General features: G+C 44.9%; 3 protein-coding genes, 1 long non-coding RNA gene and 4 other non-coding genes across 13 annotated transcripts; 4 read left to right on the forward strand and 4 right to left on the reverse strand.

The window, feature by feature from the left end:
• The first annotated feature begins 1,392 nt into the window (after positions 1-1,392).
• On the forward strand, positions 1,393-25,614 carry LOC100051733 (low affinity immunoglobulin gamma Fc region receptor II-a). 6 transcript variants are annotated; one of them, XM_070266876.1, is made up of 6 exons: positions 1,393-1,633; positions 19,269-19,394; positions 19,848-19,868; positions 20,208-20,465; positions 22,489-22,743; positions 23,835-25,614. In XM_070266876.1, exons 2-6 carry the CDS (start codon positions 19,310-19,312, stop codon positions 24,011-24,013), a joined length of 798 nt encoding a protein of 265 aa, XP_070122977.1. In that variant the 5' UTR covers positions 1,393-1,633; positions 19,269-19,309; the 3' UTR covers positions 24,014-25,614. The 6 variants fall into 6 exon arrangements, with proteins under 6 accessions (XP_070122977.1, XP_070122976.1, XP_070122978.1 ...); XM_070266875.1 differs by lacking the exon at positions 1,393-1,633 and adding an exon at positions 2,556-2,716; XM_070266877.1 differs by lacking the exon at positions 1,393-1,633 and adding an exon at positions 2,615-2,716 and having other exon boundaries at positions 20,211-20,465.
• TRNAL-CAG (transfer RNA leucine (anticodon CAG)) lies at positions 2,089-2,171 on the reverse strand. Its single transcript has one exon. It is a non-coding gene; the product is annotated as a tRNA-Leu (tRNA).
• On the forward strand, positions 3,964-12,961 carry LOC138924058 (uncharacterized). The gene is made up of 2 exons (XR_011438621.1): positions 3,964-5,333; positions 11,682-12,961. It is a non-coding gene; the product is annotated as an uncharacterized lncRNA (long non-coding RNA).
• Positions 25,615-26,274: 660 nt separating the features above from the next.
• On the forward strand, positions 26,275-30,133 carry HSPA6 (heat shock protein family A (Hsp70) member 6). The gene has a single exon (XM_001488139.7). It carries the CDS (start codon positions 27,853-27,855, stop codon positions 29,782-29,784), a length of 1,932 nt encoding a protein of 643 aa, XP_001488189.2. The 5' UTR covers positions 26,275-27,852; the 3' UTR covers positions 29,785-30,133.
• TRNAG-GCC (transfer RNA glycine (anticodon GCC)) lies at positions 27,070-27,140 on the reverse strand. Its single transcript has one exon. It is a non-coding gene; the product is annotated as a tRNA-Gly (tRNA).
• Positions 30,134-34,267: 4,134 nt separating the features above from the next.
• TRNAL-CAG (transfer RNA leucine (anticodon CAG)) lies at positions 34,268-34,350 on the reverse strand. The gene has a single exon. It is a non-coding gene; the product is annotated as a tRNA-Leu (tRNA).
• A 6,575-nt stretch (positions 34,351-40,925) lies between these two features.
• Positions 40,926-40,999, forward strand: TRNAN-GUU (transfer RNA asparagine (anticodon GUU)). Its single transcript has one exon. It is a non-coding gene; the product is annotated as a tRNA-Asn (tRNA).
• Positions 41,000-43,675: 2,676 nt separating this feature from the next.
• Positions 43,676-50,351, reverse strand: LOC100051526 (low affinity immunoglobulin gamma Fc region receptor III-B). Its single transcript, NM_001317252.1, has 5 exons — positions 50,312-50,351; positions 49,625-49,645; positions 49,022-49,279; positions 45,847-46,104; positions 43,676-43,854 (listed from the first exon to the last, which is right to left on the reverse strand). Exons 1-5 carry the CDS (start codon positions 50,349-50,351, stop codon positions 43,676-43,678), a joined length of 756 nt encoding a protein of 251 aa, NP_001304181.1.
• Positions 50,352-70,178: the final 19,827 nt, after the last annotated feature.

Below are 70,178 nucleotides of genomic sequence, written 5' to 3' on the forward strand. Positions count from 1 at the left end.
CCACCTGAGTCCTGGCCACATGGAAAAATGCACACGGTGCCTTCCAACCTGCCTCTGGGTACGATGCTCCTCGGGTCTGGACAACAGGAGGGACATTTCACCACAGTTCATCTGCGTCTTCCTTCTCTGATTGCCGAGTTCTCTCCCAGGAGGGGGCAGGGGGACGAGGTCACCCCGGAGTCGGTGCGCCGTGGCGCCAGGTCTCTGCTGCCTTCAAGAAACCCACTTCGTAAATCAGGAGGAGACTAATCAAAAGAACCCAGCCTTCAGCTAACGGCTTTCGTTTGTTTCAGCGTTATAAATGCTGCAATGGAAAAAGAAAGAAACAATTAGAATAGCGGATTGAAAGAAAACATTGAGATGCATTGGCCAGCAATCGAACCCCAGCCGTGACCCCTGGCAAACAATTGTACCACTGAACCACCCCTGCGCAGATGACCGCCACCACCAGACGCCAGGCCAGCAGCGCTCCCCACCAGCCGCCCGACACTGATCACTGCCCTCTGTGGCCAAATGCTCCAACTGAGCCAAGCGGTGGACAAGGGAGCTGAAACAGGCTCCAGGGACTAGGAGGGCGCTCGGACTGGGGGCAGGCGCTGAGGCCCCAGGGCACTCAGGCACCGAGACAGAGCAGGGCTGTCCGGCCCATCCCGCGCCTTCTCTCTGGACCAGGCCGCCGCGACCCTGCCGGCGTCGCTAGAGGAAGCCAGGAGCCGCGCCCAGCCTGGCCCGCGCTCGAATGCCAACGAGGGGCGGCGATCGGTGGCGGGTGACGTTCCCTTCGACGACCCACGGGCCGGTGCCCAAGTCCCCTGGGCGGCAGGCTTCCCCGCGGGTGCGCTGGGCGCGTGGCCGTCCGCGGGCGCGAACGGCGCGGCCTGCCGGGCGAGGGCAGTGCAGTGCAGGGCAGGGCTGGGTGCGAGGGCCGTGGCGTGGGGGCGGCCGTGGGAGCCGCAGGCTGGGGAGCGCCGCCTCGGCCGCCCGCCGCTGAGCGGCGCTCAGGCCAAGAGACCCGAGGGGCCTGAGCCTGGCCCCTGTGTTCTGGCCGATGGCTCGCCCGCAAGGGTCCGGCTCCGGGGTGCCTTGGTGGCGAGGCAGGAGCGCGGTCTTAGATGGCGGGCGCGCTTTGGCAGAGTGGCTGCCGGCTGGCGGGCCGCCCGCGGAGGAGGCGCGCCGTCCTAGTGGGTTGGGCCCCCGAGGCGCCTTGGCGCGTGCAGACGGGGCTTGGCCCCGGCCGTGGGCCCGACGTTGCGTGTGGGCGACGGGGATCCAGGGCTTCGGCTCGCTGCTCCCCGGAGCCAGCTTGCCGGGTTGTGCTCACGTGCTAGGCAGGCCCCGTGCAAGGAGGGCGCTGTGGTGGGCTGGCGAGCAGAAGGCGGGGCTGCGTGGGGCCCCGGCGAGGCCCCGACGTGAAGAGTCGTGGTGGGCACCACAGGCCAGCGAGATGGGAAGGGCGACCAGAGCAGGGTGTGGAGAGAATGGACGGGCCGGGCGGCAGGGGGCTGTGGGAAAGGACAGCGTGTTGGACGGTGTGCCGCCCGTTGCGCAGGCGTGGCGCTCCAAGAGCGAGGCGCTGTGCACCAGGCAGAAGTCAGAAGGTGACCCGTGGAGGGCTTTGCTAACGCAGAGTGGGGTGAGAGAGGGGAAGTGGGAGTGGGAGTGGGAACGGGAGTGGGAGTCTGAGTGCGAGTAGGAGGGAGGGCTACACAACCCACAAAGTAGGTGGGTGTGCGGAGGGGTAAGGCGAGAGCAGGCGAGGAACGATGTGGCGCGAAGTCCTGAAGCCCCCGCGAGTGGGGTCTGGTGGGAAGGGTGTGTGAGTGAGTGGGCAGGGGCGCGCGCGCTGTTTCGTGAAGGACAGTTGCCAGTGGGTTCGAGGCGCTGGGGCAGTCTCCTGGGCTGAGTGCGCCAGGCCCGCGAAGCGGTGGGCGTGAGAAGGTGGTGGGGTCGGGAGAAGTGCGTGTAGGGGCCTGGAGTTTCGCGTGGCGGCCACAGGCCGGAGCCCCAGCACGGGCTGGCCAGGAAGGTGGTCGGGTGTGCGGGAGGCCCCGGAGGCTGGCGTTGGTTGGGCGGGCCAAAAGGTCGGCGTGTCAGGAGTGGGATTCGAACCCACGCCTCCAGGGGAGACTGCGACCTGAACGCAGCGCCTTAGACCGCTCGGCCATCCTGACGGCAGGCCTGGGCGCGTGGCCGCTCGCCTGGCTGGGAGCCGACGCGGCCGGCGGGGCCCTTGGCCGCCCGCGGCGCCTGGCGGGCGTCTTTGTGGGCGCGCCACGGACGGGACGCGCGCGCCGGCCGACGGGGAGCAAGGCTAGCGGACTCGTCCGGCTCCGCAGCCGCCCCGTCGCCCACTCCGGGCGCCGGCCGGGACAAGGACGCGGCCCGGCGCGCGCCCCCCTTCTCCTCGCCGCCTCGCTGGCCCTCTCGAGAGGGCCTCTTCCTCGCGGCGCGATCTCCGCACGGGAGGCAAGAGGCGGCGCAGACTCGGCATTTTCAGCCGCCGCCGCCAGGGTCGGCACGCGGTCGGGGTCGTGGTCGTGTGCGGGTCGCGGTCCGCTTTGCTGGATGACGCGGTCGTTTGGCTGTCGGGTCGGATGGGGCACACGTGCCGGGCACCGGTGGCGGGCAGGGCCTCGAGGGCGGGGGTCGGCGTTGGCAGGCAGCCAGAGAGCGGTCGGGCGCCGGGGCGGCCGCCACCGTCCTCGTTAGTATAGTGGTGAGTATCCCCGCCTGTCACGCGGGAGACCGGGGTTCGATTCCCCGACGGGGAGGCAAGACGTCCCTTTTTGGTGGCTGGCGCCGCTCTGCGTCCGGCCGCTTGCCCCCGAGGGCCCTTCTTCGCCCTGCCGCGCCCCGCCCTCCAGCCCCCGAGGGCGCTTCTTCGCCCTGCCCCGCCCTCCAGCCAGGCGCAGGCCGCCAACCCGTGCCCGGCCTGCCCACGGGGACCCCTCCCCGAGGCCCCCTCGCCGTCGGGCGGCGGTCGTTCGGCACGGCCGAGCCAAGGCTTCCTCTGCTCCCTGCAGCGCCCGACGAGCGGCCCGCCCCCAGCGGCTGGCGCACGGGGCTCCCTGCGACGCGACGCGCGCTGCACAGCTGCATAGCGGCCGGGACGGGCGGCGGGTGGGTCCCCTCTCGGTGCGCGCAGCTGCCTCGCCGAGCAGCCGGTGGAGAAGGGCTGGGGCGAGCCGGCCGGTGGAGGGCGGGCGCCCGGCCGGGGCTTTGGCGGGGCGGTCGGCGTCGGAATGGCGGTCGCTTGGTGGAGTGGCAGCGAGGGCGCCCCCCAGAGGCGGTCCGTCCCGGCGGACGAGGGCTGCCGCGTCGGGCGCGGCGCTGGCGCTGGCGCGGGGCGGCGGTTGGTGGCGCCGGTGGCAGCGCCGCGCTGCGGTCGGGCTGGGCGTCGGAGCAGGGCTGCGCCAGGCGGCGGCGGCGGGACGGCTGTGGCGTGAGCCCCGGGCCGGCGTCTCGGGGCATGCCAGGCTGTGTGGCGTTGGTGGTATAGTGGTGAGCATAGCTGCCTTCCAAGCAGTTGATCCGGGTTCGATTCCCGGCCAACGCAGCGGGCCGACCTTTTGCCGAGATGCGGGGCCCTCCTTCCTCGGAGGCGGGCGGCTGTGCGTGTGTGTGCGCGCGCGTGCGTGCGGGCAGAAGGCTTGCGCAGCGTTTTGAGGGCGCGGCGAGCAGGAAGCCGGCGAGGCCGCGTGCCTGGGCCGGGGCGGCGGGCGGCTGGCCTGCGCAAGGCAGGGGACGCCAGCAGCGAGGGAGCGGCGAGCGGGCGGGCTGCGGGCCCCGGGTCCAGGAGGCGCAGGCGAGGCGCGAAGCCCGACGCTCCCTGGTGGTCTAGTGGTTAGGATTCGGCGCTCTCACCGCCGCGGCCCGGGTTCGATTCCCGGTCAGGGGAGCTGTTCTTCTTCCTCTTCGCCTGCCGGCCGCCCGACCTCCGCAGTCTCGGCGCGGCGCGGGCGACCGCAACCCCTCCCCCCACCACGCACACTTTTAGCCCGCGCTGGAGCTCGCTCGCTTCGCCCCTCGCCCCCTGGCCTCGGCTTCCTCACACTGCCATGTGTCACCCGCCACGTCCTCTCCATGCCACCTCCAGCCTTGGCAACCTATTGGCCCCCGCTCGCTCCCTGGAGGTCTCCCCTCGCTCCCCTCCTTCCTCAAAGTCTCAAACGAGACTTGCCGCGTCTGCTTCACTCTCGCGGTGGCCACGAGCACACAGCCTCGGTTGCCGCACGTGCTTCGACTCTCCAGCAGCCCTGATGCGGCCGGGACAAAGCTCGCGGCCCACAGGAACCCCCTTCCTCGCTCCTCAAGTGGGGCTGCCGGTTAGGGATTGGGCCGGGAGAGGACAGGGGTCTCCCTGCTCAGCGAGGGCCACCTGCTGCGGCCTGTGGTCCCTTCCTTTGCCCCTCGCGCCCGCTTTCCCGCCTTTGCCAGACCTTCACTGGTCTGTATTAGCGCCATTAGTTTAAGGTTATTGTAAGTGTTTACGCTTGGTCAATTACGTATGAGGAAATGATAAACCTGGTGTGTAACTTTCGTGAATTTTGATATTCTCGAGCTGTGTTAGTCTTCTAACAATCATGTCCTTGCTTATGTAAATCTGAGTAGTTTGAAGTTGAAGCTAGAGCCTTGCAAACAGTATACTACACGTTAGTCCAGGAACATCTTGATTGCTGTCTTGGTGTTTCCTTGGCAAGTCTCCCAGTTGGCCTTGTTTGGGTCTGGACCTGTCCAGATCTTTCTTCTTTTCTGTAGGTGGTTAAGGGCAGCTGTACGGCCTGGTTGTGAGGTCAACTGAGGAGTGTAGCTTCGCCTCCTTTTTCTTCTCCCACGCTGCCTCTGAAGTTTCTGCAGCCTTACAGTTCGCCTTACTGTACTGTTGTTTATTTGAAAAGAGCAGGTAGCGCTCCCTGTGTTGTACTCCCCACACTGTTGGGTACTGAAGCCCAGTTTTTCAGTGTCTGGCGCATACCCAGGCAGCGGCCAGGAGCCGGTGTATGGCTGATTTGCGGGGACTGAGTTTAGGTGGAAGTGTGAGAGTGCCTGTTGGCAAAGTTGGCTTTCGCTGTCCTCCTTTCTCTAGTAGGAGGGTTCCACCCCTGGCTCTCCCTCAAGCGGATACAGACTGGCTGTGGCATCTTAGGACACTCTGCCTTCCCTTTCCTGTAGTATGGATGCTCCGTGACTTCTGCTTTGTTGTATGAATGTTAACTTTTCAAAGATGCATTTTAAAAATTGAAAATAATTAGAGTCTCTTTCCTAATTTTGTAGATGTGTCCTTTGGAGGAGCTGGTATCTTATTAAACATGTACTGTTTCTCTACGTTGCTGGTGTGTTTCTTCTTTCTCTTTTGATATTTGGACACTACAACTATGACCTGGTTTTGGTCATTCAGTTGCTCGTCCAATTACTGACACATATTGTGGGAATATCATGTGGTTGTTAGGGATGTGGCTGATAGGATCTTAGGCTCATTGTTTCTTTATTGCTCTGTACATCTCAATACACTTGTGCTGAGTCAAATATTTAAACCTACATAATTCAAATCATGGTCCCATAGCCATTATAATATTGGTGTGTGTAAATTCTTCCCTTGCATGACAAAAGTCACGTGTTTTTACATGGAAAGCATATAACTGCTTCCATTCACCACACAGGGTCAAATGATCAAAATAAAACAACGAAAACATTTGCAATACCTGGACTAGGGAAATCAGTTTTATTCTTCACTTGTTTTCTCAGAAATCAATACAAAAAGGAGACGGGAATAGTCGAAAAAATATGTAAAGTCCATGATGGTTGTCGTAGAAGAATTTCACACACACAATCTATATGTGAACATGTTCAGTCTCACTAATAATCTATCAAATACTGATGAAAACAAGCTTGTGATATTTTAAATACCGTTTCCCATTTTAATAGGAAGGGTTTCATAGAAATGTGAAATAACAAGAGTGAAACTCCGTAGAACCTTGAGAGGGAGCAGGGCCCTGCTGACACCTTGACTGCAGACTTCCAGCCTCCAGAACTGTGAGAGAATAAATTTGTGTTGTTTTAAGCCAGTCAGTGTGGTAATTTGTTCTGGCAGCCCTAGGAAAGGAATGCGGTTTCCATAGCCACCATCTAGATTTTACAATCCACGTTCTACTCTACATCCTTTATCACATATCCACCTATGTATTCAAACTTCTAGTTTGTGATATTTTTAGCCTTATCAGATATTATCAATATTTTAAATATTTAACAATTCAGTGTTGCTGAGGGTCTAAGGAAATGATCAATATCATCCACTTTGTTGGAAGTAAACTTATACTCCAAAGTTTCTATAGAAAAATTTAGATCTATCTAAATTTTATTTAATTTTTCCAAGATTTTTTTAATGCTTATTTTGGTGACGAAGATTGGCCAGGAGCTGACATCTGTTGCCCATCTTCCTCTTTTTTTTCTTTTTTTCTCCCCAAAGCCTCTCTACCTAGTTACATATCCTAGTTGTATCTCATTCTAGTTCTGCTATGTGGGACACTGCCACAGCATGGCTTGATGGGAGGTGCTAGGTCCGCATCCAGGATCCAAACCAGGGAACCCTAGGCCGCTTAAGCAGAGCACGCGAACTTTAACCACTTGGACACAGGGCCCACCCCAGGATGTATCTAAGTTTTAAATGTGTTTATCTTTTATCAAACAGATGCATTGAAGAAATTTATCTTACCCAAATGTTTGCCCTAGTGGGCAAACTTATATGTTCATTGTTTCATTATTTCTATTACAGAAAACTAGTAAATATCCCATGTGTTCATAGTTAAGAACCTGTTAATAAATATACAACACAATGTAGCTGTGTAAAAGTGTGAGTAGATAAGTACATATGTCAGTTTTACTTTTGTGGTAGTCAGCTTCCCAGACAGCTTCTAATGATTCCCACCTCCTGGTTCCAAACCCTCTGCTGTCTCCTCCCACATTGTATGAGAGTTTCTCCATCTGAACAATAAAATGTAGCTAAAATGAAGGTATGTCACTTCCCAGATTAGGTTAGGAACGACCATGGTTTCCACCTTGGTCTCTCTTTCTCTCTCTCTCTCCCCTCCTCCTAACCTGCTTTGGGAGAAGCCAGTTGACATTTTGAGGAAACACAGGCAGCCTATGGAGAGGCTCCAGGGGGAGGAACCAAGGCTAGGTAGTGGACAACCACCTGAATGAGTTCAGGATTGGATCCTCTGGTCTAGTTGAAGCTTCGGATGACTGTAAGCCCAGCCAACAGCTTGAGGACAACCTCGTGAGGACCCTGAGCCTGAACCAGGAAGCTAAATGGTCCTGGATTCCTGACTCCAGACTGTGTCGTTGTAAATGTTTGTTGTTTTAAGCTGCTAAGTTTTGTGGTAATATGTTATGTAGTCATAGATAAGTAGTACAAATAGTATGTTAAAAAGTAAATTGGGGGCCAGCCTGGTGGCATAGTGGGTAAGTTTGCAGTCTCCACTTTGGTGGCCCGGGGTTGGCTCCCCAGATCCCGGGTGCGGACCTAGCAGTGCTCATCAGGCCACGCTGTGGCAGCATCCCACATAAAATAGAGGCAGATTGGCACAGATGTTAACTCAGCAACAATCCTCCTCAAGCAAAAAGCAGAAGATTGGCAACAGATGTTAGCACAGGGCCAATCTTCCTCACACACCCACATACAAAAGTAAATTGTACCGTAGTATTATCATACTATATTATGATAAATCATATATATATATTTTTTTGTATGAACACTTGAACTTCATAACATAATAAAATGGCAAGTAGGGGCTTATGTCATTTGTCCTACTGTATTATTTAAACATTTTTACAATTAACTTTTTTTATTGATGTATAGTTGAGCTTTCTTGATGTATAATTGGCATACAATAAAATGTACATTTTTAAGGTATAGAATTTGATAAGTTTTGACATATGGAAACATCACTACAATCAAGATAATGAACATGTTATCACCCCAAAAGTTTCCTCCTGCCCCTTTGTAATCCGCTCCTTTTTGTCCCTCCCCAGGCAACAACTGTTTGCTTTCTGTTCCCATTGATTAGTTTGTGTTTTCTGGAAGACAACTGTCCGATAGAATTTCTACGATAATGAAAGTGTCCTATATCTTCATTGTCCAGTATGATAGCCACTAGTCACATAGGGCTACTGAGCACTTGAAAAGAGGCTTGTCCAAATCGAGGAATCTTATACGTGTAAAATACACACTGGATTTCAAAGACAATATGAGAATGAGAATGTAAAATATATAATTAATATTTTTGTACTGATTATATACTGAAATGATGCTATATTGGGTATATTAGGTGTTATGGATTAAATTGTGCCCCCCCCCCAATTCATATGTTGAAGTCCACAGTACCTCCGAATGTGAGCTTCTTTAGAAATAGAATGTCTATTTCCTGTGGAATTGGTTAAGATGAGATCATACTGGAGTAGAGTGGGCCCCTAATCCAATAGGACTAGCATCCATATTAAAAGGGGCAATTTGGATACAAAAACAGACACACACCAAGGGAGAACACCATGTGAGTTTGGAGTGATGTTGCCACAAGCCGGGAAACCATCAGAAGCCAGGAAAGAGGCCTAGATCAGATCCTTCTCTAGTGTCTTCAGAAGGCCCAAGGCCCTGCTGACACTGATCTGACTTCCAGACTCTGAAACTGTGAAACAATACATTTTTGTTGTTTAAGCCGCTCAGTTTGTCGTCCTTTGTTATGGCAGCCCTAGAAAACGAATACATGGGGTTAAATAAAATATATGATTAAATTAATTTTACCTGTTCCATTTTACTTTTTGTTGTGGCTGCTAGAAAATTTGCATTTATATACGTGGCTCACTTTACATTTCTCTTGGACCACATCGCTCCAGAGGTACACTTAGCAAGAAATTCCTCCTGTCAGGTTTACCAGGAAGCTGGTAATCTTCCTGGTTCTTCTCCCAACCCTTTATCTGGTCGTGTCTGTCCACTCCACATCCCTGGTTAATATGGAAAGTCAATCTCTAATTAGCAAGCAGCAACTGGTATTGCCTGTGGTGTTCCCCCAGAACACTTCTCTGGAAGGTAGCTCTCAGAGTCTCAAGTCCTCTTGCTGATCTATTTGGAAGAATTCTCTGACTTTGAACTTGATACCCTCTCCTGAACACAATTTTTAATTTGTCCTTTAAATCCATGAATCTCCAGCCATAGACATTTTTGCTAATCAACATACCAATACCCATTCATCCATCCTGATCCCATAGGAACCACATCCATTTGGCTGGCCTACTTGGTTTTGCTTCTGTGGGGGGAGTACTAACAGATGCTATTGTATTCAAAATCAATCAATGGGGCTGGCCTAGTATGGGGAGCAGTGGTGAAGTGTGCATGTTCTGCTTCGGTGGCCCAGGGTTCGCCGGTTTGGATCCTGGGTGCAGACCCACGCACCGCTTGTCAAGCCATGCTGTGGCAGGCGTCCCACATAAAATAGAGGAATATGGGCATGGATGTTAGCTGAGGAGCCAGTCTTCCTCAGCAAAAAGAGGAGAATTGGCAGCAGATATTAGTTCAGGGCTGATCTTCCTAAAAAAAAAAAGATTCAATGGAAACATTGACATTGTTCTGTGAGTTATAGAAAGCATCTTAGTGCCAGTTACTTTGAGGGTTTTCTACGTAAATATCACCCTGAATGTACTCAATGGTGTTCAGGGACTAGATTCTTGATTCATTTATGAAGTGTCGCAGATGCCGTAGTGCTCTTTAAAGTTCCGGCCTGCAGGGGCATCTTCATCTCATCTCGTAATGAAAGAAAAGATAAAACACCTAAACTCTGGGGGAATATTTCCTTCCCAAAATATCATTTAGAGAAGTTGGCACTAGCATTCTTTTTGACAATTACTAGATAGAAGAATCAGTAATTGAGGCCACTCAGTTTAGATTTAGGATACATAGCCTCTAAGTCTTCAGTGGGAAGTGCAGATGAGTGAATGAGACAGTGAAGTATAATGAGGCCCAGATGTCAGGATGGGAGAGTGGTTTGTCCTGGGTCAACCCACAGCCTTTGTCTGGGCCACGGTATCCTCGTTCATGAAATGAAACGTGGGATTGGACTTCAGCATTCTATTCGTATGATGGTATAAATGAAACTTCTGCCCTTAAATTCTGGTGTCAGCAGCTTAAATCAGCTGCCAGCTGATGTCACATTTCACGCTTTTTTCTTCTCTTTCTGCACAGGGGAAACCTACCACACAATTTATCATAAATTCCAATTTGGGGGAAGGAGGAGGGCCAAAGTGGTGATTAGGCACATGTGTGTGGTGATAGATTGTAATTAGTCTTTGGGTGGTGAGCATGATGTAATCTACACAGAATTTGGAATAGATTATGATGTACACCTGAAATTTACATAATGTTATAAACCAATGTTACCGCAATAGTTAAAAAAATAAGTACATGAAATTCAAATTTGGAAACAAGATGCAGACGCTTCAGTACCCTTGCATCCAGAGTGAATGGGCATGTTCTGGTGATGATTTAGGTGATGCTAAGTTGAACCACCAAGATCCAAGCTGTAGCATTAACAATTTCATTATGAGAAGGAATAATTGCAGCATTTGAGAAGGATTGTGATAATGCTAAATTAACAATTCAGGTCATGCCGATGAAATATTCCAAAGGAGATTGGAAAGAAAGCTGGGATAAAGAGAGTTTAGAGAGCCTAGTTGTACATGGGAAAGTGAACAGGCTACAGAAAAATAAGGGAACTTTGTGCCCAAACTTCTACCTCCAAAGAAGGCTGGAGAGGGCACAAAGGCATTCGGACTGGGGACTCTCAGAAGCCTGGAAGTTCTAGGATCTCTGACTCTAAGAGAGAGAGAGGAGATCACAGAGGTCTAACCATATGGGAAAGGAGAGCAATGCTTCTAAGGAGGGTTCAGCAGGATCTCGTGCACTCGGGTGACACTTGAATTCCTCAGCTGTCTTCAACCCCATCATGGGTGTAGGGTAGCTCTGTGCAATGGGAATATGGGAACCATGCATCTAATTTTAAAATTGCTAGCAGCCACATTTAAAAAGGTGAAAAAACCAGGTGAGATTAATTTTAATAATATATTTTATTTAACCCAATATATTAAAAACATTATCATTTCAACATGTAATCATAAAAATATTAGTAAGCTATTATATATTCTTTTTTCCATCCTAAGCCTTCAAAAGCCAGTGTGTATTTATACTTCCAACACATGTCAATTTGGACTGAGCGCATTTCAAGTACTCCACAGGCGTAGGTGACTGGTGCCTACTGTCATATTGGCTAGCAAAGGTCTAGAGGAAGCACAGTGGATAAAACTGTTAATTCCCCAAGAGAAGTCAAGATCAGACCCTGTGCACAGGCGCTAAGATCTTAGATCACCCAAGACTTCTACCCTTGTCCCCCTGTACCAGGGGTCGAGAATGGCCACATATTTGGAGTAAAGTGTGACTACCCAGGCAACCACGAGTCTATCAGCTGCGGTTAACACACTGACAACTAACACAGGGCTTGCAACCACTCTTTTGCTAACAGGGATCAAGAGGGAGCCCCAAAGAACCACTCTCCTCTACACGCCAACTCTTATAGCTTCACTGGCATTATCCATCTCAAGAGTATCATTGTGTCCTTTATGCGTGTTTATATCAGTCAACACAGGAAGCATCAGTGTCCAGGTCATTGTCCACATCGAAATCTCCATGAGGCTCTGCACACGGATATCTGACTGCAACAGCATAGGAAGCTGCAGACCAGAACTGCCCAGCTGAACCCAGTCAATCGACAGAACCAGAAGAGATAATAAGAAGCTGGTGGTTTTAAGCCATTAATTTTGAGGGGTGTTTGTTATGGCGCAATAAACAACTAAGACATTTAGGTTAAAAGTCTTGGACTCATTCTGTTTTTTTCTTTCTTTCTTTTTTTTTTTTTTTTAGGAAGATTAGCCTAGAGCTAACATCTGCTGCCAATCCTCCTCTTTTTGCTGAGGAAGCCCGGCCCTGAGCTAACATCTGTGCCCATCTTCCTCTACTTCATATGTGGGATGCCTGCCACAGGATGGCTTGCCACTTGGTGCCATCTCCACACCCCAGATCCAGGCTGGCCCCCACTGGGCTCATTCTTGACCCCTCTTTTTCTATCACTCCCGTAGCCAATCTGTCAGGAAATCCTGTCGGTTCTATCTTAAAATAAACCTAGAAGTTAACACTTCTCACCACTTCCACCGCTACTCCCCTGGTTCCAGCCTCCATCTTCTCTCGCGTGGATCACTGCAGTAGCCTCTTCACTTGTCTCCCGCTTCCGCTCTCACCACCTTTCAGTCTGTTCTCAACACAGCATTCACAATGATCCTTTTACAGCACGTCAGCTCATGTCACTCCCGTGCTCAAAATCTTTCCCTGGTTCTTCCATTTTATTCAGACTAAAAGGAACGATTTCAGAGTGTTTACCCTCGATCTGGTCTCCCATGTTTTCTCTGACCTTATCACTTACTGCTCTCTCCCTTACTCACTTCCGCTCCTCCAAACAGTTCCTTGAACATTCCACGCATAAAGCAGTTTCAAGCTCTCAAAAGACAAGAAAACAAGCCCGAAATGGAGGGCCTTATGTTAAGCCCCATGTCACCAAACCGAGACCCAACTTCATTACCGTTTTGGCTCTTCCAGAAGTGGAATCTTAAACCGGTCAGTCAGGAACCACCTGATCAGCACTAGTTAGGTAAGCTGCCTGATAGAGCCCTACCATCCCTAAAGGAAAGGAACATTGCATTTGCCAATCTGCTCCTTTGGCTCCTATCACTTCCTGTGCCTGCCTCTTCTGGCTATACAAGTCTTTCATTTTGTACAGCTCCTGGGAGCTCCTTTCTCTCTGTAAGTTTGGATATTGCCTGATTTGAATCGATTTTTGCTCAAATAAAATCTTTAAATTCTTAATATGCCTCAGTTTATCGTTTGTTTTTTTTTTTAAAGATTTTATTTTTTCCTTTTTCTTCCCAAAGCCCCCCAGTACATAGTTGTATATTTCTCGTTGTGGGTTCTTCTAGTTGTGGTATGTGGGACGCTGCCTCAGCGTGGTCTGACGAGCAATGCCATGTCCGCGCCCAGGATTCGAACCAACGAAACACTGGGCCGCCTGCAGCGGAGCGCGCAAACTTAACCACTGGGCCACAGGGCCAGCACCTTTTGTTTTTTTTTTTTAAAGATTGACACCTGAGCTAACAACTTACCAATCTTTTTTTTTTTTTTTTTTTTTGCTGTTTCTCCCCAAATCCCCCCATGAGATAGTTGTGTATTTTTAGTTGTGGGTCCTTCCAGTTGCAGCATGTAGGATGCCGCCTCAGCATGGCCTGATGAGCAGTGCCACATCCACCCCCAGGATCTGACACCCTGGGCCAGGGAAACGGAGCCCACATTTAACCACTTGGCCCAGGGCGGGCCGACCTCAGTTTATCTTTCAACAGATCCCTTGACTGACTGTTCCATCTGTATGGAATGTTCTCTCCCTAGATATTCACTAGCTCAGTTCCCTTCATCTTTCAAATCTTTACTCAATGTCATATTCTCACCATATTTAAAATTGCAATCCACCCCCCCTTCCAATCCCTTCCCTTGCTCTTTTCCCCCATATTCTTATCTCATATAATATTATATACTCTACTTATTTAATAGGTTTGTTTTTTATTTTATATCTTTCCCTAATGGAAGGGAAGCTCCCTGAATTCAGGGATCTTGTCTGTTTCATTCATGAATGTACCTCAGGTGTTTAGGACAGTCTAGCACGTAGTAAGCACCTTATAGATATTCCATGAGTGAATGAAAATCTGTTGTTTGGTTGCTCTGAGGCTTTTTCCCAGGCAACACTCACAGTTATACCTGAGGACACCCCTGGGAGCATTGTTTTGTACTTTGTCGTTCTAATGAGTCAGAAAAATGTATAATCCCAGGTAAAACCATGTTCCCATTCACAATCATGCTCAGACACGTTTCAGCTGTCCTACCTCAGAGAGAATGCTCTGCCTGTTGATGAAATTCTTCTTGAGGTGGGAGAAGCTTTCGTATCTATATTTTTGTGAGTCATGACACCCCTATTCTTGCCCTTGTTCACAGGCAGTCTTCACCCTCAAACTGTTGTAGATCTTGTGCACAGAGCTTGAAGTCCTCTTTAGCACCACAAAAATGCCACTCCTGGGACTGGAATGCTGAATAGAGTTTCTATAAGTTCTGAGAAATGTGTTGGGGTAGGTGGCCAGGAAATCTTACAGAAGGCCTTGTTAAAAACCCAAGCCTGGGATAGACACAGTTCTGTAAAATTTAATCTGAGAGAGCAGAAGAGGTTACCAGGAAACAGGTGGACATGAAGGCCCTGGATCTTCTGGAAGAAATGAATCTTCCTCTGCCCATCTCACATTTAAACATTAGGTTCAACACACATCTACCTTCAAAAGTCTACCTGAGACTTCATAGCAAATTCTTTTCTTTTCTATGCATTCTTCTCAAGAGCTGTTCTTCTATAAAGCCTGTCTCTGAAGGCTGCAAATACAACTAATCTTCACGGCTTCTTTATCAATTCCATCGACTTCATTTCCTAGGAGAAATATACCACACACCCACACACACAAAACCAAACCAAACCACAAAACAAGCAAGCAAGCAACCTCAGGCTCTCCTAGTATATTCGAGGAGTCATTATACTCGGTGTCATTGTACTCTCAAATTCATGGGCTCCTGCCTGTGTGTGTGCATTTGCACCTTTCCCTAATTCTCTCTCGAAGGGACAAATATCCATCTATTGGCGTTTGAGGTGCCACTTAAAGTTTTAATGTGTTCTGAGGGTAAGGTTATCATTTCCTTTTTAGATTTCCTCCTCAAAAGCTCCCTGTTCTTCCATTGTTGTAGTCTGAATTCCAATTTCTTTCCTGTCTCTACTGCACAGTGGGGTGAGACCATGTTACTCTCTCAGCACAGTGTGGGTAGGAACAAGCCCAAACCGGGGAGCACGTCCATGGTCAGATGCTGAGCGAAGTGGGACAGGTAAAATATTAGCGTATCGGGGCAAAAGCAGAGTTAGGGGCATGAAACACACTGGAGCTGAGGTTTGGGAAGAAACACACCTCATTCACTACTACTGATTGCTCCAAAGTCTTAGCGTGTTTCATATGCCCAGACTCCCTAATATCAAATCCCTCTTGGGTAGTAAGTCTTGGTTCTCTGGGACTCCTTTTTGCTGGGAAGTCTGTAGCTAGAGTTTTCTATCTACTTGAATATTAAAAAAGAACTTTTCTGATCTTCCGAGAAGGTGAAACCGTATCACTTCCAGTTTAGATTTTCCCTTGTTTCTCAAGGCCTCCAACCCAGCATGCTCCGAGGACATTGTTATTTGGGTGACCCCAAATTATCATTCATTTCTCACTTATGAGCAGAGACTTGCCAGCTTTTATTTGCTGTATTAGGGTTTTTCAGAGAAACAGAACCTATAGGATATATCGAGATACACTTAAGGGGAGATTTATGATATGAATTGCTCATGCTGTGACAGAGGTTGAGAAGTCCCAAGATCTGCTGTGTACAAGCTGGAGAACCAGGAAAGCTGCTGGTGGTGTTCAGTCAGAGTCCAAAGGCCTGAGAATCCTAGGCCTGATGGTGTAAGTCCCCGTGTGAGTCTGAAAGCCCGAGAACCAGGAGCTCTGATGTCTGAGAGCAGAAGACGGATGTGTCAGCTCATGCAGAGAGAGCTGGAATTTGCCCTGCCTCTGCCTTTTTGGTCTATTCTGCCCTTAAAGGCTTGCGTCATGCCTGCCCACACATAAATTACCATCACACTTGTCTTACCGCTTTTCATACTTACAGCCATCTCCTGGGAGTGGAGGAGGGTACGTGTAGTAAAACGTAGCATGGTTTCACAATTTTCCATTTATTCTCATTTAGGCTGTTTACACTGCTTGTGTTTCCTTTTCATTATCCCACAGCACCTCTTGAGCGATGCTTCAGTGGTAAATCCCTCTTATGGGCCAGTCTTTCCCCTTCAACTGAATTGAATCTGAAAAGTCACTTAATAGAATCCTAAGTGTGGACTCCCTTTCTCCTTGGGCCAAAACAGAACCTCACAGAGGAAGACTCTCCTATAAATAAAGAAACAAGAGCGGTCCTATCTTGAAATGGCTCGACATTATCAGTTCTCTATGGTTGCCAAAGCCCCAGTCGTCTCAAAGGGGAGAGCTTGTTAATGAAAGGACATCAAAGGAGGAACTGCCCTTTGAGAACATAAGCCAGGGAAGGATGTCCTGGGAATGGGAATGGGATTCTCCCTAAAGAATGCAGAAGCGTTACATTATGTAGGTGAAAGGAAATGCCTGCGTCCACCTGAAACAGTCCAGAGCCTCATGCTTACAATTTCAATGGGAGAAACTTTCAGTGGGAGAAAATGCTGTGAACGACAGGGTAATCTGCTTTCGCTTTCTGTCCTTTGTCCATGGCAAGTAGCAGCGCACTGCCATCTTCCCCAGGCTCTGGGTCCCTTCTTCTCCAGCAGGCTGCATTGCTGGTTGTAGGTAATCCCTGCATCTTTGGCTCCTGCTGGGGGCAAACTACTCCAACACCTTCTTCTTCCCATTTTTGTGTTATATATATATTTTTTGAGCTTTACTGAGATATAATTGTTATACAAAAACTGCATATATTTAATGTCTGCAGTTGGATGAGTTTGAACATATGGATACACCCATGATACCGTCATCAGAATCAAGGTAATAAACATATCCGTCACTTCCGAAAGTTTCCTTTTGTCCCTTCCAGTGTCTCCTTGATGAGATTTCGACCATAAAGATTTTGACAATAATGAATCAATCCTTCCAGAAAAACTCAAATGCTAAAAACCTTGGTAATGCTCATGCATTTTGACTTGAACATTTATTAGGTACCAGCTAGTGTCCATTTTACAGATGAAGCTTTGGACATTTAAGTACCTTGTCCAAGATCTCATAGTCTGAGTTAAAAAGTATTTTTTAAACCATGGTAAAAAGAAAAAACACATAACAACGAACCAGCTGTCTTAACAATTTTTAAGCGCACAGTTCAGGACTGTTAAGTCCATTAACATTGCTGTCCAAGAGGTCTTTACAATTTTTTATCTTGGAAAATTACAACTTTGTAGCATTCAGCAACAACTGCCCATTTCCGCCTCCCCAGCGCTTGGCAACCACCATTCTGTTTTCTGTTCCTGTCAGTTTGACTACTTTAGATACTTCACACACAGTATTTATGTTTTGGTGACTGGCTTATTTCACTTAGCATGATGTCCTCAGGGTCATCCATGTTGTAGCATGTGGCAGAATTTTTTTTAAGGCTGAGTAATATTCTATTCCTCGTGTATATAAACCATATTTTGTTTACCCATACATCTGTCGATGAACATGTGGGTGGCTTCTATCTGGTGGTGATTGTGAATAAAGCTGCAATGAACATGAATGTGCAAATATCTCATTCAGATCTTGCTTTGAATTCTTTTGGATGTAAACCCAGAAGTGAGGGGCCCGCCCAGTGAAACAGCGGTTAAATTTGCACGTTTTGCTTCGAAGGCCCGGGGTTCGTGGTTTGCATCCCAGATGGGGACATTGCATCACTTGACAAGCCATGCTGTGGCAGGTGTCCCACATATAAAGTAGAGGAAGATGGGCACAGATGTTAGCTCAGGGCCAATCTTCCTCAGCAAAAGGAGGAGGATTCGCAGCACATGTTAGCTCAAGGCTAATCTTCCTCAAAATAATAAAAAATAAATAAATAAGTAAACCCAGAAGTGGAATTGCTGAATCATGTGGCAATTCTATTTTTAAGTATTTCAGAAACCTCCATACTGATTTCCATAACAGATGCACCATTTTACATTCCCAACAGCAGTGCACAAGGGTTCCAATTTCTCCACATCTTCGCTAATACTTGTTATTTTCTGGGTTCTTTTTTGTTTTGTTTTTTGTTTTTTCAAGGCAGCAGTCCTAATGAGTGTGAGGTGATACCTCATTGTGGTTTTGATTTGCGTTTCTTTAACAATCAGTGAGGTTCAGTATCTTTTCAGATGCTTGTTGGCTATTTGTATATCTTCTTTGGAGAAATGTCTATTTAAGTCTTTGCCCAATTTTTAAGCAGGTTATTTGTTTGGTTTGGTTGTGATTTTTTGTGAGGAGGATTGGCCCTGAGCTAACATCTGTTGCCAATCTTCCTGTTTTTGCTTGAGGAAGATTGCCCCTGAGCTAACATCTGTGCCAATCTTACTCTATTTTGTATGTGGGATGCTGCCAAAGCATGGCTTGATGAGTGGTGCCTAGGTCCACGCCCGAGATCGAACCTGCAAACCGCAGGCCGCTAAGGCCGAGCACTCGAACTTAATCATTGTGCTACCTGGCCGGCCCCTGTTTGTTTTTGCTGTTGAATTGTAGAAGTTCGTTATATATTCAGGATATTATCCCCCTTATGAGATATATGATTTGCAAATATTTTCTCCCATGCCATGGGTTATCTTTTCACTCTGTTGACTGATATGCAGAAGTTTTTAAGGTTGATGTAGTTCCCTTTGCCTACTTTTGCTATAGTTGCCTCCAGAGTCTGAGTTTTAAGCAGGGTGACCATTTTATCATGTTGCTCATCCCGGCATACGACACAATCACCTGCACAGAACATACAGCATTTGACATTATTTTACGGCTTTCTTACCAAAATTATTTCTTGCACTTGAAAACTTTCTTTTGTGCTACAAGGGCCAGGGGTGAAGGGCAGGTGAAAGAAAAATAGTCCTGCCTGCAGGGTACTTAGAGACTTCCTTGGATCCAATGTTTCCTGCAGAAAATTGCTCCATTGTGTTGTGGTTTTACAAATGATTCTTATTGGTTGCAGAGTTAATGGGTCTCTTTATCTTGTCTGTATTGCAATTCATTTAAAACTTCCTGTCTACTGGCCAGAGAGGCAGCACAGGGAGTGTGGTCAGAAGGGGCTGAACTGAGAACCCAAGACAAGGGCTCCATCGTCAGCTCTGTTTCCTGGTGTTTACCCTCATCAGTTTCCTCACCAGCACAAGCATCCCTGCCCAGGCTTTTCATAAGGACCAAACAAGGGGATACAAGAAAGAAAGATTTGTCTGTAAAGCTGACTCAGCTTCTCATCTAATTTGTTACTGACTGATTAGCAGAAATGGAGTCTTGTGACTGATGAAACTGAATGAGAGAATGTAACAATTTCCTTCCTCTTTTCTAAGTTCATCTCCCAAATGCCACTGGACTCAGGCCCAGTTCTGGGATGACTATGGAGATCCCGATGTTTCCAAATGTACATCCTGGTAACCTGTGGCTGCTTCAACCACTGACCGTTTTGCTACTGCTGGGTGAGTGAGGGTCATCGTGGAACAGGGCAGTTTCAGTCACTTCTGTGAGGGCTCCAGGGGTCAGTGTGATGAGGGGCAGCCCTGGGCCCTGGAAGCGGGGGACAGATTGAAAGGGGGCAAAAGAACCCTGAATTCTTACCATTCCACTGGTTCCTCAGATTGGAATTCAGAGGTACTTTCACAGTCCCTGCCCCCACACATTCATGTTTCCCTTGTAGCCTTGTGGAGAGACAGGGCTGAGGTGAGGAGGACATGAGAAATGAGTACTCTTATAAGAGGACTGGAAACAGGCTGGAAACTGGAAACAACGTGACTAGAAACAGGCTCTGAGATGGGTCCTGGGAAGAAGGAGCCCAACATCACCTCCCTCTCCCTCTCTCCACACCCATCCTGCTATGTTCGCTCCCCTCATCTTTCCTGCTCTACACTGATCCATTCTCTTCTCTTTTATAGCCTCTGCACACACAGGAGCTGGTGAGTTTGCTCTTTGCTTCCTTGGGTTTATGGTGTTATTGCCTCACAATGTGAGGCTCTATTTCCCATGTAGGGAAATGTCTGTTCCACCAAGAACCAGGCTTGGGTTCAGCAGGGGTGGTTCCCCCATTTTAGTGGGACCTGGGATTTGATTCTTGGTCGGATTCCCATTGGATCCACCAAAGATCTAAAGGGAATGAGGCTGCTAGAAGTACACAGATCTTTAATTGGGTCTGCAGTAGGACTCTCTGGCCCCTGGTCTCCCCTGGGAACTCCTTTGGAATCTATGGTCCCTCCAAGGTTATTTATTCCCATCCCTTTCTGTTCTCTGTCCCTCAGCAGGTCTCCCGAAGGCTGTGGTGAGCCTTGAGCCCCCATGGATCAACGTGTTCCGGGAGGATTCTGTGACTCTGAAGTGCCAGGGGGCCCATACCCTTGAAGACCACCCCACTCAGTGGTTCCATAATGGGAGCCCCATCCCGACCCAGGTCCAGCCCAGCTACAGCTTTAAGGCCCAAAACAGCGACAGTGGAGACTACAGGTGCCAGACCGGCCAGACCAGCCTCAGTGACCCTGTGCATCTGGATGTGATTTCCGGTCAGTGGAGGAAGGTCTGGGAGGACAAGGAGAGATGAAATCTGTTGATGTGACAGACATTTTTAGGAAACGGGAGTGGCCTGTTTACTGGGAACCATCGCTGTGAGTTGTTTGAAGTAGTTCTTGCCCATTCATTTCCCTTTACACCAACCCCCTTAGCTTGGTGTGTGTGGTCAGGGTGGAAGTTCCTAAGAGATTCCTCAGAACACGTTAGGCTGTTTGGCCTCAGTCCTAGTTGAGTAGGAAGGTTACTTGGCCATAAACAAGCAGCCGGAGGTGAGAGAAGCAGAAGGAAATTTCTGCTCCATAAAACCATCCTACCCTCATGGCTGTGTGGTAAAACTTCGGAATTGAAGGCAACCAGACTGCAAAGGTCCTAAGCTGAGATCATGCCTAGCAGGTAAGGAGGTCGTTCTGCCTAAGCTGCGGGAGACCAGAGGGAGATACGGAATCTGGAAGATGAGGTCAGAGGGGAGGGGGCCGGAAAGGGGTCGAGCATGTGGCAGCTGGTAGTCTGGTATGATGACTTGAACTGATATTCCTGAAGGAGATGAGAATTCATTAGATGGGTTTAATTAAAGGAGTCTCATGATCTGACTTAGGCTTATGTAAATATCTGACAGTGTTCAGTTTAATAGACTCTGTAGGGAAATGCTCCTAGACACTGTATTACCCCCCTTCCAATGTCTGAAATATGAGCCATTTATATTGTAGTTGACTTCAGCTGCATCTTGGTGCATAAACCCTGAAGATGGTCACATGTGAGCTTTCAGTGTTTTAATTCTGTTTCACATCAGGAGGGTGATTTTCTGGTAGTCTTTTAAGGTCCTGTGCCAGAGATGCTGGTGGTAGAGTCACTTTCTGTTGATGGTGCTCAATGGAAAGGGAAACAAATATTGACTCAACCTCACAAATGTGACCAATGACATCACAGCCACCCAACTCTTCTCTTGGTGCATTGCCACCTCAGAAACAGCTGCTTGTACTTCTGAGTCTTCCTACAAAAATGTAAAAATGTAAATTTAGCAAAACTTGGTTTTGAAAGGTCATTAGAGGAAAACCACCTCGTCCCATCCTCCATTGTGCAAAGAGATTAAGCCTGTGAGCCCTAGGAGCCCAGAGGGAAACGGTAGGGCCACAATCAGAATCCTGACTTCAGGTTTTTGTCTCACGCTGTCTCAACAACAGTACCTTGCCTTTCGTATACAGGATACTGTTTTCTTAAATGAGTTTTCATTTAAATAAGATGTAATAAATTCTAGTATTTCTTTTTATAATAAATAGAGCAATTTGATTTTCTTCTCTATTTGGTTTATTGAAACACTCTCTGTAGCCCTCCAAGGTAGCCACATTTCAGAATCTGATTCCTGTGCCCTCAGTGAAGGGAGGCCTTGGTTGGGAGTGGGACTGTTTGTAAGGAGGGAGGAAAAGTGATTTTAAGTTAAAAAGCTTTCTTTAATGCTCCTCTTGTGCAGAGTCACAACTGAATACTGAATTCGCAAGGTCACACATTTCCATTCTAATGTGGATGGAAGATTCCATTCAGGGTTGGTGAGGCATTATTAAAGCTCTGCTTCCTTGCTAATATGGTTAATGGCTGCTCACCTTCGTTTTCCAAAACAGTTCAAAAGTTGGTAATCCCCAGCCCACCAATGCTGTATCCACGGAAACTGAAGGTTTCAGATCCTGTTCAGCAACTTCTACAGTTACTGAAATGCACTCATTTCCTTATCCTGCTTAGTGTTCTTAATTCCTCAAAATCACCCCACACCCCTGGGCCAGGGAGTCGGGTTTCTACTATGCATCTTTGGAACTTGTGAAAACGTCTATCCTTCAGAGGTCCCACAGATAATACCATATCTTCCCGGTAAGAGAGTGCTCACACTTGCCATGAAGCATCTTCAGTTCCTCTGCTCGACATCTTTTCAAATTCTGTGAGTGGGTAATGTCGCCCCACACATGAGGCTCCAAGGGCCTTGGTATCCAGCCTTAGAACTTTTCCTTCCCATATTGTGTCTTTCAGACTGGTTGCTGCTCCAGACCCCTCGCCTGGTGTTCCAAGAGGGGGAGCCCATCCACCTGAGGTGCCACAGCTGGAGAAGCAAGCCTCTCTACAAGGTCACATTCTTCCAGAATGGAAAATCCAAGAAGTTTTCCCCTGTGAATTCCAGCTACTCCATTCCACAGGCAAATCTCAGCCACAGTGGCGTGTACCACTGCACAGGAGTTATAGGGCAGATGCTGCACTTGTCACAGCCTGTGAACATCACTGTCCAAGGTGAGAACCAAGTCTGTTCTAGGAGCTTCAGGCCCTGGAAGGATGGGTAGGGAGAAGATCACTGATCTTCTTTTCTGAACTTCAGTACCTGCTTTCTCCTGAGTGGGCCTCTTTCATGTCAACAGGAACCCTAAAAGTCCTAGCTGGACCTGATGGCTGTGTGGCAGTCCAGCTCTGTTCCAGGTTATTCCTCAGGGATTATAGAAACAGGTGTGATTCACCTGAAGTTTTAACTTTCAGGGGACAGAAGCCACCTTTTCATCCCCCAAAATCCATCCACCAGACAAAACCACCCTCCCTGTTCCCACCTCATTCAAACCACTCCACTTTGCCATATGGCCCTCTTGTCTCTAGGATTCTGAGGCTTCTTGTGCCTCCCTACTCACCCTCCCAGCCTAGGCTCCCATCTAAGCTCTGGGCATCCATGTTGGCATGAGGATCTCTCTCCACAAGCAAAGAACTAGGCTTCTGTCTGCTCCTGAGAAACTGTGTGTTGTGAAATCCATGATGCCCTTCTGGAGTCATCACAAGCTATAGTCTTGGTCAGTGAATGCTACCCAGTCCTGGGCTCAGAGGAGTTGGCAAGTGACAATGTGTTGATGTGGTCTGTGGGTTCCCCAGATCAATATTTCCCAAAATAAACTCCTTAAGAGGCTTTTCAGAATGAACGATTGTGTGGTCCATAATGCAGAACATGCTGCGTACTCTGTTCCTCACCATTTATATTCATAATGCAAGTTAAAAACTTCAAGAAGTCCTATTATAAAGAAAACTTTTAAAGTAAGTTTTATAAGGCATTTACCAACCGTAGGTTACCACGAAACCTTTTACCTGTATAACTTCTATTAATGTCCCTCAGAACACATGCAAGGTCACCCTTTGGGAAATGCTGATCCAGAGAGCTTTATTTGGGAAGGCTAGACATGAAGAGATCCTATGAGACTTCCTGGGCTCCTGTCTGCTCTTGGCCTTGGCCTTAGCCCCTGGCTTGGGTGACTTCACAAAGGCTCCCCGATGGGGACCTGACTGTTTATTCCAAATTTCTGCCTTAACAACTGTCAATCATCTCATCCCTCTGCCTCTCTTATTAGGCCCGGCGACTGTATTCTTCTTTCTACATTGGTTTCAAATCGCTTTCTGCCTGGTGATGGGACTCCTGTTTGCAGTGGATACAGGGCTGTATGTTTCTGTGCAGAGAGACCTTCCAAGATCAGTGGGAGATGGGCAGAACTGCAAAGTGAGATGGAGCCAGAGCCCTGAAAACAAATGAGTTCTGGGCCAAGGAGACTCCAACCACCCTTGTGACCTGTGATCTTCAGAGCTAAATGCCAACAAGCCCCACCGTCGCTGAGCTCCTGAAGGTCAAGGCACAGTCACAGCCCACCTAGCTCGACAAGGACTCACAGCAAATGTGTTTTCATAGCCTCTAGGCAGAGGCTCCTCAAATCTAGAAAAACTCAGTAAATCCTGCCTCTCCTTTCAATCAATACAGCAATCTGAGCGCTTCTCAGGACTGTGCTACCAGCACCTCGGTCCAATCCACCATCATGTCTCACTTGGGTTACTGCAGTAGCTTCCTGACGGGTCTCCTTACATTCACCCTGCCACCCTACAGTCGATTCTCACCACAACGGCCAAAGTGATCTTTTAAAAATGTGTGTTTTCTCTTTTTTAAAATGTTATTTATTTTATTTTTTTGAGGAAGATTAGCCGTGAGCCAACTACTACCAGTCCTCTTTTTGCTGAGAAAACCTGGCCCTAAGCTAACATCCATGCCCATCTTCCTCTACTTTATATGTGGGACATCTGCCACAGCATGGTGTGCCAAGCGGTGCCATTGTCCGCACCCGGGATCCAAACCGGCAAACCCCGGGCCGTCGAAGCAGAACGTGGGAAGTTAACTGCTGCGACACCGCGCCCACCCCTGTGTGTTGTCTCTTTCACTTCTTTGCTTAAAGCCATGCCAGAGCTCCCCCTTGCCTTTAAGAGGAAAGCTAAAGCCCTTGGAACCTTCTACTAGGCGCTACATGATCTTGCTCCTCACTGCCTCTCTGACCTCATCTCCTGCTCTTCCTTGCTTCCTTGAACACACCAATTCTACTTCTGCCTAGGGCTTATATTATTTCCTGTTTCTGGAAGGTTCTTTCTTACAGATATCCACATCAGACTTCATTATGATCTTTCCTCAAATGTCACCTTATCCATGAGGGCTCCCTGATCCTTCAATATAACCCCACTCTCCCACCATCCCCTAATCCCTTTGTTTAATTAACAATTATTTAAGAAACAATCTTTTGTGTAGTTGTTTATTGTGCATCTCCTCCTCCCATGAGAATGTGAGCTACGGGAGAGCAAGGCCTGTGTCTATTTTGTTCACTACCATATTCCTGAGTCTGGGTCAGTGTCTGGCACGTGATAAAGCAGTCAATAAATATTTGTGGAATAAGGAAATTCTTCAGCATTTGAAATCAGAGTACTGTAAACCTAGAAAGTCCTTGGAAATGACATAGTCCAATCTCCTCATTTTAAAATTGAGTGAGCTGAGGCCCAGATGGTTGAAATGACTTGTTCAAGGATAGACAGGTAGTTGGTGTCACAAACCACCATATATATGGTTTTGAGTGATACTATACGTCTTGTTCTGCAGCTTGCTTTTTGTACTCAGTCTTGGGTCATGAGCATCCGTCCACTTCACAATGTCTATTGAAGTCATCACTTTAATATCTGTTCTACTTTTAAAGATACTCAAACTGAGTTCCTAAACATAAATGGATATATTGAAGCATGTTGTAAAGTTAGCACTGCATACATAAGCTCCTCTGTACTCCAACCTCTCTGAACTAAAAAGTAAAGAAGTGAACGAGATCGGAAGAATGCCTGTGTGATGCTGTGGTTAATGTGCGGGTGCGGAGGTGCTTACTTTAGGGCTTTTCCTGGAACTCTCGGGGCTGGGTGGGTAGGTGGGGTTTTGAGGCTGCTGAGGGCTGGGAGAAAAGGTTGGAGGAGCTTGGACAAGGCAGTCCCTGAACAGAGCAGGGCACAGACCCGCAGCCAGACTACCTTTTCCCTTCTGAGGGGAGGACCCTTCTCTTGCAGGTCCTTGGACAAAATGTCTGGACTCTGACATCCAGGCCTGGCTGGCCTAGACTGTGAGAGTGAATGAATTGCAAGCTGGCAGCTTCTCTTGTTCCTGGAGTTATGAAAGAGAATAGGTTCCTCCTTTTTGAGGATGGTTTCATTTTCCATTCTGGAAGTCATTCATTGCACTCTTCTTCAAACATTCCCTTTTTTCCTGGACTGATCACCTTCCAGTACAGCTGATCTCTGTAGTAGAAGACTTTGCCAGCTCTTTCTCAGTGGTACACTGGGAGAGGGTTGACCAAGATACCCAGTCCAGAGGGGGGCCTGACCTCTGCATCCTGACCCCTCCTCCCTCTTCAAAGGCCCGAGAACTTTCCAATGGATGCTGAGCCATTTGGGGAGAAAAGAGCCACTATGGAGCATGAGTTTTTGGTTTCTCTTTTTAAAAATTAGTTTCCCTTTAATCAGACAAATGACGATATCTTACAAAAAATACACTACTAAAGTTCACCATTAGAAAGTATCACGTTCCCGTTAGATCGCGTCCTCGTTAGCACAGTGGAAGCCCGGCCTGTCAGGAGGGAGACAGGAGCTTACAGAGACCTTTTGCTTCTCTTTCCTCCATTTCCACCTTCCGGTCTCTGGAAAGGCTCCTCCTCCTGACTTCTCAGTAGAAGTCCACGCCCAGTAGAAACACGAGAAAGCTCAAATAAGATGTTCTGGATTAAAGAAAGTGAGACACGGCGAAGACCCAATTTGTAAGGCCACAAGACTGACAGGAGGTAGGTGGCTTCGCCGATCAGTGAACTCACTCGCCCTCTGGCTTTCAGGGCATAGGATGGACTGCGGCGTGCAGGAATTTATTCCCCACCTGACTAGTGGCCTCAGAGAAAAATGCACACGGCGCCTTCCGACCTGCCTCTGGGTTCGATGCTTCTCGGGGATACGAGTGTCAGGGACGGGTCTCGACAATAGGGGGATATTTCACCACAGTTCATCTGCAGCCTCCTTCCCCAAGTACCAAGTTCTCTCCAGGGTGGGTGGGGACGAGGTCATCCCTGAGTCAGGGTGCCACGGCGCCAGGTCTCTGCTCCCTTCAAGAAACCCACTTTGTAAAGCAGAAGTAAGCTAATCAAAAGAACCCAGCCTTCAGCTAAGTGGTTTCGTTTATTTATTGTTGTAAACGCTATAATAGAAAAAAAACCACACACACGTAGAGTAACGGGTCAGAGGAAAACGTTCATCTGCATTGGCCGGGAATCGAACCCGGGCCTCCCGCGTGGCAGGCGAGAATTCTACCACTGAACCACCAATGCCGCTGCGGAAACTCCTCTCTACAGCGTGTCTCTTAACCTTACCGCTGTCTCTAGCTCCGTTTCCCCAACCAGAATCAGGCGACCCATCTGTCACAAATTCGAAAATACTGCCTTTAAATCTCGAGACAAGAAAATGTTGACTTTAAAAACATAACTAAATTCCTGGCTTTGAGGCCGTGGCTCTATCCGCATGGTAACATACTTTCAGCTTTTCTTGAGCCGCTGAACTCAGACCGGCCTTCTTCCGCCAACCAGGGCGAGAATTGGTTCTCTTGGGAAGTTACTGCTTACCCGGCTTCTGCCACAACCGATCGCCCCTAGAACCAGCCAGGAGACGCTGGAACCTTCTCCGCAGCTCTGCGTCAGAGAAGGGTGGGCCCGGCATAGCCAAGTCCCAACCTTCTCCCGGAGCCGGCGCGGCGCCCCCTGGCTGCGTCAGCCCGCGCGGGCAGGGCCGGGCGGCTCTGGGCTCCTCGCGAAAGCGCCGGAAGGTTCGCGGCGGCGAGGGCGGAGGGAGGCGGGTCCCCTGCAACTGTATAAAGAGCTCGTGGAAGCGGAGCCGAGCAGATCCGAGCTGGGCTGGCGGCACAGGAGCCAAGTGAAGGGCAGCACGGCTGAGCGCACCCAGACGGCTGAGCAGCACCAGGCGCCGCAGGCTCGTGCATCCGACTCCATATCCGACTCGTCCCCAGGAGCGCGAGAAGCCACAGCCATGTCGACCCCCAGGGAAGTGGCGATAGGCATCGACTTGGGCACCACGTACTCCTGCGTGGGCGTGTTCCAGCACGGCCGCGTGGAGATTCTCGCCAACGACCAGGGCAACCGCACCACGCCCAGCTACGTGGCCTTCACCGACACCGAGCGGCTGGTCGGAGATGCGGCCAAGAGTCAGGCGGCCCTGAACCCGCACAACACCGTGTTCGACGCCAAGCGGCTGATCGGGCGCAAGTTTGCGGACGCGACTGTGCAGGCGGACATGAAGCACTGGCCCTTCCAGGTGGTGAGTGACGGCGGCAAGCCCAAGGTGCGCGTGTCCTACCGCGGGGAGGACAAGGCGTTCTACCCCGAGGAGATCTCGTCCATGGTGCTGAGCAAGATGAAGGAGACGGCCGAGGCGTACCTGGGCCAGCCGGTGAGGCACGCTGTGATCACGGTGCCCGCCTACTTCAACGACTCGCAGCGCCAGGCGACCAAAGACGCGGGTGCCATCGCGGGGCTCAACGTGCTGAGGATCATCAACGAGCCCACAGCGGCCGCCATCGCCTATGGGCTGGACCAGAGGGGCGCCGGAGAGCGCAACGTGCTCATTTTCGACCTGGGTGGGGGCACCTTCGACGTGTCAGTCCTCACTATCGACGCAGGTGTCTTCGAGGTGAAGGCCACAGCTGGAGACACTCACTTGGGTGGAGAGGATTTTGACAACCGACTGGTGAGCCACTTTATGGAGGAATTCCGACGAAAGCACGGGAAGGACCTGAGCGGGAACAAGCGGGCCCTGCGCAGGCTTCGCACAGCCTGTGAGCGCGCCAAGCGCACCTTGTCCTCCAGCACCCAGGCCACTCTGGAGATCGATTCCCTGTTTGAGGGCATGGACTTCTACACGTCCATCACTCGAGCCCGGTTTGAGGAATTGTGCTCAGACCTCTTCCGCAGCACCTTGGAGCCAGTGGAGAAGGCCCTGCAGGATGCCAAACTGAACAAGGCCCACATCCATGACATTGTCCTAGTGGGCGGCTCTACCCGCATTCCCAAGGTGCAGAAGCTGCTGCAGGACTTCTTCAATGGCAGGGAGCTGAACAAGAGCATCAACCCGGATGAGGCTGTGGCCTATGGAGCTGCTGTGCAGGCAGCAGTGTTGATGGGGGACAAATGTGAGAAAGTGCAGGATCTCCTGCTGCTGGATGTGGCTCCCTTGTCCTTGGGGCTGGAGACAGCAGGTGGAGTGATGACCACGTTGATCCAGAGGAATGCCACCATCCCTACCAAGCAGACCCAGACTTTCACCACCTACTCAGACAACCAATCTGGGGTCCTGATCCAGGTGTATGAAGGTGAGAGGGCCATGACCAGGGACAACAATCTGCTGGGGCGCTTTGAGCTCAGTGGCATCCCTCCTGCCCCACGTGGAGTCCCCAAGATCGAGGTGACCTTTGACATCGATGCCAATGGCATCCTGAGTGTGATGGCCACTGACAGGAGCACAGGCAAGGCCAACAAGATCACCATCACCAATGACAAGGGCCGGCTGAGCAAGGAAGAGGTGGAGAGGATGGTGCGTGAGGCTGAGCAGTACAAGGCTGAGGATGAGGCCCAGAAGGACAGAGTAGCTGCCAAAAACTCTCTGGAGGCCCATGTCTTCCATGTGAAGAGCTCCTTGCAAGAGGAAAGCCTTAGGGACAAGATTCCTGAAGAGGACAGGTGCAAAATACACGACAAATGTCAGGAAGTCCTTGCCTGGCTGGAGCGCAATCAGTTGGCAGAGAAGGAGGAGTATGAGCATCAGAAGAGGGAACTGGAGCAAATCTGCCGGCCCATCTTCTCCAGGCTCTATGGGGGGCCTGGTGTCCCTGGGGGTAGCAGTTGTGGAGCTCAGGCCCGCCAGGGAGCCCCCAGTACTGGCCTGGTCATTGAGGAGGTCGATTGAATGGCCCCTCCTGACAAGTCAGCTATGACTGTAAGGGCTGGGCTTGTGGCGCTCTAGACTTTTGTGATCCAGCCCTGTAACTTCAGAAATGAGAGTGGAGGGGAATCCCCCCCCCCCCACCCCAAATATGGAGCTTTCTTCCCAGTATGTTTTATAACTGAGGTCTTTGTCATTTGACTTTTTTAAAAAATCATCTTCTCCCACATTAAACAAGCAGAACTAATTACTGTTCACATTTGTGTGGTATGTTAACATTTTTATTACCTACATTTTATGTATTTTGTTACTTGCATGTATTGATTTTGTTGTGTGAAATATAGTTATAGATCTAAATAAACTTTTTAAACTACTTGTTAGTTTTCATTCCAACCAATTAAGTACATGAAGGGGTAAGGCTGTCAGAAGGAGAAAATGTTGGTGGGTGCTGAAGGAGGGATGTGAAGGTAATTCATAAGGCTGTGTGAGATTTCTATGGGGGAAAACAGGATAAGGGGAAGAGTTTGAGGCAGGCACATTGAGACAGGACCAAAGTGTGGGGGCTGATGGGAGAGAACTGTGACCTGTGCTGGGAGAGGGAGGGGGGAGGTGAGTTGGAAAAGCAGAGAATCGAGGGAAACTTAAGTCCTAGCAAGGTTCCCATGTGTGACCCTAAGATACAAATTCTGTTTGGGGAGCCTAGTTTAGTCTGTCTGTCTATGCGCTCTAATACACTGACAAATAGTTTATATGCTGTTCTTTTAGAGATCAGACCCCAAGTCCTGGCTCTGGAAAATAATACCTGTTAGACTAAGGCAGTAGGTCTAGTGATATGATTGAAGTTACTATTGATCTTATCCATGTGCGAGAAATAGCACGGTCCCATCCAGTTTCTGCTGATAGGCCCTAGGATAATAACAATAATAGCAACCATGTAACATAATGTCTATAGTGTAACCAAACTGCTTAGGTTTTCAACTTTGCTACTTTATATACAGTGTTAGTTGAACTCTCCGAGCTTCTATTTCCCCTTCCATATAGTGAGGAGGAGGATGATAATAGTACCTATTTCAAGATTGGTTTGAGGGTTCAGTTAATTAATATATGTAAGAGGTGAAGGAGAATGTCAGGCATATAGTAGATGAGCGACAAATGTTAGTTATTAGCAATTATTATTAGTTGATTGTCAACTATGTACCAGGTACTTGACATACCCAATCTTAATTTAATCCTCACAACAACATCACAGGTATAATCCCCTTTTTGAAGATGGGGATTCAGAGGTTCAAAGAGGTTAAGCAGTTTACTCAAAGTCACATAGCTATTAAGTGTGTATGTATGTGTCGCGGGGAGGGCAGGGTTGGAATTAAGAACTCTGTCCTGCCTGATTCTAGAACCTGTGCATTGTCACCTCACAAACAGGCCATAACTCCAGTTATTACCAGATCTTTCCCAAGCTTTTGTGAAATTGGACATATTAAAACTTTAGAACACAGTTGGACACAGAGCCCTGAGGCAAAAAGTGTGTATTTCATTTATTCATTAAGTGAATATGTGTTTTTTGTAGCAAGTGACTGACTGGGGAAACATCCTCAGGCTCAACTTTACTGCCAGTTAAGTAAATGACATATAAGAGCAAGGATGAACTTGTGTGAATTAGTTCCCGGTCAACCTAATCCACGCTCTATCTCTCCTTTGAGCAATGGATGACTTATTTTTATCTCAGAAATGAAGGTAGGCTTGACTAGAACAATGCTACATTACATTTAGCTAAGGGGAATCTCTTGCAGGTGGAGAGGAGGTTGCAGTAATGACCTACTTGTCCCCTGGTTGTGACTTCATATTTTTAACGCTCTTTTTCTGCAGCTGGCCTAAGTCCAATGCAACCCGGCTTCACAATGAAGGAACCTGCAAAAAGAGATGGCATCATATATACATTCTGTATTACGCTTTCCCTTTCTTGAATTTCCTCCCAACTTCCAACATTGATCACCCCAACCTGTTTGTACTTCTCAAAAGGAATGATGGTACTCACAGGGTTTAGATAATTTCTTAGCATTTCACAACACATGTCTTTCTCTCTCTCTCTCTCTCCTTAAAAACACATACAGAGTGAAAGAAGGAAAACTTTATTGTGCTTAGTTGTGAAAACACTTCCGATCCTGTCATTTGGGTGGTATCTATTTTTCTATAGAAGATTTAAACAAAGTAACCACTTCATTTACTTTTAAATGACTGTTGTTGATGGTTTAGTTTCTTTGGGGACTGTTTGCTGTATAACAGACATCTCACTATCCTTATGTTGTATATAGTCTCAGTTTGATTATTGTAATCACAACTATGTCACCTAGTTTCTCCCCCTCCCCAAACTAGAACAAAGTAAGTGAAAATACATGCCCGTTAGTAAAAAATCAAATCTTGCTACAAACCTTCTAATGAAAAAAACAGCAGTTTCTTAGCCCACTCCCAATTCCTACTCCTCACAGGCAATCACTTTCACTTTTTTTTTTTTTTTAAAGCCCTTTTTGTGGGGCTGGCCCCGTGGCCGAGTGGTTAAGTTTGCGTGCTCCGCTGCAGGTGGTCCAGTGTTTCGTTAGTTCGAATCCTGGGCGCGGACATGGCACTGCTCATCAAACCACGCTGAGGCAGCATCCCACATGCCACAACTAGAAGGATCCACAACAAAGAATATACAACTATGTACTGGGGGGCTTTGGGGAGAAAAAGGGGGAAAAATAAAAAAGCCCTTTTTGTTTTGCAGCAATTTTTGGTTGACAGAAGAGTTGTTAAGATACTACCAAAAGTTACCATATATCTTTCACCCAGCTTCCCTTGATGTTAAGATCTAACATGGCACGCTTATCAAACCTGAGAAACTGACACTGGTACAAAACAATTAACTAAACTGTAGACTTTATTCAGATTCCAAATTTTTCTATGAATGCCTTTTTACTGTTTCAGAAGCTAATCCAAGATATCAGATTGCAGTTAGTTATCATGTCTTCCCCACAATCTGTGAGAGTTTCTCTATCTGCCATTGTTTTTCATGACCTTGACATTCTGAAGTGTACTGGCCAGGTATTTGATAGATTGTCCCTCAGTTTGCATTTGTCCCTCAGTTTGCATTTGTCTGATGTTTTTTCATGATTAGATTGAGGTTTTTGGGAAGAATACCACAGAGTGAGGTGCCCATCTCATCACATATCGGGGTGTATGTGAAATCAACATGACTAATTACTGGTGATGTTAACCTTGATCGCATGGTTAAGGTTCAACTTTATTTTTTTACATGTCTTTCTTATGAATGCACTATCATTGTCTTTAGTTTAGACATAGTTTTTAATTTAACTTTTTATCCTCTGTTCTAAGCACACTGTCTGACATATTGTAAGGGCTCAAATGATACTGAGTAAAAGGTGGCCTAGTCAGACGCAAGGGAAAGGGTATTCCAAGTTAAAGATCAACCATGCAAAGGCACCTAAGTTAGATAAGACCAGTGTTTCTCATACTATAATATGCATGTGAATCACCTGAGGATCTTATAAAACTCAGATTTGGTAGATCTGAGATTTGGCCTGAGATCAGCATTTCTAATAAGCTCCTAGGTTGTCTCACTTAATCCTCACAACAATTCTATCTCCATTTTACTACAAGCAAACTAAGGCTTGGAAAAGTCAAATGCATTTCCCAACATCATAGTCTAGTAAATACCAAAGAATGCACACTGTCTGGCAAACTTTCATTAGTCAACCTAAAGTTCCTTCCATCCTCACATTTATGAACCTCTCACAACAACCTCCTTGGCTGGACAGTTCTTCCTTTTTCCCAAAAGGACAAGATTTTTCCATAACCAGGTCGTCCCAAGTCAGAAAGTGCTTATTTGCAATCTTCAAGAAAAAGGAGTTCTTGTAACAACAAACTCCGTGAGTTTATCTTTCTTCTCTATTACTTTCCCTCCGTTTGGTCTGTTGATTTCTTTTCCTGGTTTTTGGTGACACAGCAAACCTACTGAATTAGAATTGGTAGTGGGATTGGGTCGGGAAAGACGATGGGGTATCTGCAGTTTACAGAGACCCTGAGCGTTGGAAGACTCAGGCCAAGGATAGCAAATTGAGGGATCTAGGTTGAGGGCTTTTCCTTGTTCAGCCAAAGGAGTCTTTTGTATCTGCCTGCCCTAAGTGTGCTTGGCACATAGAAAGGGCTCGATACACTATTGTCTAGTAAAGGAATGAATAAATAGGCCCTGAGAAGCTGGAGTCTAAAGGAAAAAAAATACTTTTTTCACAGTTAAGGATAGATCTTAGTCTCGACTACTTCCTGATTTCATAGACGAGACTCTTGCCTACAATATAGAAAAAAATACGGTCAGTTCAATATTCACAGTGAAGCGCAATCTTCATCTGGAGATATGGAGGATAAAATGGGATTGATTAGTCAATATTCATTTCTCCATGAATTCAACCCTGTTTGTCGGCTGGAAAAACGTTGAAGGAAAAAAAACTTCGCTTGTCAGGAGTGGGATTCGAACCCACGCCTCCAGGGGAGACTGCGACCTGAACGCAGCGCCTTAGACCGCTCGGCCATCCTGACACGGACACCCTGTCTTCTCTTATTTCATTTCAACGTTATCACTCAGTGCTGCATCATGACGTAAAGTTACGTCAGTGTTATGTTTATTTATTGTTTTAAATAAAACTAGAACTCTCCCTGGACTCCTTCGCAAAGCAGGGAAAATAAAACTGTCTCCGACTCCCTTTTCCTATTTCTTCACCATCCTACACTGTAAAGATCCATCTTCTCGAGCGCCCTTTCGAGCGCTCCTCTCGCTCCGTCTCTAGAGGGGCGGGGCCACACCAAGGTGGACCCCTTGCGGGTCGGTCTCCTTCTGACCCTCCGCCCCAAATTGCCGTTATCGAATCCGACACCCGGTGGATGCAGTGCTGGGGTGCGCCAAGCGGCAGAGCTGGGGGTGCAGACTAGACAAGGCGGCAGGGCAAATCCTCGGGCCGAGTGAGGCGTCAGCTTTCCCGCCCGGCTCCGCGCATCCCGGCCGCCTCGCCTCGCTCCCGGAACCAGATGGTCTTTGCTTTCCTGGCTCCGAGTCGTTAGCTGGCGGAATCGTATAAGAGGAGGAAGGACGGGATCCATCCTCACCTGGAGAAGGCTCCACGTGCCTCGGGATGGTAGATACAGAACTCAGCTAAAAGCGGTCGATAAAGCCACAGCTTCTACTTGTCTTATACACAAAATTCCAAGAGCTGGAGCGTCTGGCGTTGGTGGTATAGTGGTGAGCATAGCTGCCTTCCAAGCAGTTGACCCGGGTTCGATTCCCGGCCAACGCAGGCTTTTCCTTCTCGCTCTTACCCAGTCCCCGATGAGAACGACGGAAAACGCGCGGTGTTTTTTTAAGCCTGAAGGAAACCAGGAATTACCTGCAAACCACACTTTCTCTCCCGGTTTACTATATCTCGCCGGGGCCTCTTTCTCTGCCCAGCGACATTTTGGCGGGATAAGGCTGTGAAGGTTTTCTTCCTTCCTCTCTTTCCTTCCTGCCTTCCTTTTTAAACTTCCAGCTAGAGAAATCTTGGGGATCTTCTGGATTCTGGGATATCCTGCCTGAAGCTCAGCCTCGAAAGGGGCCATTGTGTGTGTATCTGCGAGATTCATGTGGTAACCACGAGCTGCCGGGCACCTGAAATGGGAGAGTGCTCTGAGCAACTGCAGTTTCAAGTCTATTTAATTTAAATTAATTAATTGAAATAAATAATTGGAACATTTTAAACAGATACTCAATTCAGCTATTGGAGAACGTTTGATGATTACATTAGGAACAACGGGTATAGGAATCCATTTTTTCAGTTTTCAGTTTTATGAAATAAGTACTGATCAAGTTTTTCAGATGAAAATTTAAGGTCTGAGTTGAAGTGTGCTATCTGTAGTGTCGATACGACCCTAAATACGAAAAAATCCTGATTAATATTTTTATATTAGTTACACATTGAAATAATATTTTGGATATATTGGGTTAAATAAGATAAATATTAAAATTATCACCTGTTTCTTTTTACTTTTGAATGCGGCTATTAGAAAATTTAAGTTACATGTAGGGCTCCTGTGATGTTTCAGCTGTAACGCGCTAAGATAGTAAAGGTACGACTTTGCCGGCAACCAGCAATGCTTTACAGAGTAAGTTTGCTCTGACAGCTTGGCAGTTACTTCCTAAGCAGCAATTTTCAAGCCAGAGCTGCGGTTTTCCTCGTTAGTATAGTGGTGAGTATCCCCGCCTGTCACGCGGGAGACCGGGGTTCGATTCCCCGACGGGGAGACACTACTCGTTTTTCCCTCTCTTCCCTTCTTCTAAGTTCTCTCTTACTGCCGAAACAGAAATTCTTAAATAACTTCAGGCTCTCTCCGAGAGTGTGTCTATCACATGCCAATTTCGGGGATGGCAGGCAAGAGTACTAGTAGGTGAAGTTTTTTTAACCCTAGTTCTGCGCTAAACGTTGTATCATTAATCCTGCAAAAAAGTTTCCTCGTGATCTGTCGTTGCACGCACCTATTACTGGGTGTATCTTCTCGTATCCCCATAAATCTCTGTCCACTGGAAGAGAATACTAGGATCCAGGCTCTGCCTTAAACCCTGTAATCCAAATTTCCCCTTTCCTTCTTGCCATCTCCTGTACCGACGGCTCACTAGGCGCTCCTTCTTTTCTTTCTCCCGTGTTTATTGCTATTCGGCCGTGGCCTGACTGTTCTCAAGCGCGCACTCTTTCCATTGCCGTGCTACACGAAGGTGTGCAAACTCGTGAAACAACCTCCTCTACAACAGGTGATGAGGATAAACTAAGATTTTATGTCTATACCAGATACGGAGAATTGAACACTGGTCCGACAAGCAGAAGACCTGTTTTTTGTCTCTTACGAAAGGTTTGTTTCTGCGCAAGTCATTTCACTTCTCTCGGCTTCCGTTTCTTCATTGTAATGCGCAAGAGCCAAACTCTGGTTTTTGAGACCCTTTTCGACTCCAAAGTCCTTGGAAGTAGGCACATAGTACCTGGCACATAGTATATGCTCATTTTTTAAAAGGATAATATTTTTCCTGAATATAAGAGTAACATATAGTCCTTGTAGAAAATGTGGAGAATAAACAAATCACAAAGAAATAAAAGGCACCCATTTTCCACCATCCAGGAAATCCCTATTAATATTTTGCATTAATATTTTTGGCATTTTTTGATGCAAAGTTGGAATCATACTGTGCATTTTGTTTTTTAACCTACTTGAATGTTTACTTAAAAATGTGACTATTTCCATATTCATTAAATATTAGCCTAAAACATTATTTTAATGACTTCATTGTGTTATGCTATACATCATAATTTCTTTAACAAATCTACTTTTGAACACTTACGTCGTTTCCAGTGTTTTTCTGTCTCCTCTGGTGAGACAGCTCTTGAAAACTCTGCTTAGTACCCGAGCCTTCCAGCTGTTATTTCCGCTCTGGCTTCCCTGGAATCTTTGCTCAGTGCATACCCAGCTCAAGGGAGAGCCAAAGACAGAGATTTATTTGCAAATTTGGTTTTCCCAAATGAGACCCCCTCCTTTCTAAAATTTACTCTTTCATTCAATTTCCAGCCAACCTGGTAGCTCTAACCTCTACCTTGATGCATGAGGTACAGGACTGATTTTCTGCATGAGTTTATGTGCCTGAGTCTGATGGACTTGGGAGTGCCTTCAGAATGAGGATCCTACCCATTGTGGTTCCTTCTTCCAAGGCTTGAATCCTCTTTGTTTTCTGTCTAATTTAATTGTTCTCCAGTGCCTTTGAGCAGATATTTTTAAAAAACATTTTGTGGAGTTTACAATTATCTGTAAAGTAGTTAGTCCCATGCAAGCTACTGCACTGTTATGGAAACCAGAATTGCTTTTTAATTTTATTCATAGTGTTTTTGAAATTTGGAAGTTTCTAATTTCCATGTAGTCAAATATTTTCCCTGGTAGTTTCTGTCTTAACTTTTTTTATATGTAGAAAATTCTCTCCCACCCCAATAGCTGATCAGTTTTCACCTTTATTTTCTTTCATTTTATGTTTGATTTTGCTTTTTGGCGTTCTCTCTTCAATTCTTTTTGAAATTATTTTGAGATATAACATGAGGTAAGTCTATAACTCTGTTCCCATCCCTCCACCCAATGGTTCTCCAGTTTATTGAACAGCCCATCTCTCAATTGCTGGTATGAAATGGCATCATTCATGGGTACTAACCCATCCACCCCTCTCAAACAAAGCCAGACAAAAGCAGTGGGACATTCTTGGCTCCAGTCCCAGCTTGGATCCATAAGACAATGGTGAAAGCAGACGATATCAAGCTTCCTCTTGGATATTGTGGCTGATGGGGAATCAACGGCTTACACTCTTTTACTCTACCGTCCCTTGTGTCATTTCCTGCCCAGGTTTTTTGATATTCAGCTATGTGAGTGATGCCCCACTCTGATTTCCAAGACAGTTTTGACTCCTTAACCACCTTGGATCATGAGATGTTATTCATGAACCCAGGAGACTAGCAAGCTTTCTCTTAGATATTATGGATGACTGGGATGGTATAAACATTTCTCTCTTACATTGGTTGGATCTTTTCCACAGGAATTTGGGAGGAGGAGTCCAACACAAGGACTTGGAGCCCCTCCCCTGCCAGCCCAGGTTGTCATTTAAGAACAAATGCATGAACAGACCCTTGCCACAGTTTATCACAATATACGCACATCCGTAGCCCCCTGCTGCCTAGTTCTTTAGACCTTTTCATCCCCTCATTCCCTAACAGCCCTATATTGGGGGTGGAGGTGGGAAGGTTATTTTCTTTTGTTTTAATTTGCCTTTGGTTTCATTTTATTTTTATTTTTAAGTTTACTCATTGCCGTGAATGTGTGAATTGGCTTGCTCCACCCCCATTCCAATATATTCTGGTCCGCTTTCCTGTGCTGCAGAAACTGGAAAGCCTAAAACTACATTTTCTAGATTCCTCTGCAGCTGGGGTTCCGGTTATGATTTAGGTTTCACCAACCAGATGTACTGTAGTGAGATTTTGATTTGGGACTGAGTGACATGGGACAGAGGCAGGAATACAATTTTGCTGGTAAAAATAGTGGCCAGTGGAGCTTTGTTCTAGAGCTGGAGGTTGTGGAAGCTTTTTAATTCATTTTGTAGCAGGTATAATGTATACTGTGGTAGCCCAGGATACAGGCTGGAGTTTTGGAGGTTATTCCTGGAAGTCAGCCTGGAGTCTGTTTCTTCAGTTTTCCCAATGCCTCATCAATTATCTGTACCTCTCAATAAATCCTTTTGTATTTAAACAAGCTAGAATAGATTCTCTTGTTTGCAATTAAGAACCCTACTGTGCTCATCCTTGAATGAGAAGTAATCTAAATCATCTATCAAGATCTGGCGTTTGTCCTTAAACATAGAGATAGATTCCTTCTGCTTCTCCCTCGTTGTCCACTTAAATGCTATAATTTTCCTCCCGATCTTAAGCAAGAGGGCTAGTTTGCAATAACAAAGAATAAATTTTAACAAAACAATTCACACAGGTGTAAGCACATCATAAATATAAAATGTGGAAAATAATAAAATGAGCATCCTAGTATTTCAATACTCTGGTTAAGAAGGAAACAGAACAGAAGCCTCCTCTGTTCTTCTCTCTGATACATTCCTCTCCCTCCCAATAATGAGTAACCCTTATTCTGGATTTTATAGTTATTACTCCTTTGGCTTTTACAGTAGTTTTACTACATGTGTATGTGTTATCGAACAATATATTATTTGGATTTTCATGCTTTTAAAGTTTATATAACTGGTATCCAGCAGGATGTATTCTATTGCAACTAGCATTTTCGTCACTGAATGTTATTTTTATGGGATTCATTCATGTTGAAACGCATAGCCAGGAATGATATTCAGAAGATTTAAAACAGTTACAGGAATATATATTTCAAATATTTCCTATTAGTCTTTAACTGTATATGTAGATATGTGTTTATGTAACTTATAAAACTGATTTCCAGATAATGTAAGTTGTAGTGCAAATACAATGTCAAATCTTTCTAATCATGCCCCAAATTATTTGATTTTTAAGAATTGTTGGTTTTGTTTGATACAGCTGTCACTAGCTAAATGATCTCTCTACCTGAGCCTTGGTTTAAAGTGGGGAACGGCATCAAATTCCTCTACTTTCTTTCTAGCAAATTGATCGTCATTAGGTGACTTGTCTCAATAAGCAGAAATTTTTTCCCTAAAATTAGGAAAGGATAAGTGTTAATGATACTGAGTCCTTTGTCATCGTCTGTTGAACTAACAGCAATTGTATTAAAATTTTTTTCTAGCTTTTAAAAGATTGTCTGGGTTTTATATACCTGTTTTGTCTATTACACAAAAGTCATTTATTGGAATGACATGTAATTAGGTTGACCTCGGCCATTCAGGCTGCACGAGGCAAGGTAATGTGGTGGCTAAGTGCATGGGCTCTGTTGGGCTTCCTATGTTTGAATCTTGGCTTTCTTTATCTCGGTTTCCTCATCTGTAAAAGAGGATAATGATGATAATTATAATTCTCAAATGAGTTAATAAATGTTTAGAATGGTGTCTGGCAATGGACAAGCATAAATTATCCTTCTTATTACTAAAACAAATGTTAATGTCCATGGTGGGAGGATGCTTGGTGTTCAAAAAAAAAAACTTGTCCCATGAAATGAAGATGAAATACAATACAGATGGGAAAAAGGGACGCTTGCACCTCAGTCATCTTTTAGCCCCAAATTTCCCCTATGCTCCAGTCCAACTCACAGCCTTCATCCTGTCACAGGATGGCCAGCAGTGCCAGCAAAGTCCACAACACCTGGCTGATGCCTTCAGTGTGACGCGTTACTGCCTGCCTACTGTTTCTGTTATTCCCTGACTCTCTTGGTACCAAGGTTGGGTGAAGGCTGCAGTTCCCACAAGTGGCCACATGCTGTCATCTTCTGGGTTCTGCTTTGGCTCTCCTTAGACACCCTAGAGCCAGCGCCCACAGCACTGGTTCTTACGCCAGCTTCAACTACAGTTTTTAGCAGAAGTTGAGAATACTGAGAACTTATTCTTCAGTGAACCGACTTGCCGGAATAACTGCCCTATGCCTGTCTCTGTGGCGCAATCGGTTAGCGCGTTCGGCTGTTAACCGAAAGGTTGGTGGTTCGAGCCCACCCAGGGACGGGAGCTAACCATTTTGAACAGCTGGTTGTCTGTCTTGAGACCTGTTAATCTCGCCGGAAGCGTCTTGCCCTACACTGTGAGGTTTTCGATTTCCCCACTTAGCCAGCATCCGGGGTCTTTTGCTAGCAAGTTTGAATCAGTTGCTCTGCGTCATTAGGGTTACAATTAGTAGTAAAGATTTTAGTTTCTTGATTTGAGTTCTACTGAAATGCATCATGAAACTGATAGTTTAAAAATATTTACTGACTAAAGGAAGTAAGTACTAATAATCCAAAGATGAATTCTTTTGTCAAACCTATGCCTGCCTCGCCTTTGTACTTGTATTTCCTAACTCCGGAAACGGGGATGTCCAGAACGTGGGCCCTGAGTCATGTGACATCCCACTGGTTCCAATTTTTGGAGAGTCCGGCTTCAATATACCTAATAGGCACCTTCCTCTGCAGCCTCGCTGCCATTTACTTCCTCATTACTTAGCCCTTGGGTACTGGAATAGCCACCTAGTCGGCCTTTCTGTCTTCAGTTCTCCTCTCCCTTCTATCCTCTAAGTAGCTGCCACAGAGGCTTTCTAAAATGCAAACCTGTGATGCTTAAAATCCCTCAGTGGCTTGCAGGGTTGGCTACAGTCTCCTTAGTTTGGAAGGCAGTGCCTTTCATGATCTGGCCCCTGAGCTCTGTCGGCTCCCTCACTAACTCTTTAGACTCAAGCAGAACCAACTACTTTCTTGGACCCCTACTCTGGCTTTTGAATCTTTTTCTCCCAAACCTTCAGCCTCTCCTCTTTGACTGGCAAACTCCTACTCATCCTTCACCACCATGCCAAAAATTAAGCCTCTTCTCTGCAGTTTTCTTCACTCTCTTCTTATTTACAGGTTATTCTCACTAGAATGAAAGCTCCTCCGATGAATGACCTTGTGTTGTTCATCTCCATATCGGTACCTAAACTCAAGCTTGCCACGTTGCAGGTACCAAATAAATGTGAGTTGAATGTTCAAAGTTTCCAAATGCACTTGTCTCAAGTCTGAATCTCATCTAATATTCATATACCAAGCTTGAATTGTCTTGGCATATAGCGCATAATTGACACAATTAGGCTGACCCTTTACCTTTGCTCAGCCCCCTCCCTCCTTCCTAGCTGAGCCTTCTCCTACCTGGCCCACGGTCTAAACTACTTGAATTTCCATTCACCCTCCTTTCCCATACCATCTCAAAACGTCCCCCTTTGACCAGTTGCTCAGTAAGATTTGGTGAATTAGCAAGCTGACTAATTCATGTGAGTTGTGGTGAGAAGGTTGGTGAGAGGAGAAGGGTTTTTCATCAACCCAAACCAATCCCTGATAGACTTTTAGATAACAAGAGGAAAAGAGGATTTTGTCATTCATGTTTTATTACCATGGTTTTTCCATCTTCTGAGAGTACCATGCAAAATCTTGTAAAATGCTTTATTGGAATCAAGAAATGATCTGTTTAAAGCTTCTGAAACAGAAAGAGATAGCTAAAGTATTCTTCCATAAGCAACGATTGGCTTCTCCATTCCTGCTCCATTGTTACTGACATTCAAAGGATTTCAAAGTTTCATAATTTAACTCGGTGGAGTTTAGTACATTTAGTGTTGGTTAGCCAACATTTGTTTAATGAATAACGTGAACAAAGCTATACCTGAATTTAATACTGAAGCTGAAAAGCAGGTTTTATAGTCCCTGCCCCTCCTTTCTCTAATTCTTACTGTCCTGGCGACAAAAGCATCCTTACCTCCTGCCCATTCCTTCCTGTGCAGTTGTAGTTGACTCTTTCTTGTTGTGCTTTCTCAGTTCAGACGCTGACATATCTCTGTTCACTGAGCTTAATCTGCGACAGCAATGCTGCTTTCCTTCATGTGGACACAGGCTTTGTTCCGTGTTTTCTTATCCAAATACCCCCAACCCCCAGCCCTCTTCCTAGGACCGTTTTCTACTCATGACATTAAAAAAGTTCATCATTATATACTCCCAGACTATCCCAATTCTGACAGGGCCTCCCCTGAAAAACTCCATTCTCCATCACCACTGTGATTTTCTGTTACCTCCCCCATGGCTCGTGTTCTAGGAAGACAGCCTCTGCGGGGATCTCCTCTGGTCTGTCCTGGACTACCCTGTCCTTTCTCAGCCACCCCCTTCATTGGTTCTGCTGTCTCTCCTAGACCCCCAGCAATCCCCACAGTCTGTCCGGAAGGAGTTTTAAGGTGCCTTGAAGGCAACTTGTCCTGCAGCAACAGATGCAGACCACTCCCCAGCTGGCCCTCACCATTGATTCTCTTACCTACTTATCCAATTACTTAAGAACAATGTTCATAATCAAGGGTCACCATCTGGAGGCTGTATTGTTGCGTTGCTGGGATGAACGGTTGGGACAGAGAAAGTATCTGTGTAGCTCTGAGACTTCAATTCCTGGTAATGTAGCTACTCCCTAGGGCTTCTCTGTTGGCTCTTTAAGATCACAGACCTTTCCTTTCCATTGGAGACTAAGAGAAAATGCAGTGGGGTGAAGGACCTTCAGGCTATACTATGAGGTGTAGTTTTCCTTCTGCTCCCAGAGATGCCTGTTGGGGATGATAGGGTTGTGAATCTAGAGAGAGGTTCAGAGATGCTGCTTTATTACCCATTTGGGATGGGGATGCTTCTTTTATTACCCCCATTTGTCCTAAGAGCCCCGGCTCCATGTGACTTTGACATTTTTCTGGTCTCTCATTGAATTTCGAAGGTCTCTCTGCACAGAGACATACAGCCCCGTGTCCACTGCAAACAGGAGTCCCATCACCAGGCAGAAAGTGACTTGGATCCAAGATGGAAAAAGTGGTGAGTCGGGTGGAATTGTAGGACCTAACAGAAGAAGCAGAGGGATGAGAAAAATGACAGTTGTTAAGGCAGAAATTTGGATTAACAGTGAGGTCATCGGTGGAGTGTCTTTTTTTTTTTTCTTTTGAGGAAGATTAGCCCTGAGCTAACTGCTGCCAATCCTCCTCTTTCTGCTGAGGAACCCTGGCCCTGAGCTCACATCCATGCCCATCTTCCTCTACTTTATATGTGGGATGCCTACCACAGCATGGTGTGCCAAGCGGTGCCATGTCCACACCCAGGATCCGAACCGGCGAACCCCGGGTTGCCAAGAAGCAGAACATACGAACTTAACTGCTGCATCACCAGGCTGGCCCTGGAGTGTCTTTCTGACGCCTGGCAAGAGGCAGGTTCTAAGGAATGGTGGGGGAGTTGGTGGAAAAGCTTTACTTCCTCCCGCTGAGTCCTAATCATAGAGCTACAGAGCAGAGCTCAGCTCATCAAACACAGCGAAACCGTCTTCATGTTTGATGGAGGTATATGACAGGGGGTGTTCAGCAAGTTACATTGTAGCTGAGTTTTGTATGAAATTATGAAATTTGTCAAAGTTTAAGCTGCTGTGAGAACATTATTTCTTAACTCAGCCACTTTCTCTTGTGTCTCAAAATTATGCTTATTGTTTTCGCCTCATATTGTTCTTTAACACTAAAGGAAATATGAAAAAAAAAAGGTGAACCATTGAAATTTGCTGCTTATTGGGAGAAAAGTGACACTATTTCTCTGTTGAGGCCCAGTAACTAATAACCCAAAAGGGAAAGAGGTAGAATTTGTTTGTTCTCAACCTCTTAGCCCTTAAAATTGTTAATTTACGGTCATTCTTTGCTGTGGTCTATAAGCTGGTAACATTAGAGTAAAGTTTTAGTTTCAATTTTTTAACTCTTAATTTTGATTTAATTTCAAACTTTAAAAAAAATGTTACCAGAACAGTGTACATAACTCTCATATATTTTTTCCTATATTTACTGTTTGCATTTTGCCCCCTTTGCTTCATTATTTGCTCACTTTTTCCCCTGTTTGAGAGTATTTACTTTCAATTTAAATGGTAACGAAATTATTTTTTATACAAATTATGGCAGTTTTGTTAAAATCTCAAAAGGTGTGTGTCTATCTTGCTGTCTTACTACATGTAAATTGCTTCCAAGGTGTGTCTTCGTCTGATCACAGGTGGGAGCTTTGTGAAATCAGGAAGTCCACGAGTGCCTCGGTGGGGGGACCCTGGCCGTGGAGGATGGCGCTGCATAAACTGGAGATGTTTTCTACGTGACTTAATGAGATTCAAAATTCTATTGTAGGACATTGGTGCCTGTTCAATTTGTTCATTTTGTCTAGTGGTTAAATATACAGGCTTTGAATCTTTGGAGTGACCTAAGGAACAAATTAATTCCCTTCTTTTTTTTTTTTTTTCACTTCGGTTACTTCATCTGTAGAGTCAATATTTCATATGTTGTTGTGAAGGGTCACTCTGGTCATGAAACCAGGTGCGTTTAAAGAAGCACTTAGCACACTGTCCAGCACACTGAAAGGTGCCAATAAATGTCAGCTTGTGTTTGTTACAGAGGAGGAAATTGAGGTTCAGAGACACTGAGTGTCTTACCTCTAATCACACAGTTATTTAGCAGCAAAGCCAGAACCCAGGTTCTAGGCCCTTTTTGTGAGGGGCTCCTGCCAGTTTGTCTGTTGGCTAAGATTCAAGGCTTGGAGAGGAGAGTAGGGCAGGTACAGACAGGCCAGCACTATAGGGACACATAACAGTGTCGGTGTGGTTTCAATGAGATAAATAAGAACAGACATATTTATGGGAGAGGAAATGTGACTTCTGCTCCTGCTGTCACATTGCAGAGTGATGACACCTCTCAGAACCCCACGTAAAGAAATCTGTGGCACAGTCAGAAATCTCCTCCCAACGAATCTTCCCAGTGGGAAGGCATACTCCACACACAGGGGGCTCTGAACCTTCTAGGGCTGTTCATCTCTCACCTTTAACAATGACGTTCATAGCCTTTGAAGACTCGTTTCTACTAGGCCCGATAAGCGCCCTGCAAAAGTAGGAGCCACTGTCTTCTTGTCTTGCTTTTGGAATGTGGAACTCAGAATTCTGATAAGAAAACTTCCTGCCTCTGCCATCCTTGAAATATTGGACCTTGTGCACATGCTTGTTCTTCCAGCTGTGGCACCTCAGCACAATGGGATCCCCCTCCTCGTACACCCACCGAGAGGCCTGGAGCAACAGCCAGTCTGAAAGACACAAAGAGACCAGAGGCCCAGGAGGCCTCAGCAACCAGTGTAAAGCTTTTGTGAAAGGGACACTCACCACCCGGATCCTAGGACATAACAGAAAGCCAGACTGGGAGCCATCCCCACATAGCTCCCTTTGGGAGCTGCAAGAGAACTCAAGTCACCTCAAGACCTTTTGTCTAATGAGGAAGAGGGACAGACACACACATGATTGAAACATAAGGTTAGAGCGGAGTTACCGAGTGGTGAGGTAGGTGAGAAGCAATCTGCAGAATCCTTAAGTGCTGCACTTAGGTTTGCTATGGCGGGTAATAAGGAGCCACAGTAAGTTCTAGATCGAAGAGTAAAAATTGCACTTGAAAATGATAATTTGCTCCGTTAAAGGAAAGATAGACTTCAGAAGGAATAGGCAGTTGTAGGAATATTGATAGACTCTTGCAGCCAGGCAGGAGCAAGGTCATTGGGTGGGCGCAGGGCTGCCTACAGAACTCGTGAAGGAGAGCTCAATACAAAAGTCAAGGATGGGAAAGAAAGGCATGCCCGCAGTGCTCGTGGTAACTGATTTCTGACGGGCTGCAGCACCTCAGTGAGGCCATCTTCATTACCGAGCATTGCTTTCAAGAGAGAAAATTCTTGTGTCACCAGGATACTTCTCACAACTGTCTCGCCAAGTAACCAGACTCCGCACAGACAGAACATGAAGTCATGGTCAGGAGGTTGATCTGAATAATTAAAAATGATATTGCACATAGGGGCCAGCCCAGTGGCGTAGTGGTTAAGTTCCCACGCTCCACTTCAGCAGCCTGGGGTTTGCACATTTGGATCTGGGGCACACACTGCTTGTCAAGCCATGCTGTGGCAGCAACCCACACACTCTCACACACAAAATAGAGGAAGATTGACACAGATGTCAGCTCAGGGACAATCTTCCCCAAGCAAAAAGAGGAAGACTCTATTGCCAATCTTCCTCACCGAAAAAAAGTAAAGAGACTGAAAAATGTCAAGCCCATTAACCAAAAAGGAAAAAAGGTTAAAGATAGTGCAGATAAGTTTTAAAACGACATGAGAAAAAACATTCATGAGACAATGTTAAGTTAAAAAGACAGGATACAAAAAGTATATATGCACAGAACAAAAAAGAAATATATATATGTAGTCTGGTAGCCTTTGGGGGAACACCTTTGTTTCAGTCTGTCCTGTCATGGACTTGATGTATGTCCATGGGTACGTCCATTCAATAAATATTTTATTTTATTTTTATTTTTTTTTAACGATATGCTTTATTATTATTATTTTTTTTTGGTGAGGAAGATTGGCCCTGAGCTAACATCCGTTGCCAATCTTCCTCTTTTTTTTCTCCCCAAAGCCCCCCAGTACATAGTTGTAAATCCTAGTTGTAGGTCCTTCTAGTTCTTCTATGTGGGATGCTGCCTCAGCATGGCCTGATGAGTGGTACTAGGTCTGTGCTCAGGATCTGAACTGGCGAACCCCAGGCCCCAAAGCAGAACACAAGGAGCTTAACCACTTGGCCATGGGGCCAGCCCCAATAAACATTTTATTGAGCACTCACTATGTACCAGGTGTTGTGCAGAATGCGGATACCCAGATGGCTAAGACACATAAGCCCTAACCTCAAAGAATCTGTAGTCTAGACATAGAAACACACATACTCAGAAATAATTACAATACAATGTGACAAGTACTACAACAGGCTAAGAACAAAGGACTACAGGACCAAAGAGAACGGAACAAAGAAATGCTGCCTGAAGCAAGTAAAGAAGCCTTCTCAGAGGAGAAGATAAGTGAAATGGGTCCTGAAGGATGATCAGGAGTTTGCCTGGTGAAGTTAATCGTCATGGTCGCGGTTTAATACAGTCCTCATTGACTGGACTTCTAAAGCCAGTTTCTAGAGCCAAGTTCAAGGCAAACTAATAACTCTTAGACTCAATTTTTCTATTGCTTCCTGTTGGTAATTCCCCATTTTATTTGGTCTTAGGTGGCCATCTCTCACCTACGTAGATAATAGACTTTCCTCCTTGTAGCTCTGTAGACTGGGGACCATGTCAGCTAAGTGGCCCAATCAGAGGCAAAGGAGCCACAGAAAAGTCAAGTTCAGAGGCCCAATTCTATGAAACTCTGCTGCAGGTCTGCCTCCATTAGACCCTCCTTCCCCTCTAGGCTTGCTCTACCCATGTACATTGTACAAATGGGGCAGCCATGGAAGTCGACTCAGGCTTGCAAGGTGACACTGCAGGTACCAGGCCGTGTCGTGTGATTCCAGGGGCACCAGGAAAGATCCTTGCCTCCAAAATACTTCTCCTACCCGTGTCTGATGCCTGGATTCTGTTAACAATACCTGGAGACTTTCATGCCACAATTAATGTACAGGCTGAACATGTATATATTGTATATATCTCTATTAGGGAGATATCACATTGCCAAATTTATGCTGAAGTGTAAGTTTGAGTGTGGCATTGACGAGAAGAGAGAGATCAGTATGATGCTAGACAGTTAGGGATAGTTAGGTGGGCAGCTTAGGGCATTGCGTTTCTGAGAGTGAGAAAGAGATTGAGGTCCTAAGAACAGATTTATTGATTTTCAATAAATATTATTGAACATCAATGTCATACCCTGACCTTCAGATGACACCATTGGTGTTGCATGTATTCTATGTGAGGTGCTTCCTGAAATTATGCAGTGCAGCAGTCCTGTATCTGTTATATGTCAGGCTTTGGCATTTTCCCTAGGGCTTACTTGTGACTAGGACTACAACTTTGATATAATTCACTGGGACCAAAGATCATCTCATCTTAGTTTTAACCCCCAAGCACCTCATCTTCTGGCTCTTCCTAAGCCTTTCAGGGTCTCTTGTTTCACCTTGTATTGGTGATTTCTCTCTTCCCCTTCACCTACTCACCTGTGTGGACTTCTAGTTGCACTGGGTCACTGAGTGGTGAGAGGGCTGTCTTGCACTGGTACACTCCACTGTCTTCAACTCTGGCAGCTGCGATGGAGTAGCTGGAGGATTGGTTTTCTATGACGGTCCCGTTGTGAAACCACTGTGTAAAATGGTCCTCTGAGGAGTAGGATCCCTGGCACCTCAGAACCACCTCGTCGTCCTTGAGCACCCTGTTCCATTGAGGGTCTAGGGTCACCTTAGCCTTGGGGTGATCTTCTGAGGAACCAAGAGAATGTGGATGAGGACAAGGAGATGAGCAGGCCCTAAGCTGGCATTCCCGGGGAGGCTCAAAGCCAGGGTGAACCCATTGCAAACCCACAGTTGGTGACTCAGCCTTAGAGCATCTTGACTTGGAGGCACTTGGCCCTATTTTTGGCCTCTCTTTCTCTTGAGAAAAACTGGCCAGAGAAACAGAGGGCCAAGATCCACTGTGTTGGAGGAACTGCCCCTGAAAAGCCCCCCATCAGCAGTTTCCCATGCAACTGACATTTCCCAACCCCCTGCGGCTGCTGCACCCTGTGTGCCTCACTCGGCCAATCCAAGACCATGAAGCAAACTCACCAGCTCGTGTGCCAGCTGAAACTGCAAGAAAAAAGAGTGAAACCAATATTGAGCAGAAGCAGAGATCCGGGTAAGCGTGGAGTGAGTTTAAACTTCCCTGCCCACCACTGCGCTGAGAGTCCACTGTTTCCAAGAATCAAGATACAAGGAGTGGACAGCTCTCCTGCTGCCTGACCTCTGGTCTCCAATGTCTGTGCCTCTTGCCCAACTGTCCACCCAAATCCCTGCTTTCAACACCATTCTCCTACCCCTTGGTCCCTGTTCAAACTCCAAAATTAAGGGTACAGATTGAATTTCCCTGAATCAAACCATAGAAGCAACCTCAACCCAAGTCATCCAGAAAGGGTAGAAATCAAAAGTCTTAGAAGGGAACCCTGGAATGCCAGACCTTGGGGAACACCTAGTCCATACTTTTCAATTTACAGATAGGGAAACTGAGACCCGGAAGGGTGAAGTAACAGAGACCTCACAGTCCCCCTTCACCTCCCCCTTATGCCCAAATCAGAGCCAGCGTTTTCCTTATCTCTAGTCCCCCAATGGTTTGTCCTAGAAGCTAAATCTAGGGCTATAGATGTGATAAGGGGTCTTAACCCCTGGTAGAGGGACCCGTCCTTGGCCTTAAAAGGGTACCCTGCTGAACCCAGGGCATCTTGAGCTTCTCCTTCAGCCAGGGTGATTCTGACTTACCCAGAAGTAGCAAAGCCGTTGGTGATAGCATCTGCCACATTCTGCAGCATTAGAGTAGACAAGTCACCACAGATGCCCGGAGCCCTGAATGGACCCAGCTGACGTGAAGAGAGGAAGTCAACAGCCTTTCCTTTAACACCCCAGCCCATTAAACACCAGGTTCCTTTTCCGGAACATCATCTGATTCCTGAAACTGAACTCTGACAAGTGAGCCCCGTGATAGGGTGGGAAGAGGAGGGAAAGAGCCTGAAGAGAAGCTGAGGTGTACATGCCCGCTTTGCTCCATGTAGATATGCAGCAGAGCGTCTACTGACAAAGTCTGTCAGGAGCACCCTCTGAAATCTCAGGATCTCTTCCTCCACCTCCTGAGTTTGGATCCACCCAGTGCTGAGAATGGAATAGCACGACCCTGGGGATGAGACAAGAGGGAGGGCATTCCCTGAGGGGTCTCTTGTTCTACCTCAGAACTTCTCACTCTCCTGCTCAGCCCAGCCCTGTCTCTATCCAGCCAGGGCCTGCCTACGTACAAAAAGTAGTCATTTAAATCTTCAGGCCCCTAGAAGTGTCTCTCACCCCAATATTATCTCCACCAACATTTTCTTTCAAAATTCAAAATGCATACGCCCCGGCATCTGTAATCTCAGGAGCTACTATCTTCTTAGTGTGAATTTGATCATGAGATTCACATCCTCTGTTAAAACAACCCCAAGCAATGGGAGAGAAGTGAGCCCTAGGAGGAGGAGATACCACTGTAAGGTTCAAAGGAATGCAGAAAAGGTGGGGTGGAGGGGAGGGGGCCACAGCCAGGCGAGGACAGCTGCTCTTTACCTTCATCCCAGTGTTACCAGGGCTGTGCTGAGCCACAGTAGCTCAGGTTAGCTTGGGTTCCTCAGGGACCCTTTGGGCCTGGGCTGGTCTGTGAACCTAGCAGCCAGAGTTCCAGGGCTCCTTGCCGGAAAAGGTGGAGGTGCAGTGGCCAGGAAGTGGTGAGACTGTTAACCTCTTCTTCTTTCTCTAGATGCCCCTTCTCCCACCAACACATGCTCACACTTACCCGTCCCCACCGTCTCACGTCACTCTCATGTCAGTCCAGTTCTCAGACAGAAAAATCAAATGGGTCTGCTTGGCAATGCCACTCCCCCAGCAGGTTCCTGGACTCCTGGGACAGGTCTCAAGTGGAAAAGCCTTGGAAAAGCCCAGGAACTAAGCAGTAGACAGATGTGGGCAAGTGACATTTGGCAGGGGTAAAGTGGAGGCAGGGGCTGGCACAGGTGCCTGCTGACCACTGCTTTGGACTGATGCCCTGTTCCACTCCAGAGTCGTGTGAAAACCACTTCTCAGGTTTCTTTCTTTTTTCTTTTTTTTCTTTTTCTTTTCTGCTTTATCTCCCCTGTACACAGCTGTATATCTTAGTTGCACGTCCTTCTAGTTGTGGGATTCAGGTTTCAATTTTTGTTTTGTTTTGCTCCTGGGCAGAGTTAATTGATCCTCCCCTATTCCCACCCGTCCTCGCCCAACACACGTTCTTGCAGCCGCCCTTCCCCCATAGGCCCTTGGATTAGATGTCTGATTAGGATGGACAATGGAAACAAACCAGGCAGCCATTCTCCAGAACTGTGAGAAAATAAATTTCTTTTGCTTAAGCCACCCTGTCTGTGGTACTTTGTTATAGCAGCCTGAGCAGACTCATACAGGAAGCCAAAGAGTGGGCTGTGATCTAGGCTTGACCAATTCATCTCTTCTGGGATGCTGAATCCTGAATAAGTGACACTTATTCACTTATAAGGTAGGGAGATGGTTGGGTCCCAGGCATCACGGCAGTGGGATAGGCTGACCTGCCTCCAGTTTCCACCCAATAAATTCCTTTCCTTTACTTAATATATCCAGATCCCGATACAGTTGCTTGTCATCAAGAGCCCTGAGAGATACAGTAGGAAAGGGGATCAGAAGTTGGTAACTAGAGGCGATCAAGGAAAGAAAGGGAGATTTTGTTTTGTTTTAAGTGAAAGTCACTGAATTTGTTTAATGGCCATTAGGATGAATGGCTTCACTTTCCACTGAACTCTACTCATCAGACAGTTATAAGCTCACCCAGATTCAAGGGCAGGGGATATAGATCCAATCTCTTGATGGAGAGAGTGTCAAAGAATTTGTAGCCATGTTTTAATACTGCTGTAGCTGCCACTCTAATAAGTTTTTGAAGATTTCCTCATGTTTTGATTAAAGTGATTAAAGTGAAACCCTTAAAATAGAGAGGGCCTGTTAGACATGGATGGGAGACTGTAAAATGGAGGGACATAAAGAATTTTCATCCTATTCAAGGCCAATCACAGGAAGAACGGAGGTAGTTGGTACTAACTGCAAAGAAGAAAGCCAGAAAGACACTATCCATCCGTCTCCTTCCAGACTTGAGTGTTTGGGAAAGATGATAATAGCAAGGAAACAGTGTATTTCATGACATTATCTTAGTTCAGGGCTAAAGTGCAGTGAGGAGATAAGTAGGAAACAAGGACTTGAACTTGAATCCACAGTAACCTCTGAGTTCTTTGCAACTCAAAAATTGCCATGACTCAGTTGATTTAACAAATATAATACAATATATAGGAGGGGGTAGCACTGCCCGCTATCCATCCCCCTTCATCCTTCGTAATACAATTCTGATTTTATTCAGGAAGCCACTTCATCCCATATGCAGAGGTGGATCCTGTTATGTCTAAGCCACTCAGGGTGTAGCATTCCCCTGTCTTTTATTGACTAGGTGGGGGAGAAAAGGAGACACTGTCCAAAATTGGTCTACTCAGGCAGAAAGGAATGGCTTTTACATGTTGTGTTTGCAAGAGAGAGTCTCTCTCTTCCACTGGACATGAACAAGGACTCATTTTGTCTCAAGTTCTGCTGACAGCTTTTGTTAAGTCTTTGAGGGCAGCCAGCCTGAGGCCAAAGCCAAAATGTCAAGGAGGGCAGAGAGGAAAGAGGGAAAGGATAGAATGTGGCCTTGGTGACATCACTGAGCTTCTGAAGCAATCAATCCAGATTTCTTATACTTTGAGATATATTTCCTTTTTGTTTAAGCCTGTTTAAGTCCGGGATTGTTACTTGCAACCAAAGGCATCCTAATGGACGCATAGGTATTTACTGAGTACCTAACAAAAGGATAAAAAACTCTCTTTCTGAAAGGAGCGCCTAATGAATAGGGAGGGGAGACTTGGCATTTAATGAAGAATAAAGAATACTGACCTGGAGGCCAGGAGCTCTAAACCTAGCTATGCGACCCTGAGCAAGTCACCGAACCTGACTAGATCTCACCCTCTACATCCATGAAATGAGAAGGTGGCTGCATGTTTCCTAAGATCCCCTATGATTAAACGATTCTGTCTTAGTGAATGTCAACTCGAGGAAAGATGACTCCCTCACTTTTTTCTGTTAAGCATCACTGGTCCACAAAGAAAGGAACAGTTAAGGCCTACAGAAAGGCAAAAAGCAATTTAATTCTCTCTTAGGAAATATTTCTACTTATTCATTTTAAAGATTGGCACCTGAGCTAACAACGGTTGCCAATCTTTTTTTTTTCCTTCTTCTCCCCAAAGCCCCCCCAGTACCTAGTTGTATATTTTAGCTGTAGGTCCTTCGAGCTTTGGCATGTGGGACGCTGCCTCAGCATGGCCTGATGAGCAGTGCCATGTCCGCGCCCAGGATCTGAACCGGTGAAACCCTGGGCCACCAAAGCAGAGCACGCGGACTTAACCACTCGGCCACAGGGCTGGCCTCCTTATTCATTTTAATAACAAAATATAGTAATCTGTGAACTAATAAATACAACAGATACCAAAAATCACTTAATAAAAAATGTTTGCTATTACATATCTAGTAAAGTGAGGAAAAGAAATAGGAAAGGAAATTGGTGGTATAAAAGAAAAGGGAGGGAAGGCAGAGAGTGAGACATGAAGACATTAAACGGAGACAGAAGATAGAGAAGAACCAATGCGGAAAAGCTGAGAAGGACACAGATACTGGGAAAGTAAACAATAAGAAGCAAGATAGCCAGGTTCACAGACACCGAGTCTCGACCATGTATGAAAAATACACTCAGAACAAAAAACACACACAAAGGCCTGGAAACAGACACTCCTGAAGTGACAAACACAAAGGCAGTTATGGGGCAGATGAGAAAACGACTCCAAAAAACAGGAAGAGATAGATGGAAGCAAGGGAAGAAAAATACAAGGAACTGAAATAGATTTTGTGGTGTACTCTTAAGCCACAGCCTGTTTACTTTGGCTGTGGTCATTAAAATAATGTAGCTTATTGACCTATAAGAGCTTCCCAGAAATTTGATGCTACCTGCTAGGATGACTTATAAATGCCCTACCTTGTTATCTCACATAGGGACACACTTAGAGTCCCCCAAAACTTACAAAATTTTCCAGTGTCAAGAGAAGAGTGTTGGTGATGTGTAAGGGGGGGGGGATCTCAGGGGAGGAGGAAGGAAATCCAGGTTTTGGTTTCAGTCTGACAACTGCTAGCTATAGGCCACTTCACTTCCCTAAAACTCTGTTTCCTGCTTTGTAAGTGAGGTAATTGGGCTAGGTTATATTTAGCTCTTCCCATCTTTAATATTTATAGTTCTGAATGTGGACTTCTGATGGTAATTGCTGGACATTGCAGAATGTAGTTGTCTTTGTCTTCTAAAAACCATAATGAAGGCCATTGGACAACTTTTGGGAGCCAAAAGAATTTTCCAGCAGAGCTAGCAAATTAGTATCTCTAAGATTTAAAAGTTAATTATAAAAACTGAACTCACGCTTTCATTCATGTGCAAACTAGTGGGAACCTACTAGAAAAATAAAAAGCAACACCAGAAAGAAACCTTAGTTTTGAAAAGGAAATGGAAATACTGTTTTGTTTTTGTTTTTGTTTTTTGGGGTTTTTTTTTTTGTCAGTGCCATCCTTTTGGAGATGAGGGGAAGTTTGGAGGCATCAATGAGAGCATGAGCAGAGCCCAGAACCATCTAGAGATTCAGTCCTTGTCCCTCTTACCAATGTTTTGTTGTTGTTTTAGACAATTTTTTGTTTGAAAATACACACATGACCTATAATATATTCTTGCTGTTAAATAAGGGCACAATTCAGAAAAACATAAGGTAAAAGTGAAAGTGATACTTAATGACCTCTCTTCCCCAATTTCACTCCCCTCCTTGGGGGTAACCACTGAGAAGTTTGTTTTGTCCTTCCAGAACTCTCCCAATACATTCATATTCATGTCAACATGTACCTACCTATACTTATTTATATTTAGTTCATTTTGTTTGTTATTGTTCACATATTATATTCCACGATTTTTCTGCAACTTGATTTTTTCCAGTACTTTCACATACACATAGGCACACAAACGCACACACCACTCAACGTTTTTCACATTGTTTTTTAATCAGAGAAGGAATGCTAAAAATATTTTTGAGGAATATGTGGAAAGGAGAGACAGTGTTACTCCTTTGACTTTCTTGTATCTTTGAAAGACTCAGGTTATTATAAGCACCAGTACAGGGGCTTTCTCCTGTACAGAGGTTGCCTTCTCCACAGCCATGTCTCTGTTTCTTCCTTGCCGACAGAACATGATTTTGTTCAGATACATGGTGGCCATGAACTTGAGGGAAGACTAGACCTTTTCCAGTCCCAGGAGGTGACTTTTGGTTAGCCTAAGTCAGTGGTTCTCAAACTTGACCTACATCAGAGTCATCTGGAAGGCTTGTTAAAATACAAATTGGTGGGTCTCACTTTCAGCTTTTCTGATTCTCGTGGGGCCCAAGAATTTGCATTTCTAGCAAGTTTCCAGGTGATGCTGATGCTGCTGGTCCAAGGACCGCACTTTGAGAACCAATTTGCTTGCCAGTGATTGACTTAGGACCGAACATATGCTATAGCTCTGGACAGTGAACCCTTAGGGGCAATCTACCGGGGGGATTCTGGGGCACAAGAAGTAAGGATTCCCTGTCAGTTTTTGGACATAGTGATGTTTAAGGATGTGATGCTGGGAACTGCTGCAGCCGTCTTAGTTTTATGAAGGAAGTGGCTGACACGCTAACGATAGCAAAGCAAAGAGAGGGAAGAATCTGGGTTACCGATGACATTATTGAGTTATAGATTAACCAACCCTGGAACTGCCCTATCTTCAGACAACCTGACATGTAAGATAGTAAAATATTTCTTCTTGTTTAAGCTATTTGAGTGGAATTTTCTGGCACTTGCTGCAGAAAGTCACCTAACTGACACATAGACCTCTATCTCAGTGCCCAGGGAGAGTCCAGCTGATGCAGATGCAGAGCAATTTACCTAAAGCCAGATTTTGGACATTTTTACGTTATTCCGAATTTTCAATAATGCTGCAAAAGTAACAGTATTTAAAAAAATATCTTGGCATATTTCCACAGGTCATTTTCCCAGAAATGAAATTACAATGTCATAAGTATGCACATTTCTAAGTCCTTGTAGTATTTCCACATTTCTTCCCAAAGCAATTGTTTTAATTTACACTCCATTCAGAAATCTATGAGAATCCACTTAGTCACATTCTTTTTCTTAGTCTTAGGTAACTGAATTGACGAGAAATGGGGTCTCATTGTTTTAATTTGCTTTTCTTTGATTACCAGTTGTCTGAACATTTGCCACGTATTTGTTTACTAGTTGCATTTCCTCTTTCTTACTTTTATTCGATGGAAAGCACTTAGCAGCGTCTGGTACCCTTAGCCGTTTAATGTTTGTTTAACCAGATGTTTTTGGATGTCTCTGTTGATATCCCTGCCCTTGCCTATTTATCGGGACTCTGTATTTTTCTCATTAATTGTTTATATAATAAAAATGCCTCTTTGGGGGAGTGTAATTTTTTTAAAAAATATTCTTTTTTTCTAGTTTGCAGTTGATTGTTTATTTGGGGTTGACTTTAGTTTTGTATGATTCAGAAATTTAAAAGTTTTATGAGGATCTTTTACTTTTTTCCTCCTAGGCTTAGAAATCTTTCTTCCTTCAGAGTCTTTGATCAGTATTTAGTTCTGTTATATTCTGAGTTTTCTATAGCTTCTGAATGTATTTGCGTGTATTCAGAGGAGTTGTGTGCCCCAAAACTGGCATTATTAAAAGGGGCTTATTGATACCTTCAAGTCCCTGCTTCTTAGCTCTCTACTTTAAAAAAAGATTGCGGTAAAAAACACATGACAGTGGGGCCTTCCGGTGGTGTAACATTTCTCAGGGCCAGTCTTCCTCACCAAAGAAAAACAACAAAACCCCACATAACATTAAATTTACAGTAACTATTGTAAAGTGTACGGTTCAGTAGTGTTAAGTCTATTCAAATTGCTGCTTAGCAGATCTCTACAACATTTTCATCTTGCAAAATTGAAACTCTATACCCACTAAACACTAATTCTCCCTCTCCCTTCTTCCAAGCCCTTAGCAACTACCTTTGTACTCTCTGTTTCTATGGCTTTTACTAATTTAGATACTTCCTATGAGTGGAATCATACAATATTTGTCCTTTTGTGACTGGCTTATTTTGCTTCGTATAATGTCCTTGAGGTTCATGAATGTTGTAGCATGTGAGAGGATTTCCCTTTTCTTTTAAAGGCTGCATAACATTCCATTGTACACATGTCACATTTTCTTTGTCTGTTCATCCATTGATGGATATTTGGGTTGTTTCCATATCTTGCCTGCTGTGAATAAAGCTGCAGAGAACATGGGAGGGTAGATATTTCTTCAAAATCTTGCTTTGAATCCTTTTGCTAAGGTGATGGTGGTGGGGTTGAGATATTTAGCAAGGAGAGCTGGCAAAATGGAATGTAAATTATAAAAGAGAGGAAGGAAACCGTGATTTCTGGCTTAGGAGGTGTCATTCCCTGGGGTGGGAAATATGACAGGAAGAAGTTTAGCTGGAACGGAGCTGGGGAGACGTGATAAGTTCAGGTTTGGATGTGCTGAGTTTGAGGTGCCTACAGGACGTAACAGTGGAGTGGTCAGCATCATCGGATATCTGGAAGGAGCGGTCTGGGCTAGAACGAGAGACATGGACCCTGAATTGTGCTTTAAGAAATAACTGGAAGCCGTAGAAGTGATTCTTTTATTTGCTGAGGCCTTGAGGTGGGTCTCTTTCCGCTGATGAGAAGATAATGTTGAATCACTTAGAACCTCACTTCAAATGTTCTTGCCAAATATTTACTTGCTACTGAGCAGGGCAGCTTCAGCCTCCCCCAGAAGCAGTTCCCAGCAACTCTCAGCATGTCCTGCTTAGGACAGTGTTCTTACCTTCCTGAATCTTCACCTTTGCTAGAGACCCATGCACTCCATACGGTTAAAGGACAAAGCAGGCCTGAGGGGGAGGTTCTAAGCTATGAGTTGCAGACCCTAGATGTTGGGATCCAACTCCTAGCTTTCTACTACAACTTCAAATTCTACCCTCACCACTAAGGGCCCAAAGCCAGAGTACAGAGGAATGAAAGCAAGGCTGTTTCTGAATGTCACTGTCTTGGTCAAGAGTCGCTCAAGCAGAAGAGCAGAGCAAGTGGCTGAAAGCAAGAGCATCCCCAGCATCTCCTTGCTCCTGAACCTGACTCTTACTCCCCTGGCCCATAAGATGGCTGCTTTTTGTGTTAAACCACTCAGATCTTTCTTTAGTTTTCTTGAAAACTGGGTATCTTTGTCCTGCAGATGGGACTCACATTGCCCACTTTGTTTCAACAGAGGGCAGTAGAGAACAATAAACAGCTTACATTTCTAAGCCCAGAAAAAAGCAAAACAAGTCAGTCTACAACATTATCCCAATGTCAAGGTACCCAAAACGTGACACATTGTGCTTCATGTGTTCATGAATAAGAGAGATCTTTGTGGAGGCAGGGCAGCCCCTGGAGAGTCAACAACTTTTAGATGACACTTCCTCGTTCAAACAAGAGTTTAGCTATGCGCAAATTATAGAAGGCTTTATGGAGAAGGAGTTTGGTCTTGAAGAATGAGTATGAGTTGGTGAGATAGTTTGGTTCACAGAAAACAACATGGGTGAAAACATGGCAACACATGGCAAATTTGGGGAACAGCAAGAGGTTTGGTATTGGTGGAGCACAGGATTGGGGTGGGAACAGCAGTGATAGATACCCTCTCTGATGCTATGTGCCACCCTGAAGGGTTTACATGTCATCTTGAAGCGTTGAAGATTCTAAAGGCAATGGGAAGTCATCGAAGGATTTTGACCAGGGCTGGAACCTGGTCTGTTAGGCAGTTTTGGTTTCTTGTTTATTTTTTTGTTTTTAATTGAGGTATATCTTGGTATTGTCAGTCTTTTTAATTTTAGCCAATCAAGTGAGTGTATAATGATATCTCATTGAGTTTTAATTTGCGTTTCTCTGATAAGTGTTGATGTTTAGTATCTTTTCATGTGCTTATTTGGCGATTTGGATATCCTCTTTTATGAAGTGTCTGTTTAAATCTTTTGCTCGCTTTTTAATTGGGTTGTCTATCTTCTTATTGATTAGTAGGAGTTCTTTGTATATTCCAGATATGAATCCCTTGTTAGATATACCCTTTAGAAAAACAGATATACCTATTACAAGGCCTAGTGTATGGCTGCTCACTTTCTAAACGATGTCTTTTGATGAGCAAAAACTTGATAAGTCTTTGAAAACAGTATAGAAGTGGGATTGGAATGAAGCAAGACTGAGGAAGGAAGACTAGTTGAGACTCTGTTTCAATAATTTAGGCAAGGAGTAATTAGGACATGAAATAATAATAATAATAATAATAATAGCAAGCAGTGTGTGCAGGCACCATTCTAAGCACTTTAACTTTTTTTTCCAATTATTTTATTGAGGTCATGTTAGCTTATAATATTGTATAATGTCAGATGTACATTATTATATATCAGTTTCTGTGTAGATTGCATCATGCTTACCATCAATAGTCTAAATTTTATCCATCACCATACACATGTGTCCCTTTACCCCTTTCACCCAACCCCTACCCCCTTCCTTTCTGGTAACCACTAGTCTATTCTCTTTATCCATGTGTTTGCTTATCTTCCATGTATGAGTGAAATCATACAGTGTTTGTCTTTCTCTGTCTGGCTTATCTTGCTTAACATAATACTCTCAAGGTCCATCCATGTTGTTGCAAATGGGACAATTTTGTTTTTTTTATGGCTGAGTAGTATTCCATTGTGTATGTATACTACATCTTCTTTGTCCATTCATCAGTTGATGGGCACTTGGGTTGCTTCCACTTCTTGGCTATTGTGAATAACGCTGCAATGAATATAGGGGTGCATAAATATCTTTGAATTGTTCATTTCATGTTCTTTGGATAAATAACCAGTAGTGGGATAGCTGGATCATATGGTATTTCTATTTTAATTTTTTGAGAAATCTCCATACTGTTTTCCATAGTGGCTACACCAGTTTGCATTCCCACCAGCAGTGTATGAGGGTTCTCTTTTCTCCACATCCTCTCCAACAATCGTCATTTTTTGTCTTGTTAATTATAGCCATTCTAACAGGTGTAAGGTGATATCTCATTGTAGCTTTGATTTGCATTTCCCTACAATTAGTGATATTGAACATATTTTCATGTGCCTGTTGGCCATCTGTATATCCTCATTGGAAAAATGTCTGTTCCTATCCTCTGCCCATTTTTCGATTGAATTGTTTGTTTTCTTGTTGTTGAGTTGTATGAGTTCTTTATATATTTTGGAAATTAATCCCTTGTCGGATATATGATTTGCAAATATTTTCTCCCAGTTGGTGGGTTGTCTTTTCATTTTGTTCACAGTTTCCTTTGCCTTGCAGAAGCTTTTTAGTCTGATGTAGTTCCAATTGTTTATTTTTTGTTTTGTTTCCCTTGCCCAAGTAGACATGGTATTCAAACAGATGCTGCTAAGACCAATGTCAAAGAGTGTACTACCTATATTTTCTTCCAGGAATGTTATGGTTTCAGATGTTACATTCAAGTCTTTAATCTGTTTTGAGTTAATTTTTGTGTATGATGTAAGATAAGGGTCTACATTCGTTTTTTTGCATGTGGCTGTCCAGTTTTCCCAACACCATTTATTGAAGAGACTTTCCTTTCTCCATTGTATGTTCTTCGCTCCTTTGTCAAAGATTAGTTATTCATAGATGTATGGTTTTATTTCTGGGCATTCCATTCTGTTCCATTGATCTGTGTGTCTATTTTTGTGCCAGTACCATGCTGTTTTGATTGCTATAGATTTGTAGTACATTTTGAAGTCAGGGATTGTGATGCCTCCAGCTTTGTCTTTTTTCTCAGGGTTGCTTTGGCTATTTGGGTCTTTGTTGTTCTATATAAATTTTAGGATTCTTTGTTCTGTTTCCATGAAGAAAGTCATTGGGATTCTGATTGGGATTCTGATTGGGATTGCATTGAATCTGTAGATTGTTTTAGGTACTATGGACATGTTAACTATGTTTATTCTTCCAACCCATGAGCATGGAATATCTTTCCATTTCTTTATGTCTTCTTCAATTTTCTTTCAATAATTCCTAGATATTTTATTATTTTTATTGCAATTGTGAATGAGATTGTATTCTTGACTTCTCTTTGTGATAGTTCATTATTAGTGTATAGAAATGAAACTGATTTTCTTAAGTTGATTTTTTACCCTGCAACTTTGCTATAGTTGTTGGTTATTTATAGTAGTTTTCTGGTGGATTCTTTAGGGTTTTCTATATGTCGAATCATGTCATCTGCAAATAGTGAGAATTTCACTTCTTCCTTTCCAATTTGGATAGCTTTTATTTCTTTTTCTTGCCTAATTGCTGTGGCCAAAACCTCCAGTACTATGTTGAATAAGAGTGGTGAGAGTGGGCACCCTTGTCTTGTTCCTGTTCTCAGAGGGATGGCTTTCAGTTTTTCACCATTGAGTATGATGTTGTCATTGGGTTTGTCATATATGGCCTTTATCATGTTGAGGTACTTTCCTTCTATACCCATTTTATTGACAGTTTTTTAAATAATAAATAGATGTTGGATCTTGTCAGATGCTTTCTCTATTTAACCTCCTTCTGCTGACTTTGGGCTTTGCTTGTTCTTCTTTTTCTGGTTCTGTTAGTTTAAAATTACTTAGAGATTTTTCTTGTTTGTTGAAGTGGGCTGTATTGCTGTAAATTTCCCTCTTAGAACTGGTTTGCTGCATCCCATAAGAGTTGGTATGTTGTATTTTCATTTTCATTTGTCTCAAAGTATTTTTTGATTTCTTCTTTGATTTCTTCATTGATCCAATGGTTGTTCAGTAGCATGTTGTTTAGTCTCCACATATTTGTGGCTTTCCCAGCTTATTTTTGTAGTTGATTTCTAGTTTTGAAGTGCTGTGGTTGGAAAAGATGCTTGATATATGGTTTCAATCTTCTTAGGTTTATTGAGGCTTGCCTTGTTTCCCTACATATGGTCTATCTTTGAGAATGTTCCATGTGCACTTGAAAAGAATGTGTATTCTGCTGTTTTTGGACGGAATGTTCTATACGTATCTATTAAGCCCATCTGGTCTAGTGTTTCCTTTCAGGCCACTGTTTCCTTGTTGACTTTCTGTCTGGATGATCTATCCATTGATGTAAGTGGGATGTTGAGATCTCCTACTATCATTGTGTTGCTGTCCATTTCTCCCTTTAGGTCTGTTATTTGCTTTATATACTTTGATGCTCCTGTGTTAGGTGCATATATATTCGTAAGTGTTATTACCTCTTGGTGGAATGTCCCTTTTTTCATTATATCCTGCTCCTCCTTGTCTTTCATTATCTTTTTTATCTTGAAGTCTGCTTTGTCTAAGTATGACAACATCTGCTTTTTTTTACTTGCCATTTGCTTGGAGTATTGTCTTCCATCCCCTCACTCAGAGTCTATTTTTGTCTTTATAGCTGAGATGTGTTTCCTGGAGTCAGCATATTGTTGGGTCTTGTTTTTTAATCCATCCAGCCACTCTGTGTCTTTTGATTAGAGGACTCGATCCATTTACATTTAAAGTGATTGTTGATATATGAGGGCTTAATACTGTTATTTTATCTCTTGTTTTCCAGTTCTATATTTCTGTTGTTTCTCTTCCCTTGTCTTTCTGATTGCCATTTCAGTTTCATGGTTTTCTGGGATGGTTTTCTCAGTTTTTTCCTTATTTTTGATTTGTGGCTCTGTTCTGATTCTTTGTTTAGTGGTCACTATGAGGTTTGTATAAAAGATTTCATAGATGAGATAATCCATTTTCTGATAGCCTCTTGTCTCCATTAGCCTAAGCAGGTTCCATCCCTCTTCTCTTCCCCTTCTGAGTTATTATTCTCAGAAATTATTCTGTTTTGTTTTGTGAGTTTGTCACTAAATTGAAGTGCTTATAGTTGTGGGGATTTTTGTGTGTGTGTGTGTGTGTTTTTTTTTTTTTTGGTCAGGAAGATTGGCTCTGAGCTAACATCTGTTGCCAACCTTCCTCTTTTTGGTTGAGGAAGATTGTCCCTAAGCTAACATCTTGTGCCAATCTTCTTCTATTTTTTTATGTGGAACCTGCCATAACATGGCTTGATGAGCAGTGTGTAGGTCTGTGCATGGGACCTGAACCTGCTAGCCCTGGACCACTGAAGCAGAGCATGTGAACTTAACCACTATGCCACTGGGCTGGCCCCTAAAGTTATTTTTGATGCTTTCCTTCCCTTTATCTTTTATGTTACAATTCAGTGTTTGCTAACCTGTTCTGATAGAAAGCTGCAAAATTTTCTGATTTTGTCTGTCTATTTATCTCCTTGCTCAAAGCTTTGTAGATTTTTGTTCAAGATATGAGGGTGTCCTTCATCATTTCTTGTAAGGGAGGTCTATTGGTGATGAAATCCCTCAGCTCTTGCTTATCTGGGAAAACTGTCTTTTCTCCATTGTATCTGCAGGATGGTTTCTCTGGATAAAGTATTCTTGGCTGAAAGTTTTTGTCTTTCAGTATTTTGAATATATCATCCCATTCTCTTATAGCCTGTAAGGTGTCTGCTGTGAAATCCACTGAAAATCTCATAGAGGTTCCTCTGTAGGTTATTTTCTTCTGCCTTGCTGCACTTAATATTTTTTCGTCATTGACTTTTGCCAGTTTTCATGTTATATGCCTTGGAGAAGGTCTTTTTGCTTTGATGCAATTAGGAGTTCTACTGGCTTCATGTACTTGTGAATCCAGTTCTTTCCCCAGGTTTGGGAAATTCTCAGCTATTTCTTTGCACAAGCTCTCTGCTCCTTCTCTCTCTGGAATATCTGTAATCCTTATCCTGATTTTCCTAATTGAGTTTGATATTTCTTGAAGAATTCCTTCTTTTTTTTAAAAAAAAAATCTCAGTTCTCTCTCTTCCTCTACCTGTAGCATTTCTATATTTATGTCCTCTAATTCACTAATTCTGTATTCCATAATATCACCTCTATTTTTTTTATGGTTTCTAGATTATTTTTTATCTCATTAATTATGTTCTTCATATCCAGAATTTCTGTTTTTTTTTTTTTTTTAATAGTTTCCATCTCTTTGGTGAAGTATTCCTTCTGCCCATTAGTTTTATTCCTGAGCTACTTGGACTGTCTTTCTGAGTTTTCTTGTAATGCTTTGAGTTTCTTTATGACAACTATTCTGGATTATCTGGCATTTAGTTTGTAAATTTCTATGACTTCAGGATTTTCAGAGACTTGTTATTTACCTTCTATTCTGAAATGTTACTGTAGTTCTTCATGGTGTTTGATGAATGGATCCTTTGCTGGTGCATCTTTGATAGTATCAGGTCACAGGTTCCACCTGGCACCACTGGGGCAGAGTAGGAGCTGTGTTTTCTGATCCCACCCTGTCTTCTGGAAGTTGTGCAGGTAGGGCTACTCTGCATTTGCCCATGTTTGCTGCAGCCATTCTGCTGGTTGCCCTCATGTGGCCATGGCCTCTGCACCGGGCAGGTGAGTCAGGCACCCTAGGCAGCGCCTCTGTGCTTGGCAGGGGGCCTGCTGAGATACTGTGTGCTAGATGGGAGAAGTGTCTATGTGGGGGCTGAGCCACCACTCGGTAGGTCCCATGGGCTGCTGTGCTCTATGAGCAGGGATGCCTCTGAGTGGGCAGGGTGCATTCCACCTATGCCCTGCTCAGGGACAGGCACCTTCACAGTGGCTGAGCCACCACCACTCAGTGTAGAGAGTTCCCACCAGCATGGCTGCCACAGCTCAGTGGGTGTTCCTGTTGGCTGAGCTGCAACTCCAAAAGTGTTTGTGCAAGCTGGGCTGTCCCTCCCTCCTCTTACAGTCATGAAGGCAACTGTGTGAGGATCGATGACCTGGTTTGCTGCCACCAGGGAGGGGTAGCAGTGAACTCACCTAGTTCCACTGCCTCCTGGGGATCCAATCCACCAACCTTCAGATGTATCTGAATGGATCTCTCGGAAGTCCTTTTGTGCTGTACAGGGAGTGCTCTGCTGGTTAGTGGACTTTCACTGTAACTTAGAGGGGAAAGACTAAGGGAACAACTCAGTCTGCCATGATGCTGGCATGACTCCCACTTTAACTTATTCAATCCTCACATCAACCCTGTGAGGTAGTTGTACTATTATTGTCCCTGTTTTACAGATGAAAAAAACCAAGGCATGGAGAGATTAAGTCACTTACTCAAAGTTTTATACTGCTAACAACTGGCATGAGGGAAAGAAATTTGAGAGGACTTAATTATTGATTGGATGGGAATGATGAAGGAGATTCAGGGACCCAGGATAATTTGAAGGATTTTGACTTAGGTAACAAAGTAGATCATAGAGAAAGAAGTGCAAGTTTGGAAGAACAAATGAATTCCATTTTGGAAAAAAATTTTGAAGTAGAAATGCCTAATAAGTAGCTAAATATTTTTCACTTTTCTAGAATCCAGGAGAAAAGTGTTGAGTAAAGATAAAGACTTGGGAATCATCAGCATGTAGGGAGCAGAGCAGAGTTTCTTAGCCTCAGTGCTAGTGACATTTGAGGCTAGATAATTCTTTGTTGTGGGGGCCATTCTGCCCATTGGAGGACATTTAGCAGTATTCTTGGCCTCTACCCAGTAGATACCAGGAGCATTTGGTTTTAACAACCAAAAATGTCTCTAGACATTGGCGAATGTCCCCAGGGAACAAAATCACCTCACTTGAGAACCACCAGTATAGAAGTAGTCATGAGTGTGAATAAAATCATTTAGAAGAAGTGAGAAATTTACAGGATCATGTTTCTCAATACTTTAAAGTCCATTCTCAACCTTTCAAGTGTAAACATAAATTTTTTTCATTTTCCTTTAATTTTATCTGAAGTTTTAAAATTGGTTTGTCAAATTTACAAGTATAAAATTGATTGTAATGCTGAATAAGCTTTTCAGTCTACACCCCTACTTCTCTTTCCCCCTCCTACTCTGATATACCCCATGGAGGAGTCTCTCCTTATTTAGATAAGTACACTGAGAACAGAAAGCTGAACAAACACCAATATTTGATGAGCCAGTGAAGATAGAGGAACATTCAAGGAGAGTAACAAGAAACATCAGAAGGGCACCAGGAAGAGAACCCTAATAAGTCTTGATGAAAGGGATGATGAACAACATCAAAGTATTTTGGCCCTGAAAAGTGCAATGATATTTCGCAATAGATTATGTCCTGCCCCTGGGGTTCATAAGTTACTTCATAGAAAAGTGAGAGGATTCTGAGTACTCCCTGGCCTTAGAGTGAAAGGAGCATTTCCTGTGACAGGACCCAGGGCTGCATCTAGGACAACTCAGGAGAGGAACCCTTGAAATTCAGAAAGAAAAGTGACTTCCTCTTCAAGGGAAGAAATAAGGAAGACTGTAGAGCAGCCACCTGGAGCCTGAGGAGATGGCCTAATGTTTTAATCTTGAAGGGAAGACTAGAAAACCAGCTCTGGGCTCCACTGAGGTTCTCACCTATTCTAGGAGAGTATTGTTGCATGGCATGCATTAGAAACTGGGCCCTGCCATTCTTCTTTTGCTCATCTCCATGTCTTTAAAAAAGTGGTTTTTAAAAAATCTTCTAGCCAATTGTGAGTTAACCAAGAGAAAGATTTAAATATCTTGACATTTCTGCTAACATAGCCTCTGGAGCAGTTATGCCCTTGGTGGCTGGTTAGAGTAGTAGCACTGATACACTAGCTCTCCAAGATTTTTAAAATAAAGGTCTGCTGGTAGTTTAACAGTTTTCTCTTTATCTTTGGTTTTCTGCCATTTGAATATGATGTATTTGGGTGATGTGTGTGTCTGTGTATTTATTCTGCCTGTGGTTCTCTCAGCGTCTTGGATCTGTGGCTTGATGACTTCCACTATTTTTGAAAAATTCTTGGCCATTATTTCTTCAAATGTTTCTTCTGCCCTATTCTTTCTTTCTTCTTTGGGATTTCAATTACATATGTATTAGACCATTTTATATTGTGCCAGTTTTTGGATGTTCTGTTCTATTTTCTCTTTTTCACTCTTTTTTTCTCTTGGAATTTCAGTTTGGGTAATTTCTGTGAACCATCTTCAAGGTACTAATTATTTCTCAGATGTATGGAGTCTACTGATGAGCCTAATGAATATATTCTTCCTCTCTCTTACCATGTTTTAAAATTTTTTTAACATTTCCTTTTGATCCTTCTTATGGTTTCTATCTCTCTGCTAAAATTCCCCATCTATTCATGTTGTCTGTGTTTTCCACTAGAGCTTTTAACATATTACTTATAGTTGTTTTAAATTCCCTGTTTGATAGTACTAACATCTGGATCATCTCCGAGACAGTTTCTATTACTTGTGTTGTCTTTTGACAAGGCTGTTTTTGTCTTGCTTTTTTTGTGTATTTTTATCATTTTTAATTGAATTCTGAACATAGGATGGTAGAGACTGAGGTAAATTGTATTCATGCTTGGACACGGGCACCCTTTTCTTCTGTTAAGCTATTAGTGCACAGGGTTGCAATTTAGTCAGGAGTTGAGCCAGGCTTGGATTTTGTTGTTGCCATAGTTACCTTTGATTCTGCTAGTGTTATTTTGTGCTTGGGGTGAGAGCTGATTTTCCTGAAGGGTTTTTCTCCATGTTCCTGCTCTACCCTCAACTTTAGGCCTTTCCTATGTGCCTGTACCTCAGAAGGTCTCTTTCCAGGGGTTGAATGCCATTACTTCTATTGAAAAAAGAGACAACAAGCCCAAAATGGAGTCACTTGTACTAAGCCTATGTCACCAAACCAAAACTTCATACCTAATTTAATTGCAGTTTTCATCTTTCTCAGGAGAGGAATCTTAACCCAGTCAATCTGGAATTACCTGGCCAGCACTAGTGAGTTAATCTACCTGATAGACCCCTGCTGTCCCCCAAAGGAAGGTGACCTTGTCTGAAACAATCCACTTTTTTACTAGTAACTTCCTTGTCTCACCCTCTTCTGCCTCTAATGTTAAATTCTTTTAGGCAGTTAGGGGAGAGATCAAAGTTTCTTCTAGAGTCTTCTGTTCTTAAAAATAATCAAGTCAAAGAGACACATTTTTGAGTGGCCAATTCTGATCCCCCAGGATACTTTCACTCTACAATCAATAATCATTTTTTCTAACACTCACACTTTTCTTCATATTTTAATTCCAGTCACAAACTCAAAGCTCCTTTCTGCTCTGCTAATACAGGTGAAGGACAGGATGTGTTCTTGTTGTTTTTATATCTGTCTTCTGCATGTATCCTGTCTTTGTCAGGGCAGAGACTCCTGTCTTTTCTTACTTCTTCATCTTCTTCTCCCACCCCAACCCCATCTCTTTTGTCAGTAGAGTCAACAAATAGTTAGAACACTGGGTGTTGATTGAATCACCAAGTCTCTAATTGGCCCCTTCCCCTTGGGCAAGTTCTCCCTTGCTCAGTGTTTGGTGCTATTGCCAATGTCAGGGAGGGGGAAAGTCTCCCTTCTACCCTTCTTGTGTTCTTATGGCTGGACTCATAATAAAATTGACAGAAGACCGGATTAACAGGAGAAAAATCCAATTTAATGTGTACCCATTGGAGATAATAAAAATAGTGCTCTCCAAGATAGGCAAACCAGGCTGCTTTTATGTCTTTTTACACACAAAAAACCCCAATAAATTTGTGAGGAATGACAGGATAAAGAAACTTACATTGGGGGTTACCTAATAAGAGAGGAATTTAAACAGACTTTAGGCTTGAGGTAGTACATTAGTCAAAGTAACAGGGTTTGTTTATACAGGTTTCCCAGTCCTGAATTCCCTAGCTCTGGTAATAGGACGTCTATCTTCTGGTGCAAAGAAGGTACCATTCATATGGGAGATTTATTCCACTTTTCAAGGAGAATAGAGAGACGAGGGTCAAAATGCCTTTCTAATTTTTTTAACATTGGCTGCTTCTCAAGTAACTTTACTTCAAAATAATCAGTATGCCATTGTAGGATATTTAGGGTTGCACTGCCCTGGGTCCCAACAATAACCTCAGTATCATTTCTCTTCAGTGGTTCCAGAAGACCAACCTTCACTTCAGCAATTCTGCTAGGGCCCAAGTTCATTCCAGCCTGCCCACTTGCTCTGTACCTTTGCCATAGTAAACTCTTTTCCTGAGGCCTCTCCTGAGACTGGGACCCACAGGAAAGAACAGGTGCTGATCTGGGGACTCCCACTGTCTTCTTGCACAAAATAACTTTTCCCAGTTTCTAAACTGATAAACTGAGGTGCCATAGAGGGACTTTTTCATAAGGCTCCTCAACGAGCAACAGCACTAACTTTCATATTTGCAACTTCACTCAAATGCTATGGTCAGAGATCTCCTTTATTTACATTCCTGTCATTTTAGGATCTGTCCTTCCCAGTAATCTGTCAACCAATGCACAAGAGGAATGAATGGTGGGAACTT

This window comes from Equus caballus, chromosome 5, assembly GCF_041296265.1.
Source record: "Equus caballus isolate H_3958 breed thoroughbred chromosome 5, TB-T2T, whole genome shotgun sequence".
Classification (NCBI taxonomy): domain Eukaryota; kingdom Metazoa; phylum Chordata; class Mammalia; order Perissodactyla; family Equidae; genus Equus; species Equus caballus.

Coding starts and splice junctions, on each gene's coding strand:
- LOC100051733 (XM_070266876.1), top strand. CDS start 19,310: ATGACTATGGAGATCCCGATGTTTCCAAATGTACATCCTGGTAACCTG. Junction 20,466..22,488: donor GCATCTGGATGTGATTTCCG/GTCAGTGGAGGA, acceptor TGTGTCTTTCAG/ACTGGTTGCTGCTCCAGACC. Junction 22,744..23,834: donor TGTGAACATCACTGTCCAAG/GTGAGAACCAAG, acceptor CTCTCTTATTAG/GCCCGGCGACTGTATTCTTC.
- HSPA6 (XM_001488139.7), top strand. CDS start 27,853: ATGTCGACCCCCAGGGAAGTGGCGATAGGCATCGACTTGGGCACCACG.
- LOC100051526 (NM_001317252.1), bottom strand. CDS start 50,351: ATGTGGCAGATGCTATCACCAACGGCTTTGCTACTTCTGG. Junction 49,280..49,624: donor TTCAGCTGGCACACGAGCTG/GTGAGTTTGCTT, acceptor TTGGTTCCTCAG/AAGATCACCCCAAGGCTAAG. Junction 43,855..45,846: donor TATGAACGTCATTGTTAAAG/GTGAGAGATGAA, acceptor TTCTTCTGTTAG/GTCCTACAATTCCACCCGAC.